Raw genomic sequence first — 69,559 nt, forward strand, 5'->3', positions numbered from 1 at the left:
GACCTTGTGAAAAGACTGTTGTTCACGTTATCCACTGGACTTGAAGGCTGATCTGACGGCCCATGCTTTAATTGCAATTGATTCACGATCTTGCATCAATTTTCCTTCTCTTGTCAAATATAGTCTCCCCCATTCTTCCATTTTGAGTCACATCAAGGAGAAAATTAGATGATTTGAATGCGTCACAATCGAGATATCCTCGGCATCGAAGAGATGAAAATCAAAGCAAACAATTCCTAGGAAGGCGCAATTGGCAATGTTGCATCTATACTTCCACAATTTGTTGTGACAAAATAGTTAACCAAAATTAGAAGCTTCGACAATGGATTAGGATGCCATGAGAACTCTGGTTTGGTAGGAAAAAGCAAAAGTCTCTGCAACTAATGATATTTCATCATCTAGTTTGAGGGGAAAGAGATAAACATTAAAAAAAAAAAAGAGAATAAGAAAATTGTAGCAATTCTAACATGGGATATGAGAAAGTATCTATGTGAAAAATTCATCATATCGCAATAGTGATGCAGTGTAACTAATCAATTACTATTATCTGCTTGAAATTTTATGTATATGCGCCTCACTTAATCGACAATGCCCATCAAGAATAATGACTCGAGAAAACCCTAGAAGAAAAAAGGGGCAAAAAGAAAAAGCTCCTCCCTTTATAAAGTCTCCTTTGTTCTGTGCAGCCAATCTTTTACCCCAGAAAAGAGAGATAAAATGTCACAAACATCTTTATTCAAAATGGCAAAATTAACGGGACTTTGTCTTTTGACCTTTGATCTGTTGGATGATGAAAGGGATCTAATTGCAATCATGTAGCTGTTTTGAGGCCTTTTGGTTGAGCCTTTGAGACGGTGGGGTTGGAAGTCAAATTGTGTTTGCCTCGGTACGTGTGAAGCTTTATGTGATGGTTGTATTTGAATATTTATGCACATAAAACCATGTTGGGAAAAGGTAAACTAAAAGAGGAAATAGACCCAGGGGACATTTAGTCAACGGCCTCCTCATTCCCGCTGGCCTTGCAAAACCTTTCTTTTTTTTTTTTTTATAAAAAAAAATTGGGCGTATTTATCATTATTTATATAAATATAATTAACCCCTTGCAAGAAAAGTAAAGCATTAGCCCCTTTTTTTGGCTAGAATTAGCTCAATGTGAGTATTAAAAAAAATTCTTTCCTTTTTTTAAGCAAAAGAAATCGACGAACAAGGTATATATGTATAGTGGGTGAATTTAAAAACTTTTTTTATTGGGTGATGTTAAAAACACTTTAGTACTACCAACTAAGATTACTATTAATTGAGTGAGACCACCTTTAAGTTGTGGTATATCTAGCAAAAAGAACTCTCTTGAAGGCCTTTTTTTGCCAATAATAGCAGGAACCATTTCGAGGAGTTTATGCGGCTAGCTATGTTTCGATTTTCAATTGGGTCTCTCAATTAAAAAAAAAAAAATGTAATCAACTTGGTTGTGGCTCGTTTTGGTATGGATCTATTGGTTTCGTCCAACCTACTATAGACCTCTCCCCAAGAGCTGGTTTAGGTTGGAAAGTGTGATTTTAATATTGCCGAAAGAGAACTCCGGCCAAAATAAATAAAAACTAATAAACGTAAAAAGAACTACTTATTCGAAAGTATATACTATATGATGTAAACCCCATGATTAATTGCCCAACCTTTTGAACAAAGAAAAACTGGGTGGAAAATTTAATAACTATGAGTTTCTTTTATGGGTAAACCCCTTTTTTTCTTTTCGTTGTTTAGTAGTCGAGTGATGATCGGGCCGGCTCTCAAGCACCTTTGACTGACTCATTGTAAACTTTTTCTTTCCTTGCATTTTAAGTTAACATGCAAGATTCTTGAACTTAATTTCCAGCTTACGAAAGCTTGGGAAAAAAAGGAAATGAAAAATAGAAAAGACATAGAAAGAGGCAAGGTCTCTTTCCACAACTTTGTTCAAATCTCTCCCTCCAAGTTGCAATTTTCTATTAGATCCACAATATTCGCCTAGGTAAGCCATGGCTGTTGGGTTGTATTAAATACAAACACGGATCCTTCATTGTAATTAAAGTATATTATCAAGAAGATCTCATTGTTCCCAGCATATCTCTTACAATTAAATGAGCCAGGTCGGCTGTAGGGTTCACTGCATCAAGCCATCAGCTTTACTATTACTATATTTTCCATTATTATGATAATCAAGGCATTTTCCAGCTCCATAAACAATTAAGATTTGATTTCTTTTCCCAAAGCTTCATTTCTTATTCCTCATCTAAAAAATTTCGTGTCTTCGCAAGTACAACTTGGCTAGACCTAGATTTAATATCCCTAAGTATAATTGCTACATGATTTTGACATTTGGTCCGTTGACCGTATGCCAGAAATTTTCTATTTGTCACCTTCTTCTGGGGTGCGTTGCCGAAGATCTACATATCTAACCACCTGTTGGACTTGATTTATTACTTACTTATTTATTATTATTTAGACAATTTTCATGGACGTTGGCCAACTATACAATAAATATTCTTGTTAAAAGTCAAATGATAATTTTTACAATCGGTTCCACACTCTCATTCGCGAAACCTTTTTTTTTCTTTCTAATAAACATGAACCATACCAAGGGAAATCATGAATTAAGCATATGACCTGATTTGACTTCAGATCTAATTCAATGAGAGAGAATATATTAGCATAACACAGATGATGTTATTTAGGCTGTCCATTAACCACCCCCCAAATAAAAGAACAAAAAAAAAAAAAAAAGAGAGTTAAGGCTGTCCATTATGTGAAAAAATGAACTATTTAAAAAATATTTTTCTAAAAACAATCGCTTTTATTGCTTACGAAAATAAATAAAAAATATTTTCATCGACCACAAAAATATTTAGATATATAATGTTGTCGATAATGAAAAACATTTCAACCGATTGATTATTTCAGCCGATACATGATTATTTTCAGAAAAAAAATACTTTTCAAATCGTTTATTTTTCATGAAATAAACAGAATTTAAATTTGGTATTTCCTAAGTGCTCAAACTTCAGACTCTAGTGGATATTATATTTTCGTACGTTGCTTAAGCTCTATCATTCTTGATGGGACGAGATGAATGTATAGATTCAAGAAACAAAAATCCTAACTTCTCTCTTCCGGTTGCCATGGCTTTAGCGCCACCGCCGATTCGTAGATGAAGACGAAGTTGTGCTGTTACAAGAGTCGCCTCTTTTTCAACTTGTTTCAGATAAAGTGGTACGAGAACTAAGCCACCTCTTGACTTGCGACGGCCATCTCTAGAATTCAACTTGTTCGATATGATTATTTGATAAATAGGCCGACGTTTGCGAAGATGTCGGATTTATGGGTGTGGAAATTTGTTATACCCAAACCCAAGAACCACAAGAGGCTAAGGATTTTGGAGGTCGCCCCTTTATATTCAAGAGGTGTCTCCGCCGTGTAGCATTTCCCTAATAGGGTTAAGAGGTGATACTCATAACGTAGCACTTCATCTCATGTGATACTTAATTCCCACACTTCTGATCAATACATTGCTGTATACTGTAACTAGTGCCCCAAGTCCCACATCAAATGGGAGAAACTCTGCGAAGTAATTCATAGGTTGGATTAACGTTAAAAGGTCGTCACCTTGGTGGTCACCTTGACTAGTTTTTATAGAGGCTCGAACTACATGAATCGAGCCAAGTCTTTGAAATGGTATCAAATGAAGGACCCTACCGATAGACATGTGATTCAAGGATGAGTTAGGCTCAGCTTGCTCCGATGATGGGAAGGAGTGATTATCTACAAAAGAAGCACCTGAACAAGGCGTTGTTCCTAGCAAGTTCCTAATTAGATGACGAAGGGGAAGGAACAGCTCTTACTATATAGAATTGAGGGAGGTAGTGAGTTTTGTGATATCTCAAGTCTGTCAGATGAGAGACTTTGTGGAATGATTCGTGAGTAACGACCAAACATATTTTACATGGGTTAAGTCTCAAAAAGAGTACTTAATTGTAACTACTCACTGTTCAAGGCAATGACTATTTGAGTGTGAATCATAGTTATGAATTAAGTCACAAAGCATCTTTATCTAATGTGAAACTTGAGGTCTTAAAATGTCAAAGATATTGTTAGAGCCACATACTAACCAAAAGTATGAAATTAGGTGTCATGCGAGATAAGGTGCTTATTGTGTAATCCACCTAAAATATTCCAAGTCCCACATTAGATGGGGAAAGGGCTTGTGACTGTTAAGTTGATTCTAAATAGTATGTGTCTCACCCGCTTTGAAGGCCCATGTGAAACAAGTTGGATCAAATACTCGCAATAGTTAAAAAAAAAAAAATTTCTATTTCCACACGACGTATCTTAAATATGTCTAGGAGATTAGGTCACAAATCTCCTTTTTTGTCTCGATAGATAGTGCTCCATCTCGTATAATCTAGTTGAGTGCTCTTATTCCACAAAATCTAAGTGCATGATGTAACTTTTGACATTTCATTATGGTGTAAGCAAATGATTCTCCTTTAAAGTGTTGAATACGAAAAGGGGATTTGTGAATGGGGAGGGGACCATGGAACAAGATGGCCTTTACTAGGAGAAAATTATCAACTATCGCCCGATGCATCCAAGCCTGGTGCATATGATCCGTCCGATGACGTGGATCCTACATAGAACTCACGTAATTTAATGGATCACATGAATCGGGGTCCATCGATCCCGGGAAGAGAAATACGCCTCTTAATCAAGGGGCGGAGGAGAAGGGGGGGGACCATGCCAAAAGCCAACCGGTCATTATTAATGGTCAAGTTTCAGCGTGACACGCCATGTTAGTCATGATCAAAGATGCCCTCCCCCTCTGCTTTCTTCCAAGCTTTATGGTACACCGAAATCCAACACCATATCTTTCCATCTCTTCCTTTTATCTTCTTCTTCTCCTCCCCAATCTCTTTCCACCTTTCTGGTAAATTGCCTGGTAATTGTCTGGATACATACAGAAACCGAATGATGGGGGAAGCACCCAGCTTTCAAAAGCCGTGTCCGGTGGTCTTGCCGCGTCGTGCGTGCTCAAACGGGCAAATCATGCAGGAGATCTAGGGCAAGAAGGATGTACCCAAAAGGGACCATTAATCCCGCGGTTAACAGCTAATTTGTCGACAGCACTGACTATTACATTACAATTTTATTGGTCTTTAACTCGTAAAAATACGTACCCTTTACGTCACTTTGCATCACTCTCATAGATATTACGGCAAAAACTAAACTAGCTATTTCGAAATGTCCTTATCTCGTATGTTCATCTTGTAATATAGGTATTAAAGATTTTAATTATAATCGTCACGTAATTAAGATCAATTTAAAAGCATGTTGATGATTGATATCACGACAATATATGAATAATCCAATAATATAATGGATAACTACAATTAATATGATACTCATATACCGAATCATAATTACACAAGTTATATTAACCAATAAAGAATCCATATATTTCAACTTATGAATAATTAATAATATAATCGTTCAATTGATATCATATATGTTTGTCAAAAGTTTCATGATTAAGTACAGTACGATTCGTGGGTATCCTAACATTACTTGTCTAGCTGATATCATGTGTGCCTAAAATAAAAAAATTCAGCAATTCCATATGTAGTAATGATTGTCCAGTGTAAATTCACAGTATTATTTTGACCGGAGGAAGCGATGAGAATGAGATAAAAAAAAAAAAAAACAAAATAAAAAATTAGAAATAAGGGGCAAGATCCCGAGATAGATTCGATTGGCTGAGGGAAGGAAGCAGACTCCAAAGAGGAAAAGGCATTCTTGGTGGGGTTCAAAAGCGATGATGGAGGAAAATTCTGGTGGGGGGTTGGGGCGGGGAGGAGGAGGAAAGAGGAGAACATGTGAGAGGTCGAGCCATGGCCATGACAGAAAGCACTGTGTGGGTTATGCCCTTGTCTGAGATGTGGGGAACCTCATTGGCTAGTAGCTACTAACTGTCCAAGCCCTTCTTTCCTCTCCCAATTGACTAGTCTCCATCTCCTTAGGGCCAACCAGATCACGTTGCATTTCCATTGGCTGTCTCTAGCTAACCCTAAATACTTTTGTGTGGTTTTACTTTGCTTCCTCTTCTTTTCTTTTTGAAAAAAAGAGCTGGGCTTTTCCCCTTTTTCTCAAATTACAATCTGGCATCGTACTTTTCCTGATGCTCAACTGATCTCGCCGAATCTTAACAGTGTCGTGTTTTGGCGGTAACTCGACAATTACTCAAGTTGGGGGGTCCCGAGAAGGATGACTTTGAGGAAGCCGTCTTTGTCAAGGCTCGACGGTATGGAGACAGAGCGTGTTTAACTCTGTCATTCGTGATCTACTCTCTTTTGTTTGTGTTTGTGTCAGTTGAGGATGACGATGCTATATGTTACTGTTCAAGTTGCATGCTGAACATGTAGGGAATGATTTGAAGCCGAATTTCAATTTTTGAATTATTAGGAATTTTGCAGATTGCTTAGGAAAAAAACAAGAGCAACTGATATTCCAATGAGAAAGGAAAACATAAATGGGAGAAATATTTTATATTGTTGGACGGCATAGGTCTACTCCACAATACAAAGCAACATGTTGAATGCCCTAAATTAGTCAAAAGGTTACCACCTGGCGTGTCATGAGCACTAATCACATGATTGATTTGAACCTAAAGGCTAGGGGGGGCACACATATGGTTGTAGTCAACTCATCTAGAATCACTGACCAATCGATCTACACACAAGACCTATCTTTAACTTGGTAACACAGCAAATTTCAAACCGGCCCACAAAGAACCCAAACCATAGCCACCGCCGATAGGAAATGAACCGATAGACCCACGCAAGATCTAAACAACCAGTCCACACAAGGTCAAGAACGTCAACCTGCTCATTATTGATCATAGCTGGCCATGGAGACCCCATTTGTGCCACACCCAACAACAAACACATCGAATGTGCATTCGTTACCAAAAATAACAACACATCGAATGTGCTTCTTTTGTTAGATTATCCACATTGATTGTCGGTATGTTTGCCATGGTCATGTCGTTGGATCCCACATTTAGACCCTAGCTATGATAGTAGTTTATTAGGAAACTCAATAATGGTGCGGGTGAAAAAGAGCACAAAACATAACAAGAAAAGGATGTCTTAGGCTACTTATGTCTCGATCTAGTGCCTAGTCTTGCTATTACAAACTCACAAAGATTTAACTTGATCTTAGCTACATATCTACCGATGCCTTGGGCTCCTAGAAGCTAATTAAGCAAATCATGTATTCAAACTTGAAAGAGATGACATGCTGAGAATAGCTTCCAAGTTAAAGATAGATCGTGTGTGTAGATCGATTGGTCAGTGATTCTAGATGAGTTGACTACAACCATATGTGTGCCCCCCTAGCCTTTAGGTTCAAATCAATCATGTGATTAGTGCTCATGACACACCGTGTGGTAACCCAAACCACAGCCACCACTGATAGGAAATGAACCAAGAGACCCACGCAAGATCTAAACAACCGGTCACACAAGGTCAAGAACGTCAACTCGCTCATTATTGATCACAGCCGGCCACGGAGACCCCATTTGTGCCACACCCAGCAACAAACACATCGAATGTGCTTCTTTTGCTAGATTGTTTACATTGATTGTCGGTATGTTTGCCATGGTCATGTCGTTGGATCCCACATTTAGACCCTAGCTATGATAGTAGTTTATTAGGAAACTCAATAATGGTGTGGGTGAAAAAGAGCACAAAACATAACAAGAAAAGGATGTCTTAGGCTACTTATGTCTCGATCTAGTGCCTAGTCTTGCTATTACAAACTCACAAAGATTTAACTTGATCTCAGCTACAGATCTACCCATGCCTTGGGCTCCCAGAAGCTAGTTAAGCAAATCATGTATTCAAACTTGAAAGAGATGATATGCTGAGAACAGCTTCCAAACATATAAGTTACAAATTTCTTTTTGTCTATTCCTGTAGATGATGTTCAATTCTATAAAATCTATCATGAATTTCTCGTCATGCCTTTTGGGATTTCCAGGTGCGCCAGATGCTTTCATGGGCTCAATAACATGTTATTCAAAGAGTATCGATCTATATTGATTCTTGTAAGGTTTATTGATGATATCTTAGTCTATGGAAAGAGTTCGAAAGAAAATCAATCGACAAATCGTTTTACCTACTCTATTCGTTAAACAAAATAGACAAGTAGATTAAATGCGAATTCCAACTTGATCATCAAAATTTCTATTTGGACATATGATTCGATTGAACATCCATATTTCCTTCTTCAACATCAAAAAGTTAATTGGCAAAATCACTATTTCTTAGCGGCGTGACACCAAACATATTGCTGTGCACGTAATTCTTCCCATTGGCATTATCCAATCATCTCCTACTATGATTAAGCTGCGAAGATCATAATCTACTTTAACCATCCCCAATTCACATCACATAGCGAGAGAATTCAATAACCTCATCATCCCGGCGAGATAATTCGATTATGCCCGAACTCGATCGGACCCATTTTCGCACCCCACAACATTTCCATAGATACCAAACTTTCAACCACATGATTTTTGGACTCATATCACTCCAAATTTTCCCCATTAAAAAGGAATCGTGCAGATTACTTAGGGAAAAAAGAAGAAGAAGAGTGATTGATATTTCAGTGAGAAAAGGAAACGTAAGTGGGAGAAATATTTTACATTGGTGGACGACATGGGTCTACTCCACTATACAAAGTAATACATTGAATCCCCTAAAAATTAGTCAAAAGGTTACTACACGATGTGCCAAGAGCACTAGTCATGCGATTGATTTGAACCTAAAGGCTAGGAGGGTTTACGATTATAGTCAACTCATCTAGAGTCACTGACCAATTGATCTACACACTAGAGCTATCCTCGACCTAGTCACACTGCGAATTTCAAACTAACCCCTAAAGAACCCGAACCACAACCACAACCGATAGAAAATGAATTGATAGACATGTGCAAGATCTAAACAACCGGTCCGCACAAGGTCAAGAACATCAACTGGCTCATTATTGATCACAGCTAGCCATGGAGACCCCATTTGTACCACACCTAGCAACAAACACATTAAATGGGCTTCTTCTAGTAGATTATCCACATTGATTGTCAGTATGTTTGTCATGGTTGTTGTTGGATCCCACAATTAGAACCTAGCTTTGTACTAGTTTATCAGGAAACTCCACGATGGATGGTGCAAGTAAAAAAGAGGAGATAAGATGACAAGAAAAAGGATGTCTTAGTATTTGAAAATTGAAAGAGATGATATGCTGAGAACAGCTTCCAAACAAGTGAGTTACAAATCTCTTTTTGTCTATTTCAGTAGATTGTGTTCAATTCTATAAAATCTATCATGAATTTCTCATCATGTCTTTTGGGTTTCCTGAGTGTGCCAAACGCTTTCGTGAGTTTGATAACATGTTCAAAGAGTGTCGATCTATATTGATTCTTATAAGATTTATTGATGATATCTTAGTCTATTGAAAGAATCGGAAAGAACATCAATCAACAAATCGTTTTACTTACTTTGTTTGTTAAATAAATAGATCAATAGATTTGCTAAATAGCAAATTTGACTTGATCATCGAAATTTCTATTCAGATATATGATTCAATTGAGCATCCATATTCTCTTCAACATCAATAAGTTAATTGGAAAAATCACTCTTCCTCACGCCTCTTTCTCTCCCTCTTAGTGACGCAACACCAAACACATCACCGTGCATGTCACTGTTCCCCCTCGAATCATCCAATCATCTCTCTACTATGATTAAGCCATGCAGATTCTAATCTACTTTAACCTCCCCAAAATCACATTATGTAGCGCGAGATATATTGATTCAATTGAGCATCCATATCTCCTCTCTCAATGTCCATAAGTTAGGTGGCAAGATCACTCTTTCTTCTGTCCTTTCTCTCCCTTTCAACGACGCAACACCAAACACATTGCCGCGCACGTCACTCTCCCCCCTCGCATCATCCAATCATCTCCTGCTATGATTAAGCCGCGAAGATTCTATTCTACTTAACCACCCGGAAATCACATTATGTAGTGCAAGATATATTGATTCAATTGAGGATCATATCTCCTTCCTCAATGTCCATAAGTCGATTGGCGAAGTCACTCTTCTCATGTCCCTTTCTCTCCCTCTTAGCGACGCAACACCAAGCACATCACCGTGCATGTCACTCTTCCCCCCGGCATTACCTAGTATTCTTCTACTATGATTAAGCCACAAAGATTCTAATCTATTTTAACCACCTTGGAATCACGTCATGGAACGCGAGAATTCAATAACCTTGCCATCCCAGCTCGACTGTTTGATTCCATCTATACCCGATCCATTTTCGCACCCCACAAGATTTCCATTGACACCGAACTTTCAACCACATGATTTTTTGGACTAAGATAACTCCAAATCTTCCCCGTTGAAAAGGAACTTATAATAATAATTATTAACCTGACGTGGCATGCGCTCCAAGATCAGGGATCGGTCCGATTGAACATCCCAATCGAAGCCCCTCCTCCTTCCTCGTGCCCACCAATCGGACCGTTCGGATCGTGTCGAGCTGGGGGTCGGGTCGGGCGGCCCCGCAAGATAAGATATGAAAATCTTGGAAAGCGTTGGACTTACATGTTGACATATAATCTGTCGGGGAATCTTTGCCAAGAAAAGAAACCCATCGTACCCCCCGATTCCCTGTTTCATGTCGCATTCTTTCGCTCCTCCCTTTTTTTTTCAATCCGTTTACCAATTTCTTTTCCTCTCTTTTCCGTTGCGAATATATAATGAATATATTTTGATTTATTCACCCCGAACCCATCATATAAAAATCTCGAACGGGTACCTCACAACACACTAGCCTCAAACAAATTTTTCGTCTCATGAAAATGTCTAAGTGGTACCCGATCCTGATCTACTCTCCGTTGAATTGCACAAGCGACCACATGCATGAACTTTCCACATTAGATTTGTCATTCTCCATATCATATCGGGTCTTGCAACAATGTGCCACGTGTATTGACATATACACATTTTAATAAAGTATTGATTGGAATTCTGATGGAGGGTGGATTGGGATCAACATTACTGACTCGAGGTTTTTTTTTTTTTCAAAGACGAAAATCGGTTTTTAGTAAAGGTGCCTTGAGGTACCAGTTTGGGAATTTCAATGACATTAACCTTTGTATAGGTAAAATAACTGATTTGGTGTATCACAAAAAAATTACAATAGCACGTTCGATACAGACGAAATAAAAATGAAATGAAATTAGCTAGCTAGCAAATTGGATTAGAACCGTGGAATATTACCGTCCTGATAAATGAAAATCCAATAAAACGTGTTGTAATTTTGGGATGATAGTGAGGTGAATTGTCACTGCTTTATTATAAAGAAATCAATCTCAACTTCTTTCTTCCTTAACCTTGAAGTTCTTACTGTGGAGATTCTCGAAATGATGACAACAAGGGGCAATAGATTTGCATGTCGCTTTGAAGCTAATCAATCAAACCGAAAGTGTGCAAAATTGAAGAACCACCGTCTGCTTTTCAAAGCAATCGATGATTGATTCAATTGAGCTTTGCACAGGTTCACTCACATCAAACAGGAAAAAATTTACCCAATCTATCCTGAACTTATAGTACATATGCCTATTCAATCCTTAATTTTTTAATTTTACCAATTTAGTTCTAAATCTTTGTATAAAATTTCAAAGCGGTCCTTCCGGCCTATTTTTAGTGGAGAACCTTGACATGACAGTGTATTACATAGGATGGTTGGCGATAACTGAACTATTACGTCAATTATTTCTGATGACAATTGATTGAAATAATTATATTGAAATTTTATACAAAAGTTTAAGATGAAATTGACAAAGTTTGAAAGTTTAAAATTAAATTGACATTTGTATAATAGCTTTAAGGTTGATTGGACAATCATAAAGGAGAATTGCGATCCTGGGGAGTTTAAATCCATTTTCTTCCTAAATTCTTAAATATGTACGTTAATCATGTGCTGCTCTTGTCCGACTGACGACAAGAGCATCATTTTCAGCCGACCATTGACTCCACATGAACATCAGTATACAAAAAAAATTAGGGTTTCATTCAACATTAAGCTCTGATTGCGGGACTGCGATTGTCTTTTGAAATGAATGGACATAATTTCTTCGTTAAAGTTCCGCGGTCGACTTTTGCGTTGACCAAGACTAAGACTCAGGTCAACCCTTTTTTTGCATGAAGTTTTAGGCATTTTTCATGGAATGTTCTCCTAAATGCCTCAGGTCAACCCTTTTTTGCATGAAGTTTTAGGTATTTTTCGTGGAACGTTCTCCTAAATGCCGCTAAGTTCGTTGATAAATGAGAAAATGAAAAGTGTATCAGAAATTTTGAAATTCGCGTACGCAATGTGATCAAATTCTAAACATTTTAATATGTTCCATTAAGCCCTCGACCATTTTTAAAACGTGTAATCAAGTCTTTGAATAAATGTACTTAAAATTTCCTAAATGGAATTCTTGAATTGCGCTCAATTTTCAATAAAGATTTGGATCTTACTTTAATCATTTGAGAAATTTAGGACTTGATTGTGCTTACTAGTAAAGTTTTATAATTTGATTTAACCAATTAAGAATTTTAGGACTCAATTGTGTTCCCAAACAACGTTATAGTCTTTCATACTTGACATGCATCCTCAATAAGATTGGTTGAAATAATGGTACGTTGCGTTACGGTTTTTATTTATGAGGGTGAGTCTAGGAGTAATATGGATTTAATCCTTAAACATGTATAGGTGCAATTTTCCTATTCTCCACAATATGGTAATTATGAAGGTTTACAAAATCAGATAAAAGCCAAAGAGAAGAATTCTTGACAATTTTGTTTTATGTAATTTTCTCCTTGTACCTGAGCTCACTTATACCAAATTAATTTACACTAGCCCGGTGCACAAGCACGATGATATCCTTCTATTCCTAGTACGAAACAGAGATGGAAAAGATTTAGAATCAAAAGTTAAATCGAATGGACAAAAGGTAAACTTCCAATAATATTGGAATTCATCAGTTTGATTTGATCTACTTTGGTCTTGAGCTCAATATAAATGTTTCAGAGCTCAATTATTCTTGTGTGTTCAAATTGTGAGAATTTTTCAAGACTTTTCATTTCGAGATGCATTTAGACTCACATGTACCAATATGATAATATCTCAATTATTTACAATGGAGACACCACTATGCCCCAATGGAATTTCACTTGTAAATAAATTACTTATTGCACAAATAAGTATAAATGAGCAAGATAAACAAGTATAAACACTCATCTATTTATCTACATGATTGGTTTGTAAAAGTACCAGATTTTCCCTTTGATTCGATACATAATTAAAAATTCAAATTGGGTACAATGTAATATGTCATTTTCCACCAATAAATCAAGGAGTGAGGATGTGGACTCGATTTTACTCTACTTTTTTGTTTCACTTTTTCATATCAAATCTTATTCTTATCCATAACATTGGGTGTTCATGCCATTCCAGTACCTAACTAATTAGATCTTCGTTCCACGATACGATCGGTTTCAGAGCATATCCGTAACAACGTGTTCTCGAATATGAATATATCCCTTCTGTCACATATTTTATGGCAAATGTAGGCTTCGGAGGACATTAGAATATGCGTGCCACACTAAGCCAAAAAGAAGGATTATAAAATTCATAAGAAGGAGCCAAACAAGGCAAGTCAAGGACCGGCCAAAATATGTGATGGGGTCATGAGAGTGAATAAAATGAAAGAAGCAACGAAGTCACGCATACATGTGAGTGCTTGTTGAATAACAAATATATAAAAAGAAATAAAGAAAGAAAGAAAAAGGTATGGCCATGGGAAGCAAATCTTACAAGGGAATCAAGAGAAATTGCCGTCTCTTTGCGCACTGCCCCACCTGCCCCCAAACATATTCTAAGCTCCACATGATCTCGATTTTTCTTCCAACTCCTTTTGACAAAAAAACAAAAACAAAAGAAGGAGAAGAAGGAGGAGGAGAGAAATTGAAAATAAAAGAGAAAGTGGCACCAACTGCTGACATCACCCGTATCTCTTGGGAGGATTTTGTGTGGGCCCACCGCCCCACCTCCCTCATGATCTCCTTTGGCCTTTGCTTTCCCCCAAATCCAACGAAGGAAAACAACTCCCAAACTCCTCCCCAAATTTCACATTCTCCAAACTTCATTTTCTCTCCCTCTTCTTTTTTTTTTCTTTTCTTTTTTCCACCCCCTTCCTTCCTTGTTCTCTAGTGGCCAAAAATCTCATGTCTCATGCTCCATATTGCAACCCCCCATATTCCAATATATAAAATCATGGTCCACCCCTCCCCCTCGCCTTTCTTTTAAAAATAGCCCCTTGAAATTTACTCCCTCAAATGCCCCTTCTTTTTCTTTTTTGTTTTTTCGTTTGATTTCGCATTGCTTGTCCTGTAATTGAAAATCAAGTTGGAAGATTTGGGATGAAATCTGGTCAGATCTTGCTTTGTGGGGGGTGTGGATTTTGGTGGGTCTTGTTTTTTTTCAATACAAAGCCTCTTCCCTCCTCCTTCCTCCTCCTTCCCTATTAAGTACACAAAAGAACCAAACCACCAAACAACCACCGAAGGCAAACTAAACCACTTCTCTCCTCTCTCTCACCTCCTCCTCCTCCTCCTCCTCTCTTCTTCTGAATCTCATCTCATTAAGATCTTACATTGGTCCCGAATGGGCATGGCAGCAGCAGAGTCGCGGTTTCATGTTTTAGCTGTGGATGACAACATCATAGACAGGAAGCTGATTGAGAGGCTCCTTAAGACCTCCTCATATCAAGGTAACTTCGTTTTCATTCTTCCCCTTTTCTAGATATCCTCCTGGAAAAGGGGAAATTCGGTGATGGTGATTGGTCTCTGAAGTTTCCTCTTGTTACTTCTGGATGGCTCCGGTTCTTTGGTCTCATATATTTGCTATCTCTCAATGGCAGTTACTACAGTTGATTCCGGTAGCAAAGCTCTAGAATTTCTGGGCTTGCACGAGGATGATCGAAGCAACTCCGGTTCCCCATCCATTTTGACAAACAATCATCATCAGGCATGTGTTCTCTTTTGGAGATCCTCTGTTGCTCCTGAGCTTCGTCCTGCTCTCCGCCTTTTTCTTTCGTGGGTTGTGATTCTGACCTCCTCCTCGTTTCTTTGTTCTTGCAGGAATTGGAAGTGAATCTCATCATAACGGACTACTGCATGCCTGGAATGACGGGCTACGACTTGCTCAAGAAAATCAAGGTACAAAATCCTTTTTTTTCCCACCACCCATCTAAATCACTTTCTTTTCCCGGAAAGTTTTGGTCTGCCAGCAATTGGTAGGACTGTCAGATTGATTTTCCATACGGATTCCACGTTCCAAAATTGATAATGTTTTGAGAAAAACTTGTGTACTTTTGCCTGCCACTTGCTTGGGAATATCAATGATTACATTCTCCAGAGACAGAATATTTGTGCAATCCGTTGTCGGCCCTGTAAAATTCCACTGATGCATATGAGTTTCGAGATCTGCACTTTCCTTTCTTGGGTTAACTTCACCTGCACTTTTTGTGGCCGATTCCCATTCATGCTCAGTACCCTTCAGGACAATTTTGTAGAGTTTTGATTCTAAATATGAAGAAAAGAGAAAATATTCACACAACTTTCTTGACTGTGCAGGAATCATCGTCTCTGAGGGACATCCCAGTGGTCATCATGTCATCTGAAAATGTCCCTGCAAGGATCAGCAGGTAAAAAACAAAGAACCCGTTTCTCTCAATATTCTCAAGAAAGTATTGGGAATCTGACTAGTTCGAATAATATCTACGAGGGTAGCTAATTATCTTTATTTGGTGTGATTGCTGTTTAAATCCAGATGCTTAGAAGAAGGAGCAGAAGAATTTTTCTTGAAGCCAGTGAGGAAATCAGATCTGAACAGGCTCAGACCCCATGTGATGAAAGCCGTATCTAAGGATCAGAAACAAGAGAAACACGAAGAAGAAGAAGAAGAAGAAAAACAGGAAGAAAAAGAGATTAAGTCGCAAAAGCATCAAGAACAGCAACAGCAACAACATCAACAACAATTATCGCCGAGACCATCAGGCAATAGCAAGAGAAAGGCCATGGAAGAGAATCTTTCGCCCGATAGAACAAGGCCCAGATACAGTGACATTGCTGCTGTCGTCTGATCAAGCCCTCCCCAGGAATTTCTTTCTTTTTTTCCCCAACAAAAACCGTATATACAGAAGAAGGGCTTTCAATGCTGGATCATACACACACACGGTTAAACAGAAGATGGAGAGACAGTTCCTTTCGTGTACACACATTCTGCATGGAGATAAAAGAGGTTCCTGCCCAATTTTGCTTTTGACCATATGGAGGATGGATCATCACTCATCAGAAAAAAGAGGAAAACATAAGACAGAGAGCGAGAGAGCAAAAGAGAGCAAAAGAGAACAAAGAGATGAGATGAGATGAGATGAGATAGTGTACTCTGAAAGAAGTTTGACTGATAGCTTGTAGAAAGGATTAGAATCACGAATCATAAAGCATTATGTTGTCAATCAAATGGTTTCAAATCTCGGGCCTCTGATTAGATCTGCTCTATTGCTTGATAGAAATAGAGCAGCTCGAAAGAAAGGTGGTAGGGGGTAGCAGCAGCATCATCCAACCCTTGAAGACAAATATTTTCTGCAGACATTGGTGGCAGTATAAGCTGCACATTCATCAGCATTTTCTGATAAATCTTTTTTCAAACTAATTCTGTAAAAAGAAAAGAGAGAAATTACTTTTTGAGCTAAATCTACCTACCTGTACATGTAAATTTACAGGTTTTTTATGCAAATCGCTCATTGAGAAGTACATATTAACTGGTTGATTCGGGGGCCTCTTCAGGTTTTGAGAGTATATAGACCATTGAGTATACCTTTCTTAGGCCGAAGATAGCATAGTGATTGGGCCGCCTTAATAGTCCTTAACCCATACTTTCATCTCTTGACCATGTGTGAAAGGAGACCATTATGGACCAATACCTATGACTGACGATGATGTGTAATTACAACAGCCACTCCTAAGATTTTAAGCCCCACTGGATGAATATGCAATTTAATATTTTATCTATTCCCTCACTATCCTTGCCATATGGATGAGATTTTGGTCTAAGAATGAAGTGTTGAAACATCTAATTGGAGAGGCAAATAACAAATCTGTAAAGATTTGAGTTTTTAGAGAAAGAAATGAATGAACTAGTTTTTACCAAAAAAATAAAATAAAAATGAATGAACTAGTCAAATTTTAACATATGCATCCCTAAAATCGCTAGAAAGGTCATGGGGACGCGAGGGGCGACTTGGTTTTGAGAGGTGGTACATTCCCAATCTGAAATTAGGAACACACCTAATAAGGTCCGGTTCTTGAAATTGAGAATTGTACCGATTTTTTTTTTTTTTGGCACTGGGCCTGGAACCGATTGGGCCGGTTCGACAATGGACCCAAGAACAGGGTTTGTCCCTCCTCGTTTTTTATTTTGCGGTTTTATACTCACACGCCACGGTGGAGACTACAAGAATCGGGTTTTATATTAACACACGCGGAGTCACGGATGAAGCTCAAGGGGGGAGCAACGATTGGCAAGGCTTTTAACATTTATACCTTTCAATTTTTTATTTTATTTTATAATATAGGTTGAATAAATTAAGAGGAAACTTAAGTTCCATTTATTTGTAGAAAATGTGTCATTTCTATAAAACATTTTTCTAGAAGCCACCAAAAAAATAATAATATTTTATGGTGTTTGGCCAAAACTTGAAAATAAATTTGAAAATTATTTTTGCTATTCAGTATGGAAAATTCAATTTAATATTTTTAAATATTTTTTTTTAAATTTTTTATTTTTAAAATTTTAAAATTTTTTTTTTAATTTTTTTTTCTTCTTCTTCTTCCATTGGTCACCAGCAATGAGCCGAAGGAGAGCTCATGTCTCACTAGACTTGCTGACATCGTAAAGGCTTTTAATCTAATGAGGTTAGCAAGACTCAAGTTGTGCTTGAGGCCAGCGAGCTTGTCCATCACTTGTACTCGATTGCTCCAGCTAGCAATTTAGGATGAAAAAAAGAAAAAAAATTGGAATTTTTTAAAAATAAAAATAGTTGAAAATTCAAGTTTAGAATAAGAAATAAGTGAAGGTGAGATGAGAGTGTGAGTGAGGAAAAGGTTTTTACTTACTTGAAAAACAGAAAACATTTTCCTTTATTTTAGAAAGCTTTTCTTGTTTTCCTCTATTAGTTGATTTTCTGTGAAATAAATACCGAAAAATGCGGAAAATGCTTTCTAGACGTTATTTACTGTGAAACGCACTAAAGTGCCTTATTTTTGCTTGTGGTCAAAATGGGAGCCTTTTTAAAAAAAAAAAAAAATTTCTTTAAGTAGCACAAGACGAACAATTAATAAAAAAAAAACTAAGGTCCCATAGGGTTAAAGAAAGGTAATAAACCCAGTTACAAATGAGAAATTTAGATGTACGGGCTTTAACTACCTAATTCACAATCATAAGAAAATTCGAGTCTAATTATTTTGTAAAAATTTGAGAATTTAAAAAAAAAAAAAAATATTCATAAGTGATCAATTGCATTGATCACAAAAATGAATAAAAAGAAACTATTTTTTATCATCTTAAAAAATATTTAAACATAAATTTTATTGATAACAAAAATATTTTATGCGAATTGATTTTTCCTAATAGATACATATAATTTTTTTTTAAGACTTAAATTGTTTTGTGGAATATTAATGATTTGGAATTTTTTTAAAATGATTGCTTGAAATAATTAATTTATGAAAAATATTTTTAGTATTAATAACGATTTATATTTAAATATTTGTATGAATAATTAAAAAAAAAATTCCCGTTCATATAAACAATTATCTTTAGGAAATGTTCCAAATCATTCCTGGAGCATTAAACGGAGCATAAAATGACATCTTTTCAATTTTCGAAGTCGTTGGAGGAGTAGTTCAAATCGAGCGTTCTCGATTTCTTCTTTCTGGGTTGATCCCGCAGCAGGAGCAGAGCAACGAGCGACCATGGCAAGCCGCCTCCAGCAGCTCCCGGGGAACGACGAGGCCGTGCTCCTCCGCCTCTCCCACTCCAACCTCAAGACCTTCTCTTCCGAAATCCGCCTCTCGCTCCTGGTAAGCCGTTCCCATCTGGGTTTTAGCTTCTGGGTCTGATCCGCAGTTGGGTCCCAGTTGGATCTTGACGTTTCTTGTTTTTGTTGGGTGAGGCTGATGATTGTTGGATCTGATGAAGCTGGGTTTTTTATTATTATTTTTATTTTTGGTTTGATGGGCAGGCGACGGTGGAGTCCGTGAAGGAGAAGCTCTGGAGGAAATGCGGGACGTCTGTGGATTCGATGTGCCTCGAGCTCTACGATGACGCTGGCTCCAAAGTTTCCAGTTTGGATGATGGCTCCAGGCCGCTTGGTTTCTACTCTCCGCTTGATGGGTCGGTTCCCATTTCTGTGCTTTGACGTATGTTGGTTGTGCAATTTGGAATGCTTGAGGTTTTCTGGACTTCCCGTTTGATTGTGGTCCATGGCATGCAAAAACCAAGAAAAGATGATACTTGTCCGCCCCTCTGTTGACATGGTTAACCGGATCATCTTTTGGGCAAGGAATAAAGCTGCGTTGGTTGCTTGTGACTTGTGATTTTGTTATCTGTATGAAAACTGTTAGTTCATTTTCTCCTAATTTATCGACTACAAACTGGCAATATCTGGCGCGAAATTCTTTTTGCTTTAGACCACTGTCTTGTCTGTTTATTAATTAATGTATGGCTTGGTGTTCTTTTTTTCTTTAAAGGTATCGGTTGCATATTATAGATCTTGATCCATCATCTGTCACCTCTGGTGGCTGGCTAGAAGATACTTCACTGGTGGAGAAATATAAAATTTCAGACGAAGCTTATGATAAACGCGATGGTGAGTTCTTAGCATGAACATTTCCCATCTGTTTGTTGAAGTATATTTATCATAAAGCTCATCTAGTATTTTGCATTCACTCTACTTGAATCATACTTTTAATCAAGGAGACTGTAAAAAAACTTCTAATCAGCTTCTGATGTACAACAATTATCAATAACAAGTTGGTGCAACTGCATAATGAGAGATTTACTTGTTTTGGAATCGTATGAGCTCTTGCTACTAAATAAAAATGGATATTCTATTGGCCCATACCATCCTGCCAGGTAAAGTGGATGATAAGATTAAGAGTGCATATGATGAAGAAGTTAATCATGACTGATGTTGAAGGATTAATCATGATGGTGCTTGTTTGGGCGACATCTGTATCCTACAATTCCTACCTTATTGTTCACTTTTGTGTTTTCTGAATTTACTGCTTCAACTTGTCATTGAATGGTTGCATTTTTCCTTTTCCAGGAACTTTCAAGAAATTTAAGGAAAAAATCACATCCCAAAATCCATCAGCTTTTGAACCAAAGGTAACCTTTTGAGTTTGACTTAGCTGGAAGGTACTACCTCCAAAGTCATGTTTCTCAAGAACATTCATTTTTCCCCTCAGCAAATGTACTTTGCGTGTCAGTCATGGAAGGTGTTTTTTTCCTGTTTCCACATCATGCTTGTCCCATCAATGGTCCCTTGTCCTTATTCAACAATATTTCTTGATCAATCAATTGAGGTTTTCTACTACTATTTTCTACAGATAACAGACAACTACATGGAAGATCTCTGCACCAATGTGAAGGTCAGTTAGTTTGGTAACGTTTTAGTTTGGTGATCAATTGCTTCTTATATGGTGCCATTTGTAAATCTCAGAAAATTATGGCTACAAGTAGGAGAAGTTTTCTTGGTAAAAAGGAGGTGTAAGAGTAAATGCTCTGACAGTAGTATATTAAAAAATCATCCTAGCATCTTATTTTACATCGCTGAAGAGATCAATGATCTAGGTTCCTTTCTGAAGGATTCCTTCATCATACAAAATATCGCATGCAATAGTTATCATCTGCTTTGGTTAGGGTAATTTAATAACCAAGAGAAACTAAAGCTAGAGAATTTTTGGCAGTCTTAACTGTTAGACAACGGTTGCTATCCACTTTTCTTTTTGTTAGCATGGTTAATGCCAAATTACCGTAATAGGATTGATTGCTGTAGAGGTCTTTTTGAGTATAAGTTCTGTATTATGACCTGTTATTTGAAAGTGAAAGGAACACATACATTTGCACTGAAGATTTCTTATTACACTTGCAGAGGCATTTCTTGATTTGTTCTATTTCTCTTCCTTGTCTTGTTTCGTGCTGTCTTTTGTACTGTTTCTGCACCTTGCTAACAGGATGTGCATAATTTGTAATTTGTCTTCTTTGATTGTTAAGGTGGGAGATAGATGTGAAGTTGAGCCAGGGGCTAAAAGAGGAGTAATAAAATTCGTTGGTAAAGCAGAATCTCTTGCACCTGGTTTCTGGATTGGAGTTCAATATGATGAACCATTGGGAAAGCATGACGGCATGTATGTCCCGTTAACAATTTTTTCTGTTGGCATTTACTTGAGTTGTTATAGATACTTGTCACTGTCAATGACACTATTGTCTGTATGGCTTGACTCTGGATCAAAACTTTAGCGTTCATTAGTGGAGAGGAGTTATTATAGTAATGACATTGCTAACAAAGAGAAAACTGTGCTTGTATTGATTGATAGATGAAAGGATTAATGAACACTAGTAAACAACCTAACATATTTTAAAGCTTGTTCCTTTATGCCAAAATCTTTGTCCCGAATTGGAAAACATATAATATACTTCTATTTTTGCTCTGTTTTCCACCGAACAAAGCTTTCATAAAGAGCAAGGCCTGGCTCAATTCACAGGCTGCACCTCTGCCCTGCTTGCTTTCTTCTGGAAAAATGGTTAAATTCCACAATAAGCTGAAAACACATGTTAGAAACAGGAGGAAAAATAAAGCCTCAAGGGTATAATTTGACCCTTGAGGTGTGCTAACTCTCTTTACTTAGATCTCTGATGCTCGGGGTTCTCAGGAGCACAATGATTGATAGGCTGAAAGATATTTAAATAATGTTACTGCAAAGATTCTCAAGAATAACATGCTGTATTCTGTTCTTTGCATGTGTCCTTGTTGCCATCTGCTTGTGCTAGCATGAGTAAGCTCATGGCTGTCCCTGTGCATTTGAACACTTACCAGACATTTTGATGTTGCAGGGTAAAAGGGACACGATACTTCGAGTGTCCTCCACTTCACGGTGCAATGGTCAGACCAGACAAAGTAAAGGTGAGGAGGCTACTATAGTTTATTAATATTATTTTGTCTGATATTTAAAACGTACTAGTACTGCTACTACTAGATGTGTGAATTTTGAGTCGATTGCTGACCTGGAAAAATTGCTGAAAGTGACGCATCGTTTCGTATGGATGTGTGCGCATCTCTATTGAAACATGGCTCTTGCAAATTTAATGTTCATGAGATATGTTTTTAGAATGCGAGATGCAACTGTCAAGTGTTGAATTTTTCTTTGTTTAGTGATTGATAGAAATGCTGCGAAAAGTTCCATAAGGCAGTGTCCTTGTTAAACAGAGTTAGGTTCTGTTGCCTTTGCATGGTGAACTGCAACTGTCTTTAACTTGAATTTTCTCATCATTTTGTGGTTTTCCAGGTTGGGGACTACCCTGAACGGGATATTTTTGAGGAAGATGAGATATAAGCACCCAAATGCAGTGGGTTTATCTGTTTCTACATGATTCTTTGCAGTTTGCATTGTGTAAGTTTTCTTTCTGTTTTTGCTGTCGCTGGTACCCAACTTATTTTCCTTGTGGACGTGCTCAAAAGTACACAAACATTTTGTTTGTGATTTACAAACTTATATCCATCACTTAAAGCAATTGTGCTCTCATTTTTGCAGCGAGTGTGGAGTACCTGCAAACAAAGGTTGAACTGTAGATGTCGACCTGCATTGTACCCTGGAAAGAAGAGGGAAAGTTGTTCTGTTGAAGGCAGTCAGTTCAAAAATAGGACCTATTGGGCATTTTGATTTACTTTATGAATCACAAGCCTATTTATGTAAAACGTCATTTCTAATGTGCTGCAAAGATCCCAGATTTGCAGCTTGAAATAGCTTCAAGATGCTTGTGTACCTCCTCCATATGTTTGAATACCCTTAATCTCCCCTGTTTGGGGGCCTTAGTTCACAGCGAAAGCTTTACCTATTCTGGAATAAATTTGCTCAAACTATGATTCTTTACGTCAAGGGCTATGTTCTGGTATCGACTAGTTAAAGATAAAAGGGAAACAGAGGAATAGACGCTTTTGGGTTCGTGTTGAACTGTTTCCTTCCGCAGGCAAAGCCTCAGTACACACTGAGCAGACTCTTGGTAGTCTCACGATTGTCATTATTGGTGAAAACGACTAAAGGCAGATTCGATACGAGTAGCGTCACTTTGGAAACATGGAATTGATATTGTAGCTGCTGGACCTAATCATGCAGGTTCGACCTTATGCGTGGGATATAAGTTCTAAATTATTAGATTGAATATGGACAAACGTTTCTTCAAGCAGAGTCTTCTTTCCATCTCGCTGCGTAGAGTCAGCTTGTGAATAGCATTTATTGTTTTGCTTAGGCATCTTGGCTGACAAACATCAGGAGCTTGAAAACTTTTGCTTACTTAGCCAGCACCAGCAGGCGAGTGATGTAGTCGGCGAAATATCCCTTGGCATCCATCAAATTCATAGCTAAGTAAATGAATGGCAACCGGGAAAAATTAAGAGGGGAATATGAGTGAAATGGCGAGGACATTGCTAGAGAGATGCAGAGCATGAGGACTGATAAAATCGGAGTGAGACCCCGATTGTGGTCTCAATCTGTCTTATACCAAAAGCTGGCCTTGAACCTCAACGATCTTGACCACTGCTGAATCTCCAATCTTCTGGAAGACAACGATGCGGTCACTAGATTTGAGCAGTCCGACTGATCTACCATGCTCAATAGCTAGTCTCAGTCCAGGTTCTTCAATGGAACTGCCTGACGCCACCTGCATCGATGTGCAATCAAGAAAATGACTGAACAGCTGCAATTGTTGCTAATTATGTGCCAATGCACCAGAAGATCAACCACACGAACCAAACAAGTAAGAAGAAAGAAAAGCCCTTACATTATCTGGACTACCCAGAATAGGGTAAACACCTCTCACTCCAAGCAACTGCCTAGCCTGTTTCATGAAAGCTCATTGGATAGGAGATTTTTCGATAACTGAACACAGGATCAAACCCACTAAGGCTGAGAGAACTTTTCCATTACCTGCGCCAGCGCCAGAGAAAGTCCATTTCAGTGAATTCGCCTGGAGGCGAGGGGTCACGATCGCGACAACAGGCACATGTGGCCTGTATTTTGCAATTAGCCTACAAATAATATCACGCCACATTTAATCGTCAGATCACTCTCTATACTTGAAGTCTTGATTTAAGTGAAATATGAAAGCTAAAACATAGGCATTTGTTAGAACACCTTGCTGCTCTGCCGGAAGATGTGAAAACAACAATTATTGCAGCATTGACCTTAACAGCAGAACGTACCTTCAGATATATCAAACAGGATATTAGAGCGGCTTTAATGGGTAATCGACAGGAAGAATTATCTTTAGACAGCTAGGTTATTAAGAAATATAGTACCGCTGATGAGGCCACGGACTCTGCATAGGACATTGGCTCTTCAACATGTCTGATGATTCTCTTGAAATTGAGGGTGTAGTTGTACACATTCTCAGCCTGCAATATCAACTAAGCCCTGTCAAGTAGCGTTCATTGGCATGAGAAAACATAGACCTACAGGCATAATACCATCCTGGGGACTGCTACCGTTTTCAAATGAAATATTCCTCCTATCACTTAGTCACTTACTTCAGCGCAAATCTTGCCCACAATTTTTATGGACTCCACGGGATAGAGACCCCGCAGGGTCTCTGCACCTAGCATTATTCCGTCGGCACCTGTTTAATTACACAAAGAAAATGACTGAAGTTTGCAGGGGAGTCTCTACATGTGAAAAAAACGTAGTACTGTCAGAGTTCATTGTGACACAAACCATCAAGAACAGCATTGGCAACATCAGTTGCTTCCGCACGAGTTGGACGCAGGTTTCCAGTCATGCTATCAACCACTCGAGTAATTACAACAGGTTTACCCACAATGTTGCATTTATTCACAGCATATTTCTGAAACAAGAAGACCTAGAAAACGAGGAGCAAACATTAATCACCTAGGATAATCGTATTATAAAAGTGAAGTGCATGCATAGATTCATTATTTGGTATTGGCAAGTAAATCCTTATGGTCGTATTAATGACCATACTAATAACTTCATCACGGACCCCTTGCTATTAATTTTTGCATCATAAAGAGATTCAGGGACTCCTGTATCAATTTCTAGATAGTCATGAGAAAGAATGTATTTGGTGCTGATTAGGAGTATCTACAAACAACAGCCCTGACCTTTTCTGGGGGTAAGTCGATTCCTAAGTTTCCTCGACCAAAGATTATGCCATCTGCTTCCTGCAGAATCTCGTCGAAATGTTTCATGCCCTGGCATGATTGCAGACAAGTGACTGACATTAGAGGAAAGGACTGAATTGAAATGAAGTCACAGTTAATACGAGAACTATTCTTCAAACCCCGCTAAAAGGAATTAGTAATGCTAAAACTGAATTATGGAGACCACAAGAATCATTCTTATGGGAAAAACCGAAATTGTAATTATTTTATCCTGTCAAAACGTCAGCTTACCTCCACAGTTTCAACTTTCGCATATATTTGAGTCTCACTGAGATTCTGCTTCTTAAGGAAATCCCTGAGCTGTAGAAAAGAACTCATTTAAGGCCAAAGCCAAACATAAACAATTCTACAAGATGCTGTCTGCTTGTAAATCCTTCCTGCATCTGGTTTCCTACTTCAATAAAAACCAAGTTTTACAAAGGACTGACTCCAATATGATAACAGGACAGTAAAAGAAACAGCAAGCACATGTGATCCTAACTGACCTCCTTTACATCTTCCGCATGGCAGGTGTATGAAAGAGAGATAAAATCAACATTGTTGCGTGATCCCCACTTCGATATAACCTGTCAAGCATGGAGCAGAAGTGAGATCACTTCAAGTGATTTTGGCAGATTTGCAGTAGAAAGAAAAGTTTGAATTGGTAAATACAGCAACAAACAGTGAAGTTGATAAGTGAGCCTGAGGTTATTAAAGTTGCACTCATCTACTGTGATGTGGATGTGTTTTATTGTAGCTGAAGCCTTGAAGGGAAAGGAACTCCATAACCCACTATAAATCCAGCAAAAACTGAACTGAGACGGAGAGATTTTGCATGGCCAATGTCATCCAACCAGAGGACATAATTAAACAATTTATGGAAAAGAAACTATGTTTATGGCGGCAAAATTAGCTGCTTTCCAGCATAAAAATACATGCAAATGGCCTGTGCAATACAACTTTTGATAGGAGTGACTAGGCATTTGCATATCTTACTCTTACAAACTGCTAGTTATTTTTATAATTATATGAAGCAAAAATTCAGCAGCATTATTTAACTGGTAGATCGCCTTGTTCCCATCTATTACTGTTCCTCATGTAAAAAGTATTAATGGGCTTTCTAGTTGAAGAGAAAGAAGATAAGCAGTACCTGCTTGTCATGTTCAGTTAATGTGGGCAAGTTGATCGGGACATTGGATACGTAGACAGTAAACATGGAGCCTGCGAGAGTGGCACTGTTTTTCACAAGACAAATGACATCTTGACCTTTTGTCTCCAGGACCTGTGAAATTCGTCAACAGAACTAGCAAATGAGATTAAGCTAAACAATCACTCTGCAATTCGGAGGGCTGGTGAAGAAAGCTCCACAGTTACTAAGCTACCTCGAGCCAGACAGATGTAGTTTCATGTCCTGTGAAGAGATGCTGTCCAAGATAAACTGTGTCACCCTTCCGAACCATCTGCATTGAAGAAGTAAATAGAAGATATTGTTAGGCTAGGCATATCCAGGAGAATTACTCTAGCATTTGCAATTCTACACACGGGCTAATCCTGTTTTGTGTTGCCTTTTGTCAGTTTATTTCATGATTATATTCAGATGAGTGAGAAAATGACAATCCTCATGTTTAACATATGTTAACATAGTGCAGAAGAAAAAATTTACCTTAGCTAAGTCTGCATAGTCAACTGGTAAGACTTCAGCACAAAATTCTTTAGAAAGGTCTGAAGTTACGGTTATGTGACTATCGGCCTTAAAATCAATTGGATTCCCAGTTTTGTTGCATACTTGTAGCTCTGGGCCTGTTGTGTCCAGCATTATCTGACAATAAACCAATACTCGCAATTTTTCAGACAAGGTACCTTCAAACACCTAAGATGTTTAATCAAATATGACGGACTATGCCTTCATCTTTTGAGACAGGAAAACAAACATTAGAGATAACTTATAAGCTTTAATAAGGCGTTGAAACTTGAGAGTTAACAGGCACTTAAAGCGTCATAATGCTTGGTGCGAGAGGAAACAAGACAGATAACCACTGCAGCGAGCACTTGTTAATGGACACTTAAAAAGGTTATATAGTAAGATGACGAAGTCTCTATTCAGGGGATGACTATAAGAGGAACACAAACGCAGAACAGATTACTCACTGCACAAAGCTTCCTAGTGTTTTTCATAGCCATCCTCAAATTCTCGAGAGTTTCCTGATGGTAGTCTCCATCTAGCCAAGAAAAATCAAATCGCGCAACTAACCAAAGGAAAAGCTAAAATTAGTAATTGCGGACAGATCAGGGACTGTCTTTAGGTAGATCAAATTTGCTGAAGGAGCAGTGGTTCGATTGCACCTGACATTCCCGCCTTGAGGCATGCCTCGATAACTTCAATGGAGCGTGAATTAGGTCCGAGAGTGCCGATGATTTTGGTGAGTGATTGTATATAGCTCTGCAAGGTGAGAAACCCACAAAGTGAATCATAATAATAGTTGGATGATATAAATAATAATATCGGAACTTATGATTTGCATAACATGCATGTTAATCTCCTCATCAAATCTATTTCTCAAGACTCCAAAGCACATAATTCAGGAAGAACCAACCTGACTATATGCACACAACTCACAGAAATCAAGTAACATAAAGCACATTCACCATAGAAAGGACTTGAAAAGGAGAGAGAGAGAGATGTACAGGTTTAGAAGGAGTTAGAACTGATAAGAGCTTCGTATTCTCTTCAACTATCAGTTGGCCTCCCTGCATTTTTCCCTGTTTGGGAGACTCTTTGCCTGTGAAAGTCTTGAATTTCACAATGTCACAGAGGGATGGAGGGAGGGAGGGAGGGAAGGAGGGATCTGTTAATGTGGAGTTAGTTTGTGACTTCAGCCAGAAGGAAAATGCAAGTTTGTGACAGGATTTTGGCGAGTGAGACTGAGAGAGAGAGAGAGAGAGAGAGAGGGGAAAGGTAGCAACTTGGGGCCTACTTGGTAGGTAGGAATTATACATGAGTTTTACCAAATATTCAATGCTCTGTCATTGCTTTCCATAGCCACTCCATAAAGGATCTTGTAAATAAATTTCCAAATTTCTCGTATCACGTGTAACCAACATCCGAAATGCTCTTAACAATGTATCTCACTAAATACTGATGACAGATATTTGCATTTTCCGCTACTTCTCTTGTTCTACATCTCCTTATCCTCCCTCAAATACTCTGGACTAAGTTTCTTTATTTACCAAAAAGTAGGCAGATTCTTTCTGGAATGATGACATAATCTAAGGTAACATCATAAAGTCTTTAAAAGTCGCAATTTTTTTTCCCAAGAGCCGAAATTTTAGGATATAAATCTTAAGCATGGGGACCTGTTGTTAACAAGGAGAATTCTTATACCACCAACGTGGTCTGGTCCAACGATGAAGAGGGCCACGTGAGGACACTTTTCTCCATTTCCTCAAGCCAACTACTTCCTACCACCAACCAACCCTACCCTACCACAGTTCAAGGTTTCCTAATCGAAGGGAGACGGAACCTTATCTGATATCTCCACGTACTCGAAAAACGACATCTCTTTGCCCTGCTCGTGCGCCCCCACAAATGACCATTGATTACGACGTGACATTGCAGTTGGTGGTTTCACTTCATTCGCTCATGTCATGTTGAATCCCCTCTGAAAAGGCTCTTGAAAACTCGCCATTTTCAGTACCCGACTAAAGGATCTAACAGAAACACTCGTCTGGAGCTGTGGCGAAGACCCCATTTCGGGTTTGCTTCGGCAGTTTTGAGTTACCGGGGAATGAGAGAAGTTGGATGGAATCAAAGGAGAGACTGCTGAAAGGGAAAAGAACAGAGTAAAAGTGCCGAATCTTAAGACTGAACTTTGAGTCTTTGTCGTGTAATCTGAGCAGTCACGAGATGAGCCAAGATGGTGGCCAAAGACCGTGAAGACAGAGCCATATCTGCTCAGATGAAGGCGTCTCTGCTGCGAGGGGCCCAAAAAAGAAGAGAGAAAACTGCAAAAAACAGAGGCTTCTTGATGAAAATGTCTTTTGCTTTTGATATCTAAAGTTTCTTCTTCTTCTTTTAAACAAATTTTAATGTTAACAACTTGAATTTTTAAAATACAGAGAAATTTCCATGTAGAGTCATTTGAAGTCTTACAAAAAAAATTTGGCACATGTAATTTATGTTTAAGCAAAAGTTAAAAAGCAACTTTTTTTCGGGTCAAAATTTGTTATATCATTCAAAATTCAAAAGATAATGAAAAAGTCAAAACTTGTATGTACTACGAAAGTTTCGAGATTAAAAAAAGAGTTAAAGTTCACTTGTCCTGAAATTTTAATAAATCTTTTATGTTTCGGTGGAAGTAGCAAAAATTACTATTGTGTCTTTGACTTATTATCAACTCCAAGCAAACTCAACTCTTTCAATTTAGGCACGTTTACATAGATTTTTACATTTTTGCTTTTTTCTTTCTACTTAATATAAATTTTACTATAGATGCATTTTGACTTTTTCTTAATCTGAAACACTCGAAACTTTCATAAAATACAGAAATTAATTTGTAGATAAAGATATAGGGTTCGTGGAGAATGCAAATATCTTTGAGGTAGGGGAGTTTGCGGAAATGTTACACCGTTTGGTAAATTATAGCATTGAAATGCAACTTAGCATAAACACCGTTTGGTAAAATTCACCTCTCTAATTGACTTTTGCTATTTTTTATTTTTTATTTAAGTTAGAAAATCAAATTCCGGCCGACCAATTGCCGGCCAATCGTATCTGGCTACCGACCACCAGATATGGGGGCCTGAGGTCGCGGAGGCCAAATTTGGTTGTCCGGCGGCCAGATCTAGCAACCTCAGGTGGCGTGGCTTGGCTCACGCACGCCAGGCGACGCCGCCTAAGGTCGTGCGGACCTAGGCAACGTCGCCTGGCTCGTGGGTCCCGCCACCCCAGGCAGTGGTCACCGGGGACGCAAGACCCCCACGCGGCGATGGCGGCTGCCGGAGAAGCCGAACTCTTAGGCGGCAAGGAAGACGAAGAAGACAAACGAAGAAGAAGGGAGAAGAAGATGAACAGTGAACGGGCATTTCTGAAATGCCAAATACTCCAAGCTGATCCTCCCCAGCATTGGGAATGCTGACATTTGGCCAAGTAGCTTTCGAAAATGGTTGCGAAACACCAAATATTTTCCCTAAGGGGCTTTAGAGACATTTTGAATTTTGGTGAGAGAAAAACCCTTTTATGATCATTCCTCAAGTTTCACCCTCTAGATGGATCTCTCTCTCTCTCTCTCTCTTGCCAGACTTCGGCAATGATTTCTTTCTTTCGGTGACGCTGCTTAGCTAATAACTAATTTTAGTTTTAGCGGTCCATTCTGGCAGGCCCTCATTTATTCTATAGAGGATGACAGGTGAGGTACTCACATCCACAAGTTATTCAGAGAACTGCTCAAATGGACCTGCGTTGCTCCTTCTTCTTCTTTCTTCTTCCATGATGGCAGCGTGCTAGTTGCAGACAATGTTGAACAGTGAAAAAGGGAAGTAGCGTGGAAAAACAAACAAACTGCCAATGTAGAAAGTTGTCCGCCCTCTCCAATTAAGGTGGTGATGGAAAAAAGACAAACAAAGTTAAAAAAAAAAAAAAAAAAGAAAAAAGAAAAAAAAAGAAAAAAGAACGGCTGAAATTATTATTATTATTATTATTTTGGTTGAAGACAAATTTTATTCATTCATCCATAAAAACTATGATGCTCAAGAGAACGAGATTCAAAACATAATATATCCCAAAGGTTTTAGGGGGCTTAGTAAGCCAATTGAAAGGAATATTTTTATTTGGTGGGCTATCACAATCCAATCTACAATTTGATTGGCTTTTCATGGACAATGTTGAATGAGAACATTCTCCATTTGGGCATGAAGGTTTTTGCAATCCAAAATTAATCTTTGGAGGGTCAATGGCTTTGTGAGATATCTTCAAGACACTTACACATAGATAAGTTATTACTTGATAACGCCACCTTCATATCAAGCTCTTAAAGTTTAGTTGAAGTGCATTTCCTTCCTCGACCAGAAGTGACAAACCTTCCTTTAGAGCAAGGGTTTCAACGCCTATATTAATTCACTAAGAATTTTTGGCAGTGCAGTAGCACCAGCTTGATCACCCAATCACGAACACACAATTCTTAGGAGGATACTCGAGGTAATCACGACAGTCGGTCGGCGTCCATGGTACCTTCTCCGTAGGCAAGGATGAAGCATTCATCAATAAAGGTCCTCAATAATAGGGGCTGTCGATGGTTCGGGTTGAGCCAGTTCTTGCTAATATCCGGTCCGGCCCTGCACAAAGAAAGCTACAATGGAACCCGAACTGAAAACACGGTTCGAGTCGGTCACATGATTTTTTTTTTTTTTTTTTTTTTTGGGGTTTGCGTTCAAACGGCCAGATGATGTGAACCCAATTGGGCTAATTCTTTCGGCCCAGTTAATCAGCGAACCGGCCCATTTTGATCCGGTTCGGCCCGCCAATCAGATATTAGCTCAGCGGAACAGAGGGACGTTCCCGTCCAACTGGTGGTCTCGGTCACGCTGACGTCACGCACTCCGAGCACAGACCATGGCCGCGACGGCGATGAACGTCGACGACTCGGGAATGGCGGCGGCGGCGGCGGCGGCGGCGGCGAACGGGCAGGCGCGGCCGCGGTGCATGAGCAGCTACGTCGATGAGGGCAGCGTCCAGAGCCACCGCTACTACCTGGCGCGGCGGACCCTCCTGGAGATGCTCCGGGACAGGGGCTACGCCATCCCCTCCTCCGACATCGACGTTTCCCTCGCCGAGTTCCGCGCCGCCCACGGCCAGAGCCCCGACATCGACCGCCTCCGCATCTCCAACTCCCTCCGCTCCGACCCTTCCAAGCGAGTAAGCCCTTCGATCGCGCTCCCCCATTTCCTCTGATGTTAAAGTGGTCGATGGTCTTCCATGTGGTTGTGCCCTTAAAGTGCTCGTCAATGGACTGAAGTGAAATGCTGCTTTGTCGAGTGTTAAAGTAGAGATTTTTCGGTTGCTTCTGAGATAGGGTTCGATCACGATCATTCTGTCTTGATTATCACTTTTGAAAATTCTCTGTAAAGTGATGAAATTTTTTGCTTGCATGCCTTGCCAAGTTAGAAGAAAATCGAGACACTGGATTTTTGGTTTCGAATCCTTTTGGCGTGTCGTGAGTAATTAATTTCCAGTGAGAGGAACCTTTGCTCTAGCATCTTTGTTTTTGCTCTAGCATGTCAAAAGCGTTGTCTCTTGAGCGTTTCTACCTCAGTCTTGGGTACCATGAGAAATTGACAGATCTCATCGGAAGTAGAAATGCGTCCTGTAGTACGTTGTTTTTCTTTATATGATCCTGAAATCATATCTCATGGCTTATGGTAGCTTCTTTCGCTCTTTTCGTTGGCATTCTTGATTTCTTCTACTTTGCATAAACTTATTTGCCAGCGAATCGTCATTTTGCTGGATTGAAAATTGCCCTGACTGCAGGTGTTGGTGTATTTTTGCAATCCTGGCCCTGTGAAAGTCACTAGTATCCGATATATAAGTGGGCAAATTGCTAACAAAGATGGCTTGAGCGGATTGATATTGGTCTTGCAAGGTGAAATGACCAATCAAGCTCTTAAAGCACTGGATCTTTTTCCTTTTAAAGTCCAAGTGTTCCAGGTATTGCATTGTTCTATTCACTTCTTTTGCCCCCTCATTACTGTGCATTAGAATGCAGATCGTATCTTGGCTATAGCTAGGAGTTTCACTTAATTGGAACTGAGGCCTTTTGTTCTTTTTCTGAAGTTGACTAAAATGTAAGCGTTAGTTCTTTTTAGAGGTAAAGGTGCAATGCAAATCAATTAATTTCCTTAGTGCTTGAGGTGGTTATTGCGAAAAGAATGCTCATTCCTGGTTGAGGTAAATTTGGGAAATCCAATTTTAGCCCTAATGTACCCGACGCCTCTTTATGTTACTTGTTGGAGTAAAGACGTGAAGGCTTTGAGTAACCAAATCGTAAATAATGTGGCAAGACATATTCATCTTCTTCTCTACTCAAACAACTTTTGGGCTGCTCATGCTTGCATGCTTTTAGAGCCTGGCTATTCCCTCCCCTTTCTGTGGAGTCACTTGTGTTGCCTATGTTTGATTGCTCTCACGCTCACTTCAAGCATTTTCCTACCAATTCCTGATGCTGAGTGACTTCAAGATTTATTTCATGAACCTCTTCTCCTTTTGATCCAGTATTCTGTGGATTTTATGCTGTCCGTTATGAATTCATGCCTTTTGGGGACATTAGTATCTAATCTCAATCTTATAAAACATGTTTTACAATCAACAGCTCTGTCATCTAGTGCTGTCTATTATTTTGTAATCCAGAGACTCGTGTTTCATCTTTATGTGTATTTTAACTAGTTTGTCATCTGATGCTCCCATCATTCATTATTTTCTGGTACCATGTCAGATAACAGACTTGCTTGTCAATATAACCAAGCATGTCCTCAAGCCTAAACATCGTGTTCTGACTGACCAAGAAAAGCAAAGGCTTTTAAAGAAGTACAGCATACAGGAGAAGCAGGTTAGTGGACTATTATCTCTACCAATTTTGCATATTAGAAATCTTGTTTCATTTTGAATTTTTAGCAGTAATATTTGGTTCCATTGCATGAAGTTTCTTTCTTGAAAACAATACTCTTATGGTAATCATTCACACACCGAATGATCATAGTTTAAAAAATTAAGGTACTTCATATAGCTAAATATATACATGTGAATGTGGTGATGTGCGAATTTAGGTAAGTTTATCCAGTTGTACAGGGAGGAAACTATCTGCTATTATCTGTATTTTATGCTTCCGCTATTTTGAGTCAATTAAGTACCCTAATGAGTTTCCATTTGAAGTCATGAATTTGCTGTTCATTGGTCACCCACCATATATCTACTAATGGGAAATGACGTGATCCAAGTAAGGCCCTCTTTGATAGCCAGCCAAACAGTCTCTGATTAAGAAAAAAGAACATAAATTCGTTTGGTAACTTTTTTGTTCTTAGAAACAGATTTTGAACATAATTAAGAAATAAAAAAAAAAAATTTGTCTTTTTGTTATCGGGAACAACTCCAGAATCAAACTCATTTTTTTTTCGTCTTTTCTTTTCTTCTTTTTCTTCTTCTTCTTCCTTGAGCTGGTTGCTGGCTGCTGGTGAGGCCGAGTCTTGCTAGTGATTGAGCAAGCTTGGCCTCGCTAGATTTGGCCCAGGTCAACATCGCCTAGCCACAGTGAGGGTCGGCCTCGCTGGGGGCCGGTGATGCTGTGGTGAGGTCCGCGACCGGCTCAAGGAGGAAGAAGAAGAAGAAAAAGAAGAAAAGGAAAAAAGAAGAGAAAAAGAAGAAAAAAATATTAAAAAATTAAAAGAAATTCTAAGTCATAAAAGAATTTGAGGGTCGTATTAAATGTATTTTTATTACGGGACTAGAAATCTTAGACAGTTATCAAATGTCTTCAAATGCTCAGAAACTCATCCAGGGAACAGAATCAGAAAAAAACTATTTCTAAGTAGTAATTGTTCCTGAAATTAAAATGGTTACCAAATGCACCCTAAATATCTGTCGTGACTTGCTAGAAGTTAGCCAGTACACAGCATTGTCCTATGAATTGTGTGCTTTATTTAGATTACATAGTTTGTGCATCCATTACTTGCATTGACAGTTACATGATCCAAGCGTGTCTGGATGGAGTTACAAGCTTGGACCGTGGCAAGTAGTAGCGCCCATTGTAGAATGAATTTTCTTATCTGGAATCAGGAGGATGTGTGCTTTTATATACATGTAGTGATATATGAAAAGCTTGTGTACTCTCTTTAGTTTGGTGATTGGGGATGGTGCTGATGGTGTGTGGTTATTTTGTTTCTCACCAGCTTCCGAGGATGCTGAAGAATGATGCAATCGCAAGATACTATGGACTTGAGAAGGGTCAGGTGGTGAAAGTAACCTACAGTGGTGACATAACAGGCACGCATGTTACGTATCGCTGTGTCTGGTGATTCTGTGTTCTTTAGAGATTGTTCTTTTGTGGTGTCAATTTATAATAGGAGTGTCCTAGCATAATCACTGGTAGGCAGAATCAGTCAGCTTGTTGACTGTTCCGTAATCATGGTTCCATCCTGTTTTGAACGATGGTTGGCTCATGGTACCATCCACTTGTTAAGAGTTTTGGATGGTTGAGCTGGTTCCCGTTGTCTCTGGCTAGGAGTTGGATTTCAGTTTTATGCGGTAGGTTTCACTGTGAGTCATTGCAGTGTTTAAAGAATGGCGTGTTGATCCCATTTTGTTGTTAGTTGATGGAAAGCATGTCCAAGGAAGTTTTACTGATTGTTCAGTAGTGTTCTTATTTCTCGTCGCATTGCTGGCTGACATAGGTGTCACTAATGGGCAAATGCACCATAGCATTCTTCTTTCTTTCAATAAGACATCTTCTATTGCCAATCGAGTCAAATTTGAAAACACTCAAAATATACTATGGGGTGACATCGATGTTAATGGCACCTTCTGTGAAATTTCGGATCAAGATGTTACGTGTATTAATCTATTATCCTCCTTTCAAGGTAATTGAGTTCTTATGCAAGATGAACAAAAATGAGGTTTTTTTTTTTTTTTTTTTGGTTAGTCCTACTCTATTCTTATTCTACACTCACTTTCAGACTTTTGCCCCGCCTCTTGCAGGGCGTGGGAGTCGAAACCTACTCCTGAAACTTACGCGTCCCCATTATATCCTCCATTGAGAAGGTGGGGATTTGAACCCTTCATCTCTCCCTTCCATGTTGGAAGGGTGGCACTGGGGGGAATCCCAGTGATTAGAAAAATGAGGTTGATAAGGGCTTTCTTAAAGAACGTGGGTTATGCTTTTGAAAATTATAAGAATTCTCGACTTTTATTATCTCATTTTATATGAGCTATTATATTATTTAAAATGTTGGATCATGTGGGGGCCAAGTTGATCTAACTGCTCATGTGGAGTGGACTAACCAAATAAAAGCTCCTCTTTTATCCCTCTTCAATAAGTCATAAATTAAACCAGTTAAGGATCTTTCATTAAACGTTGAATCACTAGACCGTCCAGCATTAAACGATTGTAGACCGACTTCCCCAAAATGAGTGCGTCATTCCCTGTTGTCCTCCAAAATATGAAGCCGGTAGAACTTTGCTACTTGAGTGGTACTTCTGCATTTATTTGCGTTAAAGGAGTCGATATCTTCTGATATGCTGAGAGGAAACTTTCTGATTAGGCTTTAATTAGTCGGTTATCATAATGTTGCTATACCTAAGAAAGTGTTTTCTCCATCTGCCTCCTCATGTCACTTCTATTGTTCCCTCGTTTCCTCCATCTTCGGATTTGTTCCTCTCTATTTCTCTCTTGTCATGTGAAATCTGAACTCGGTACCAATAAACGTTGAATTTGACAATCAACCATACCAAATCTTGTTAATCGAATGTGGGCCGTATGATAAAATTATACCATGTAAACTGCCGGATGGCAAAGTATCACCAATTCGCCTACCCATGATCTGGTTGGAGAATCAAAGCTTAGTTAATATCACCCCCCGGCCTCTTCTAAATCAGAACTTCTCACGAGTGCTTTGTGATCTCCTGCACAAAGCCTTGATTGCAAGGAATTATCCGTTTTCTATACGGAAGACGAGGTTACAAAACGAACTTATCTATATTTATATGTCAAATGAATTTAGAGATTCGTCAGTCCTTTAGGTCATTTTGCTTAGATGGCAACAACTGAATTATTCTTCCTCGCACAACGCTATCTATTACTCTTCTCCTCCTTTTCACACTGTTTCTCCGTCCTTTATATACGTTGAAAAGGCATCTATTGATAAGGATTTGATTGTTTATACTTAATCTCTTTGAGAAATAAGCTATTAGTCACTAGAAACTTAAATTCAAATATATTGACATCTTTTAATTTGTAGAATGCAACTAATAGAATCTTTAAATTTGATTTTTCAATTGTCCTTCACACATTGTGATATAAGAATGGCTTACTATAACAATTAAGACTACATTACCAATAGCATATTAAAACTGTTGTTATCCTTAATGATATTATCTAATTGTTTAGTTCTCTCTCTCGCCCCCGATGTGTGCGAATTCTCCTTTTCTTCGGTTTCTATTGTTTTCTTTCTTCAAATTCTTTTCTTTAGTTTCTTTCCACGTCCAACATATTGGATTTCATATAAAACATAAACTGATGTTAAAGCAAATAGTTTTGTAATAGAACTACTTAGTTTATAGATGAATCTATTAGTTTTTGGTTTGTCAAAATCAAATTGTCAGTATGGCTCAGTTAAATTGATTAATTTTTGCTTTGTAAAACAAACAAAGCCAAATTAATAGATTAATAAATAAAAAAGTTCTCATTTTTCTAAAGCTATCTTGATTTAGTCCAATCTAGAGATTTTGATCTCTCTCCGAACACCTATGTGCTAAAATGCCTACTTCTTTCTATATAAGTAGAAATTATTAGATAGGCCAAAACATAATTATGTTCGTAATCAATAAAATTTATATTTTTAGTATAAATATTTCCAATTTAAGGCTCAAAACATATCGATGTGCCTTCTTCTCCTCAAATAGTACCAAAGGGTGCACCTAGAACAACATTTTACCTTAATTAAATTTTGCGGCTCAGGCATCTTTTGCCTTTTTAAATAATTTGAGCGGTCTAAAGCTTTTACAAGATATAAATATTGACAATAGATTGGCAAAGATATTTGAAGAAATTTGGGTATTCTTTTAAATTTGGACAGAAAGAATAAAAAAAGGAAACATTTGCACACCTAAAACCAAAACAAACCCCGTAAGTTTCCTCTCCTACACAACGTTTATATCGCATACAAACCTTAGATAGAGAGAGACCACATCAGTGACACGAAGACAACTCCTGTTCCACCATCGCTGAAGTGAGGATTTCTCAGGTTAGTCCTCTTGTATTTCTCGTTGACGTTCCACCATCATTTCCGACTGGGTTTCAAAACAGTTAGGTCTTGTCGCATGATATCTGTTCCGAAAAACCAGAGAGATTGTTGCAGTTTCTTGATAGTTTCTTGCGCACCAAGCACTCTGTTCGAAGTCACTGCCACAATAAGGGAGTTGCTGGATGATCAGAGGGATTTCTTCAGAACGACGGCATAGAAATTTTTGAATTCATCGACACCGCGATCACGATAGCCGCCATGGATCGCCTGAGATATTTTCCGCTACAAAGGGAACGCATTGCAGAGTGGTTGTTCTCAACCACAACGACTCAAAGAGATCCGCCCGTGTCGCGTGATGGTAGAGATGATTGTGTACGCGCAGGTAAAGGAAGCAAAACGATCAAGGACTACGGTAGGGGTGACATCGAGCGCGATAGGGTGGACATGAACCCGAAAAGCTATCTTGATTGTGGAGGTATTGAGGCATTCAGTGATGAGATTGATAGACAGTCTCTAGTTGTCCGTGAAGTTCTAAGGATCAAGAAGGTTTTGGACAACAGTCAACGCGAGGTGAATATCCTAACATGATATCAGTAAATCGATTCTGCTTTTCTGCTTCTTGTACATTCTTTGCCCATTGATTTCGAGTTTCTATAGCTTTGGAGATAATGCCTTGAAAAGTCACTTTTTGTTTTGTTCCTTGTCCAAATATAACCTGGCTCTGTTTTTGAATATGGCAGTCTGATTCCGCACTGTATGAATCATTGAGAAAACTCCAGTTGATGACTATCTCTATGGATATATATTGGAGGTTTGATTGAATTGCATATTTTTCATTTATGTTCTTGAAAGACGTTGCCAATAGGCTTCTTTAATTCATCTAATTTTGCCGGCTTCTTGCAGAAAACAAAGATCAGGATTACTCTCAACTGTCTCTGAAGGAAAGATGTATCAACACAGATTGCTCAGCTTGCACACGACATCATTATGTATGGAGTGATACATTTCAGTTCTATCGATTCTCATTCAATTCATTGCTTCTTCAAAATCAGGACGATTGCACTTAATGTGTGTGTTGCTACATGAAGCAATCGAACATGTTTTTCTCAACAGCTGCTCATTGCAACTTTTCAACCACATCAAACTTGATTAGATGTAACTTTGTAGAGGGACTGGATCTTCTGATTAAAGTAGAAACACTCCAACTTGCAATGCCTACTTCTTACATAATCCAAGCAATGACACTCGTTTTGCATATCTCCTGTTTGTAGCGTAGGTCTGAATGCCTTAGCAACTTCACTTAAAAGGAAACGCAGTAGCATGATCGATTCATAAGGATTTTCTGTCCTCCTACTCACAAATCAGTATTTTTTTTTCTTATTGCAGGGGATGGATATGGTTGAAGAAATCTGCTGCAGCACAAAGGATATTGCCAGTAATAGCATTGCCATTCAAACGTTCTTGTAACTTGATTGTTCTTTGTCTATGGGTTTTCATTCTTAGTTTTCTGAACTTATCAGCAGGAATTCTAATGTGGAGAAATGTAAACTCGGAGAAATGTATTGTGCTGAGAGACCAACATCATCAATGAAGAACCAGAACTGCACAAAACGGCACCGAGAGGAACCCTCCAATGAGGTCGGTTCACTTGCTAACAAGAATCGGAGGCCAAATGTGAACCAACGTCAAGCCACTGTGAAGGATATGTCCTCGAGCATAAACTCGAGGGAAACTCCAGCAAGCGAGATTGCAACGTGGAAGTCTGAGAAGGAAAGAACGCTTCAAAACACAAATGGAATTGTGGGGGGCAATAGACTCTCCACCAGTCGACCGATTGTAAGTGCAATAGCCATTTAATTTCGCATTATCGTTCCAACAAAAGCTGACTTGCTGTGTTATATACTCAGCACCAATACATCAGGTCATTCGCCTCAATAAGAAGATTTACCGCTTGGATAGAGTTGCAGTGGGAACGAAATCCAAAGCCTCCAAGTGGAATGTACAAGAATATGATCGGCACAAAGAAACAGGTTAATTGATTTTGTAGGAGGTCCAGTTGTTTCTTGAACCTAATACATAACAAGCAATCACACTGTTCATTCTTTTGCCCAGCCAAGAGGCAGCGGATAGTGCTGGCTTTACCTGCTCTCCCAAAGCAATTGGCAGGTCATAAGGTTCCGGGGCCATGCGCAAGAATCAGGAAAAACTCTTAACCAGATGGCGAAGTCACAGAACCAGATCTCATTGTTTTGAAGACCAAAGTTCCAAAGCCGAATGCAACTGTTACTTAATTCTTTACATGTGAAAATCCGTGTTTATGATCTCATTAGCTTTGACTTTGTGATAGGAGTTGTTGTTGATGAAGCTTGTGCTTAGCTCGCATTATGGCTATGACATGTTGGTTATACAGGTGATGATGGATATACTACAGAAGGGCTTGTAGTGGGCATTAGTCCTCGCACATTCAAAGTTTTTTTCCGTGAATGACAAATGAATTAAATCATCAAAAGTTGCTTTGCAATGCAGTCCAAATTGTAACAAAGAAGAACAGTTCTAATGGGAAGAAAGATGTGCAGTTGGATGCTTGGAACTGCTGCTTTTACTCTGTTTTAGGCCATCCTTGAGAGCATAGTCCGACGTATCTCCCCCTGATGGGAAGAAATATATATCGGCTTGATATAACCTCATATTCCTTTTGCCCGTCTTTTAGCTCCTTGGACTCGAGTTTCACATCTCTGCAACTCATTAAACGCAAGAGGATATTCGATTAAGCAAAACACGAATCTTCAATCCTAAACTGGATGAATAGCACCATCCGATCTTGTTGCCTGTGAGGTCACATGGCGAATTCGCACAACTATTATCTTGTTGGAGAATCAAAGCTTATTTAATATCACCCCCGTTTCGCTCATCGTATTATGGATCACTCTATCCGTCAGTGAAGTTGTGTGATAGTTGGAGGAACTCACGGTTTCTGTTGCAACTCGAGGTTGGCTTCTCAGGATATCAGGTGCGTTGCGGATGTAGATTGCTCCATTCGAGCCTTCGCTAGTTGATTTGAATCGGTCGTGACCAATGATGTGAATGCTGTCACTCCTAAATGCGTCGAAGATTTACAAGGATGTGTGAAAAATTGTGATAGCCAAATGGAATTCCCTTGGTGTTGGTCGAGTTGTTGTTGTGACCTCGATGAGCAGTTTCTAGGTTGGGTCGGTCCAACTTTGGAATTTGGAATAAGTCAATTCTCAAATTTTGAAACTCAAATGAAATTGGACCCCTTGTTTGTCGGGTTCGAAATAGTTTTGAAACATAAAGGGTGCGTTGTTGTTGTGACCTCGATTTTGAACAAAAGCAGTTTCTAAGTGTAAAAAAAACTGTTCTTGGAATGGGCGGTTAATTTATTCCGCAGAATAGAAAAAGAACAAACACGTTTAGTAAACGCAAAAAAAAAAAATTCTTTTTTTTTTAAAACATTTTTTAATAAAGTTTAAAATTGATATTGAATTCTCATTCTTTGAAATGTTCATTAATTTTATTTGTTCATGGTTAGTGAAGACAAACATTTTTAGCATGATCATATGGCATATTTCGTAGGAAATTTTGTAATTAAAGTTTGTATAAATTTTGCTAAATGCTCATGAATTTTTTTAATTGTCGACTTCGTCCTCCTCCAAACTATCGCAAAACCCCACGTGTCATCATTTTCACATCTTTATTTCAGCAAGATTGCATATCATCTCTGAGAACACGAGCTTTCCAATGAGAGAACTCAAAACGGCCAAAATTAATTAAAGCGCCTTTTGAACAGAAAGACCACTAGTGACATTTTTTGCAATAAATACGATCCATCATTTTCTTTTTGTTGCTTGAATGTTTTCTTTTACTGTTTCATTTGGTAAATCAGAACGTAGATTAACAAAAGTATAACTTCGAAAATCAGAACTGACGAGTAACTTTTGCAACGAAATATTACATTTTCATTCCGTCCGATAATTGCATTTACTAGCATCCATTGGCAAATACCCCATACCTTAGTAAATTCTCAGAATTATTACAAAGCATAGAGCTGCAAAGGTAGATGCTGAGACATGACAAGTTAGGTAAATACTTAGATATATTAATAACCTTCTTCGCTTCACACCATTAATTAATAAATTTCACAATTTCCCTTTTTTTTTTTATGAAAGAACCAAAACGAAATTAATCATCAAAATCCGAGGACCCAATTCGTGAAAAAAATAAATAAATAAATTCAAAGACGATATCGCACAAATGGAAGAAGTTAAAGATTTCTCATGCTACTATTCCCAGCATTTTGATATATTAGTAACCATTAGGTTAGATGAACGGGGGAATCCCGTGAAAATTTGTCACAAGAGCGTTGGAGGATGATGATGCTACGCTAAAAACAACATCAAGGCAAACATGTACAAGAGGCTATTGACCTAGGAACTACAAAGTACTCGAACAGGAATGCAGTTAGCCCTCGCACTTACTTTTTCGCCTTCGACTTTTTATGCTTTATTCCCTTTGTTTTCCGGTTTTTCTCCGTCTTTTTCTCAGATGCCATCTTGGCATACACCGTTTGGGATTCTTGGATGATGAGGCGCACGTGGGGATCGTCCTTGGGCATTTTGCTCAGCACAATCCTTGCAGACTTGAGGTCTCCTGAAGCCAGAAGGGCTTGATACATCCTACCGATGTTCATAAAGTAGAGACCCACGAGAATGTACTCCTTACACAGGAATTTTGACCGTTGGATCCTCCTCAGACAATACAACCATTTGCTCCTGGATTCCTTGTAAGATTTCAGCAGCTTCACAGTCCATCAGACATTTGGCATGTTTTGGGAGTTCTATAAATTCAATAAATTGACAAGATCAGGGAGCATACCCAACACAGTAACTAGTCTAAACCAAACCTTTAAATTGACGAAAAGGTAAAGTATTATTCACACGTAGCATCATCACCAATATGCCCAATAAATTGAAAAATTCAATACAACTCTGCTCTTTGGCCAGAAGAGGAAAAACCACGACTCCACAGTCCAAAATGAACCTGCTGAAGTCCAATCTGTATGACTCTAGTAAGTCAGAAACGAAACAATCATAGAGGTTGCCAACATGCAGACCTATGCTTACAAGCATGAGTCAATGATTGGGTAAGTTTATTAACTGCTAAAGGTAGACGTAATTTGTAAGGCATCTGTCTCTCCATTCGTATTAAATGCCTTCTTGCCACCTTCTTGCCAAGCCCATCTCGCTTGAACCCAAATTTTTCAAATAAAAAAATTTAGGCCAATTACTGATCTCATTTGGATTTTCATACCTAAAACAAACCAATTCAAGCGAAGCTCCACACGTGTAGTTATACCCGACAGTCAGCGGTTGAAGCAACCCATAAGTAAGATATTCAATCTGCGCCGCTAAAAAAAAGGAGCACTATAGCTAAACACCTACCCTGCTCAACTCTGAGCTCCAGAGGAGGCTGTTCTTTGGGAGCGGAACTTTTGGCAGCCCTGCCAGTCTTATCTCCTTTCCCTCCTTTGCCCAAATTCACTAAGGAAAATACACAGATTGCCAGGACAAAATAATCAGCACGCAGTAAGTAGCAAATAACACATCGCAAGCAACCGAAGCCACATGGAACTGCCAAGCAATAAATCCACAGAAACAGCCCGAAAATGATGAATTCGGAGACGGACATTTTCAACAAGCTGTCTGCTTTGGTGCCAGATGAAAACCCGAAAATTCCATCCCCGAGACCTGTGCAAATAGCCGCCCACAACAAAGAAACATCACCACAAGGAAACGGAGCGAAACCCGGATAGTCACAGAACCCACATCTCCAAACCACTTATAATCAACAACCACGAAAAAGAATCAAACAACCCAAACGCTATGCAAACCTTCGGAATCAAACTGAACCTTCCTCCCCTTCTTGGGTTTCCCAGAACCATCGTCCTTGCCCTTCGCGGACGCTACACGTCAACACACACACAACCATGAAAAATTCTCTCAGCATAAACCCAAGAACAGCAAGAGAAGCCGATTGCCACAAAAACAAGAATGCAATCGAAAAACGAAGCAACGACGCGAGAATCGGAAGAAAGCGAAAATGGGTCGCGCTAACTTTTACCTCCGTTGGGAGTGGTGGACTTGAGCGAGGACTTGGCCGCTTTGCCGGGCAGCGAATGCCCCTTCCCTCCCTTCTCCGCCATGACCAGCCTCTGCAACACCCCAACCCAAGAAATCAATGCAAATTATAGCACGATCACGTCGAATCATGAAATGGGTGAAACCGGAACTAGCAGGCCGGAGGAGGCAAAGGGGGGCGGTGCACGAGGCGGACGTACCTGAGGGGGGGAAGCAGAACCGGAGCTCGAGTTCGTCTCCTTGCTCTACCGCAGATCTGGGCGAGCTCGAGCGAGCCGTCCCAGATCTGTCGCGCCGAAGGGGGAGCAACGCTGACCGGAGAAGGAGGAGCACCAGAAACGTACCTGGAGTCGCCGGAGTGAGGAGTCGCCGGAGAGTCAGCCGAGTGGGAGCCGCCGGAGAGATGGGAGAGACGCCGGAAAAGGAAGAACGAAGCTTCAGCCGACGAGAGGAGCGACGAGCACGCACGAAGGAGAAGAGTTCGCCTTTGTTCCGATTTTGTTCTTTTGTTCCTTTGGTTTTTGTTCTTTTGTTCCATCGAAGAAGTGTTCCTTTTCAAAAGAAACGACTTTTTTTTGTTTCTTTTTTCTGTTCCTATTTCGTTCCAAAAAAAAAAAAAAAAGAACAAAACGCAACCAAACGCGCGTTTGTTTTTTTTGGTTAAGACACACATGAGTGTGCCGGAAACGTTTCTTAGAAACGTTTCCATGCAAACATAAACAGATTTTTCTATTTCTATTTCTAGAAGACTTTCTAAGCAAAAATAACCGTTTGATAACGACACAAAATTTATACTCTAAAAATAGAAATTCGTTTGATAACGACACAAAATTTCTTCTTTTTGGACGGCGGCGGATCGACGGATAGCGATGATGGACGGCGGCGGCGGGCGGTGACCGACGGACGGTGGTCGGCAAAGCAATGGATGAAGGTTGACAAACAATGAGAAATTTTTTTATTTATTTATTTCTGTTCCAGAAATAAAGAAGTAGAAAATTTAGGCAGCGCGTGACAAAATTTTGAAACATAAATTGATTTCGGCAGAAATCAATTTCTTAATTTCTATTCCCCGGATAAATTTCTAAGTAAAGAAACTCGTTTGATAACGACTCAAAATTTCTATTTCTGAAAAAGAAATCCGTATGATAAAAGTACAAAATTTCTATTTCTAGGAATAGAAATTGATTAGATAACAACATAAGAAATTCTCAAATACAAAATAATAGTCGAAATAATACTAAAATAACATAGGAAATCCTCAAATACAAAATAATAGTAGAAATAATACTAATACATTACAAAAGTTGAAAATACAATTTTATGGAATTTCCGACATATTATTATCCCTTGCCATTTTATTAGCAATTGTTTTTCTAAGCGTATTTATTTTGTTTCCCTCCTCGGTCAATGTATTGTTTGCAATCTCATCCTGCGTAGGTTCAGACAAGTATTGCGGAAGCATGAATATGGGTGCTATCAATGGCGCCTATACAACCTTGTCATTTTATCAAAAACTAGTATTATACAAGATTATCAACAAAATAAAATTAATGGTGTAAGGGAATATATGAACATTTACCTTAAAGTAACGTTTATGGTTAGGAACCAATCGGGGAAGGTCGGTTTATTTTGATTCTCGAATTGAATCGTTCGTTGCTCATCCCTAATTTCTTTATTATTGCTCAATGAACCTTTAATGGCCCTTGCATAGCAAAAGAGAGATTCTCTTGAATCTCTTGCTTTCGAATTAAAATTCAAGATTGTGTAACAATCTAATTATTTTGATTTTGCAAGAATTTTGAATCTGTAAAAAAAAGTAAGGTTAAATTTGTAGGCACATTTTTTATTCATCTATTACGTAAGAACTTTTTCTTCAACTGGTCATGCGCGTGCCTTTTCTAGGAGGAAAGAGCCCTATTGTTTTTAAATAAACATTTAAGAACTTTGGTCGTTTTTGAAAATTGGGGACCCATTCAATTGCCTTTCATCCTAAAGAGTAAGCTATCCAAAAAAAAAAAAAAAAAAAAATTGAAAAAATACAAAAAAAAAAAAACATGAGCAAAATAAGAAAAAGAAAATTAGCAATAATTTGTGAAGTTGTGGTTATGAGTGAATTAAGTTAGCAAGAAAAAGCAATGTTCTTTTATATGGTTTGATTTCAGTTTCGATTTCTATTTTAAAACTGAAAAGTTAAAATTTTCAGCTTCTAATTTCTTCAATTTCTTTATTTCTAGAATAGAAATCTATTCTAGAAATAGAAAAATGAAATAAGTTTATCAAACGGATTTCTATTCTAGAAACAGGTCTGAAATAGAAAAATTATTTCTGAAACATAAATAGACAGTTGTCATGCACCCCTTAGGTTGATTTGGGAAGTCATTTTGATGAGCTAAGAGATACTTTTGCCTCTAAGTGGAAAGAATGACAAATAAATCTTTGCGGAGTATTGCATGATCGTCCATCCAATTAAGCCAATCAAATATCTTAAAATATTTTCTTTATGGAAAAATGAAAAAAACTCGTGATAATGGTTGCTTCATATTTATTTATTTGGGTGGATAAATAGAGCGACGGATTGATATTGTTTTTTTTTATTACAAAAGGCGAGTTTAAAAAACGAACTTAACCTACGACTCGTGAGCTGTGTCGCTCTTTTTGGTCATTTTGCTTAGTTGGCAACATTAGCATTCTTCTCCCTCACAAAGTGTGGTATTTATTACTCATCTCTCCTACTTTTCACTTAATTGTTTCTCTATCCATCTTATACGTTGACAAGGCATCTTTACCTTTACTTTCGCAATATCATATTATCAAATTATTTATTAAAATTGCTCCAAGTTCTTCGTATTGAGTTTAGATAATTATTCTTATAATATAATTATATGTTAATATTTAAGTTGTGTTTATCCTTAAGTGTATCTATACTTCCTGTTTTATCATAGATTTATTGAATAACCCGCGCAAAATGTGAGGTATATTCAAATATATAATGATTATAATATAAATACCGATGAAATAAGGCCATGAGCTTCGACTAAGTGGTTCGGGAGGGCCTTGTTGGCAGGAATAGAAAAACATATTGGGGGGCCAAAAACACATTGAGGAAAAGTCATATGAAGGGAGTTTCTTTAGATCATTTATATTAAAATGAATTACTATTGTAAAGCGATTCGGTTTAACCCGTTAGTGGGTGAAAGTTTCGAGTTTATTGGAAGTCGATGAGGAGTCTCGATTACCTTAATCTCGTTGCTTGAGGCAACCCGTTTGTTAGATGAGGGTTATTAGGGTTACTTGGCCCTGTCGTGGATACGACATTTGAGGAGCGAAGATCGAAGATATTGCAGTGGTTCAGGAGTTTCTAGATGTGTTTCCAAAAGAATTGCCAGGTTTGCTGCCGGAAAGAGAGATTGAGTTCGTGATTGAATTGGCCACGGGACAGAGCCAATCTCTAAGGCTCCTTATCGGATGGTGTTGTTTGAGTTGAAAGAATTGAATGTACAGATGCATGAGTTATTGGATAAGGGATTCATACGTCCTAGTGCGTCACTTTGGGAAGCACCAATTCTATTCGTGAAGAAGAAAGATAGTTCGTTGTGCTTGTGCATCGACTATCGTCAACTCAATTAAGTGATGATCAAGAACAAGTACCCACTACCGGGGATCGACGCTATTTCTTGGAAGTGTTTCCAGGAACAAGAAACAAGTTTTTTATTTTATTTTTTACTTCTTGTTTCTTTTTTAAATCTGTTTCCGAGAACAAAAGTGTAAACAAACGCATTTTTGTTCTTTTTTTTTTCCCCTGGAACAAAAGAACAGAAATTTTTGTTTTGGAGAATAGAAACAAAAATAAACAAACACCCCCTTAATCTCTTTGAGAGATAATGATAAATCATTGATAACTCAAATTCAGAAATATTGACATCTTTTAATTTAAAGAATGCAAAATTAATAGAATCTTTAAATTTGATTTGTCATGTATTCTTCACACATCACGGTATAATGAATGGAGTATTATAACTATTATGACTACACTACATTAGGATATTAAAAATGTTATTATCTCTAATGATATTGTCTAATTGTTTAGTTCTCTCTCTCCAATGTGTGCGAATACTCTTTTCTTCGGTTTCTTTTGCTTTTTTTTTTTTTATTTAAAAAAAAACTATTTTCTTTAGTTTCTTTCCACATCCAAGCTATCCCATTTAATATAAAACATAATGGCCAGTACATAAATTGATGTTAAATCAAATAGTATTGTAATAGTACTACTCAGTTTACAAATGAATCCAGTAGTTTTTTGTTTGCAGATATCTAGTTATCAGTTTGGCTCAACCAAATTTATTGATTTTTACATTGTAAAACAAATAAGCCAAATAACTTTCTTTTTTGGCAAATTAAGTTACAAAGCCCTATTAATAAGGTTCAATTTCAATATAAATTGGTTATACTTAATCTCTTCGAGAGATGACAATAAGTCACCAATGAATTTAATTCAAAAATATTATTTTTGTAAGTTTAATTCAAAAATATTGACATCTTTTAATTTGAAGAATGCAAAGAGTAAAAGAATCTTTCAATTTGATTTGTCGTGTATCCTTCTCGCGCTGCGACCCTTTTCTTTGGTTTCTTTATTTTTCTTTTTAAATTCCTTTCTTTAGTTTCTTTCCATGTCCAACATATCGAATTTCATATAAAACATAAATTGATGTTGAAGCAGATAGTTTTGTAATAGAACTAATTAGTTTATAGATGAATCTATTTTCGTTTGTGGATATCAAGTTGGTATCAGTTTGGTTCCATCAACTTTATTGATTTTACTGTTGGAGGTTTGTTTGTTAAAACAAACAGAGTGTTTTCTTTGTCCCACATAGGAAAAGTGGGAGGGAGTTGTCTAATTTAAAAGTACTGGTTTTTCTTTATGTACTTAAAGAATGATTGGGTGAGATTAGACCCCACCATATCCGCGTGCGGGTGTGCGATTAGCACTTGGTCCGCCTGTGCGCCCGCGGTTTAATTAACACTAATTCCTTTGTTATTTATTTTAATTTTTTATTTCTTTGTTATTAATTTTTAGTAAATTCAAAGGTTGTCTCTTATTTTGAGGATTTTGGAAATAAAATATATAAAATGAAAATTCGAAATTAAAAAAAAAAATTAATTATTCCGAGTTTTGTTTGTGTCTTTTCAAGACAACCTTTGGAAAATTACTTATTCAGTTTTAACTTTCCCGAAGGGTTGCAATTGTTCGTTTTTCGACTTCTTCCAAAGAGTCGCATTTGTTTATCCGAACAATTTTCTAAAGACGTGTTTGTTCGCAATTTTCACGAAGAGTTGCAAGACTATTTCATATATATACTTGTCATTTTTCGGAAATAGATGTGTGGTCATTTTTCAGTCTTCTTCTCTGAAAAACAGTAGCCAATTTTTCGATTGTTTCTTAGAGATACCATGGAGAAATACTTGAATTGCTATCTAGTATTCTCATCTAAGACTTTTTTGTATCCTGGAGGATTTTTGCCGGTGACCATTAACAACGTAGTATGGCAAATAAATCGTTAAAGAAATTGATATCACGCCTCAAAGTCCGAGTTGTTTTACTTGATCCGATTTTATTGTACTACCCAATTTCGAAGCCATATTTTACAACATTTACTTCATAAAATAATTAAAGCCAAATCAATAAATTAAAACATCAAAAAGCTTTCATTTTCCTGAAGCTTTCTTGGTTTAGTTTAATCTAGACATTTTGATCTCTATGAGAACACCTATGTACTACAAAATGCCTACTTCTTTCTACATTGGTAGAAATTATTAGATAGACCAAAACATAAACATGTTTGTAATCAAGAAGAGTTATTTCTTTGTATAAATAGTTTTCAATTTAAGGCTCGGAACATATCGATGCGAATTCTTCACTTTAAACAATACCTGAGGGTGTGCCTAGAAGAACAACTTCTGCCTTATATTTTTTACGTTTTTTAAATTTTACAGCTTAGACATCTTTTGACTTTCTTAATAATTTGAACCATCTAAAGCTTTTACAAGATATTGACAATAGATTGGCGAAGAATTGTTCGATATTTATAGAAATTTGGGTACCCTTTCAAATCTGGACCGAGAAAATTACAAAAATTAAAAAAGGAAATATTTGCACGCGTAAAACGAAAACAAACCTGGTCCAGTTTCGCTCTCCTACTCAACGTTTGTATCGTATAAGAACCTTAGATAGAGAGACCACATGAGTGACATGAAGATGAGACAACTCCTGTTCCACCATAGCTGAAGTGAGGATTTCTCAGGTTAGTCTTCTTCTACTTCTCGCCGACGTTCCACCAGCATTCCGGACTGAGTTTCTAAACGGGTAAGTCTTGTCGCATGATATCTGTTCCAGAAACCAGAGAGATCGTTGCAGTTTCTTGATAGCTTCTTGCGCACCAAGCACTCTGTTCGAAGTCACTGCTACAATGGGGGAGTCACTGGATGACTGGAGGGATTTCTTCAGAACGATGGATACGGAAATTTTTGAATTCATCGACACCGCGATCATGATAGCCGCCTTGGATCGCCCGAGATATTTTCGGCTACAAAGGGAACGTATCGCGAAGCGGCTGTCCTCGGCCATGACGACTCAGAGTCGGCGCCCAGGGTGCGATGATCCGCCTGCGTCGCATGATGGTAGAGATGATTGCATACGCGCAGGTAAAGGAAGCAAAACGATCAAGGACTACAGTAGGGGTGACGTCGAGCGCGATAGGGTGGACATGAACCCGCAAAGCTATCTTGATTGCGGAGGTACTAAGGCATTCAGTGATGAGTTTGACAGACAGTCTCTAGTTGTTCGTGAAGTTCTAAGGATCAAGAAGGTCTTGGACAACAGTCAATGCGAGGTAAATATCCTAGCATGAATTCCATACATCGATTCTTCTGCTTTTCTGCTTCTTGTACATCCTAAGTCCATTGATTTCGAGTTTCTGTAGCTTTTGGGATAATGCCTTGAAAAGTTGCTTTTTGTTTTGTTCCTTATCCAAATATAACCTGGCTCTGTTTTTGGGTATGGCAGTCTGATTCCGCACTGTACGAATCATTGAGAAAACTCCAGTTGATGACTATCTCGATGGATATATTGGAGGTTCGATTAAATTGCATATCTTTTGTTTAAGTTCTAGAAAGACAATGCCAATAGGCTTCTTTAATTCATTTAATTTCACCGGCTTCTTGCAGAAAACAAAGATTGGGATTACTCTCAATAGTCTCAGGAGGAAAGATGTATCGACACAGATTGCTCGGCTCGCACACAACATCACTATGTATATTTCAGTTCTATCAATTCTCATTCAGTTTGTACTTCTTAAAAATCAGACGCTTGCACTTAATGTGTGTGTGTGATGCTACATGAAGCAATCAAACATGTTTTTCTCAGTAACTGCTTGTTGCAACTTTTCAACCACTTCAAATTAGTAACTTTGTAGAGGCACTGGATCTTCTTATTAAAGTAGAAACTCCTTCGACCTGCAATGCCTGCTTCTTGCATAATTGAAGCAATGACACCCTTTTTGCATATCTCTTGTTTGTAGCACAGGATTGGGTGCCTTAGCAACTTCACTTAATTGGAAGCGCAACAGCATGATTATTTTGTGAGGATTTTCTGTTCTTCTCACAAATCGGTACTTTAATGCAGGAGATGGAAGGCCATGGTCGAAGAAATCTGCCGCAGCACAGAGGATAATGCTGGTAATAGCACTGCTAGGCAAACTTTCTTGTAACTTGATTGTTCTTTAAGTGGGACCCCATTCTTAGTTTGGTAATCTTGTCAGTTGGAAATTCTTATGTGGATCCTTGCAAACTCGGAGAAATGGATCGTGCTGATAGACCGACATCCTCAGTGAAGAACCAGAACATCACACAACGGTGCCAACAGAAACGCCACGAGGAGGCCGGTTCAATTGCTAACAGGAACCAGAGGCCAAATATGGACAAGCACCAAGCCACTGTGAAGCCCAACACGTCCTCTAGCATCAACTCGAAGAAAAATCCAGCAAGTGAGATTGGGACATGGAAGTTCGAGAAAGAAAGAATGCTTCAAAACTCAAAGGGAATCACGGGGTGCAAAAGACTTTTCACCAGTCGACAAGATGTAAGTGCGAAAGCTATTTAAATTCAGATTTTCATTCTAACCAGAAGCTGACTTGGTCATGTGGTTCAATCAGAAGATCGACGGCTCGGATGAGGTTGCAGTGGAAAAGAAACTCAGAGCCTCCGACGGGAAATTACAAGAACATCATCGACAAACACAAACAGGTTAGTAGATTTAGCAAGAAGTTCGGATGTTTCTTAGATCTAGCACATTGTAAATAATCACTATGTCCGTTCTTTTCGACAGCCAAGAGGCAGCCGATGGTGTTGGCTTTACCTGCTCTCCCAAAGCGACGGGCAAGGTATAAGGGTCTGTGCTCTCGTGAAAGAATCGAAAAAACTCTTAGGCAGATGGCGAAGTCACACAGAGAGTCGAAAAGAATCTTAGGCGGATGGCGCAGTCACGGAGCCAGATCTCATTGTTTTGAACACCAAAGTGCCGAAGCCGAATGCAGCTGCTGTTCGATTCTCCATGTGTGAAAATCTGTGTTTATTACTTCTGGACATGTTGCGTATTATTAGGGATGACTCTGTGATAGGAGTTTTTGTTCATGAAACTTGTGCTTAGCTCGTATTATAGCTATGACATGTTGGTTATATAGGTCAATGATGGATAGACATACTACAGAAGGGCTTGTAGTGGGCATTAGTCCTCCCACATTTGAAGTTCTTTTCTGTGAATAACAAATGAATTTTACTCATCAAAAGTTGCTTCTCAATTCACTCATCGAGCCTAAATTGTAGAGAGAAGAGCAGTTATTAATGGGAAGAAAGATGTGCAGTTGGATGCAAGGGAACTGCTGCTTTTTGCTCTGTTTTAGGCCGCTCCTGGAACGTAGTCTTATAAATTTCCACATCTCTGCAACCCATCAAACGCAAAGAGGATTTCGATGAAGCAAAGCATGAATTTTTGTAGTTATGACTGAATGAAAGAGATTCATCTAATCTAGTTGCCACGCTCGCGAAGCCGTCGCAGTGGTTGAAGGACTCCATGGTTAGCTTCTCGAGGAGATCAGGTTCGTGGCAGATGGATATTGCTCCATTTGAGCTTTCGCGAGTTAATTTGATCCCCTTGGTGTTGGTCGAGCTGGTGCCGTGACCTTGGAAGGGCTTGGACATGTTGGGGTTGTGGAGATCGTTGCTTAGCTCGGCCAAGGCCGCGAGGAGAATCGCCCATGCTCTGGGCATTTCAGGGTTTATCACTCCACAAGCGATTCTATGGGTTTCAGAGTTCGCTTGCCGAGCAGTGGTGCGAAATTGGACATTGCTCGGTCTACTTGATGACAAAGCTCAGTAAGGAAGGGAGGATAGCAGAATTGGGAACAGGTTTTGTAGAAAGTGTACGTAATGAGTGATAAGGAGGAGCAGATGACGCTTGGGAAGAGGACCATTGGACTGTAACTTGGGGTAGGACGCCGACAAGGGTTGGTACTTGAGCTGATCGTAGTAGAGTGTCGGCTCAGGCCAGGGCAAGCGGAGTAGCGCTGCCTCCAGTCGATGCTAGAATTGATGGGATCGTTTAGGCACTTGAGATGCTAGGAGCTTTGATGGGGTAGCAAGCCCAGAATTAAGCCACTGCCGGCGGCTGCTGCTACCGCTGCCATTGCTGTTGCTGCCCCACTTATCGAAGTTCCACCTAGGAACGTGGTTGTTCGGAGAGAGGCCGATGCACACGCTCGTGGAGCAGTTCTTGAAATTGAACCTGCCGAGGTTCACTTGGGTGCAGGAGATCTCGAGGCTGCAACCCTATGGATACAAAACTTAGAGAAGGTCTTTGCACTACCGATGTGCAATGAGGAGGAGAAGGTTGTCCTAGTAGTATACCAGCTGTGGGGTAACGCGAGTACTTAGTGGAGGGCCACCAGAGGCAGAATAGTTCCTGAAGGCGTGGTCTCGGTGTGGAAAGCTTTTCTTGAAGCCTTTAACGGCAAATATTTTTCTGACAGCGCTCAAGAACAAAAGATGGAGAATTTCAGCACCTTTGTCAAGGGATGCTAATAGTAGATTAGTATGAGGCCAAATTTGTGGAGCTGTCGTAGTACGCTCCTAGGCTCGGGGTGGAAGATCTTGAAGATAGAGCTCGAAGGTTCTGGAACGACCTTCGATCGGAGCTGAAGAATCTGCTGGTGCCATTTGACTTGAAAGATTACAATGAGCTATATGGTCGGGCTCGGTTGATAGAGGAATCTGAATGAACAAGCCGCTGCATCCTGGATCGCGGTTTGGTTCGAGTAGGGAGGGAAATAGGTTTGGGAAGAAAAGGAGGAATGTATCCTATTCCACCTAACAAGAAAGATGGGGTAAGCAAGTCTGCACCGAGCCAGATGGGCATGTGTCGCTTCTATGGAAGATGACACGGATTAGCCCCGTGCCATTCTAGGTTATAAGTGTGGCCAACAGGGTCACTTGGCTAAGAATTGTCCCAGAAGACTGATGGGACCGCAACGGTTGTTGCCACATCGCGACCAATTTTTTCGGGTGTGAACCACCTAGAGTTTGGCTAATGGATTGTTAAGCCTAGACTTAACTCGGGCTCTCCCAAGCCCATACCAATTCGCGACTTAGGTTTGAATTCTTAACATGCATATGGATTTTATTTAGGAGTCGCCACTAATCTATTTTTGGTGGGTCGATTAGAAACCCAAGTAAAATAACGGGAGATTTACTTTACTCCTACGAACCAGAGACTATGGGTACGGGGACTTGGTTACACTAGATTTCTCTAATGCCCTTTCGGTACCTTTCTTTTTATTTTGAAAAATGTTTGGCAAGCAGTTTGGATTGATTTTAATTCCTAACATGTGAGGTGACCATGCATGTGCGCAAACCACCAATTTAACACTCAAGAAAGCAAATGAATAAATTGCAGGACTTACCTCATAGCAACGAAAGCACCTGCGTTGTTAGATTAGAATTCACATCAACAACCCTAGATATGATTTCTAATTAACACGCAATTTCTTTTTTTTTTCTTTTTTTTTCACTTAATTAATGAGAATCATGCTTTATGCAATGCATGTCACTAATTTAACATGAAATGATATGACATGGCAACATGACTTAGCTATATGACCTAAGCGATATGACATAAATAAGCATGTAGTCTATCCTGAAGCATGAGATGGATTTATTCTACAAAATAATTTTTTTTTGTATTTTTCATGAGATTCGAAATTAAAGAAATGCAACACTTAAATATGCAATCTAAATTAATCTAATGACCTAATTCTAATGACGGACAATTTCTAATTAAATGCATCTAACAAAAATCACTAAATGACGTGCATGGTATGAAACTAATTCTATATGAGCGTGCACATGATTTTTATTTTCTAATAAGCATGCAATCTATTTAGGAGAAATTATCTAAACCTATAATATGCAACCTTAACATGCAATGACGTGCAAAGAATGCCCTAATTCTAATCTTTTCCTTTTTTATTATGAAATTCGAAATTAAAACTGCCAAATAATTAAACATGCAATTCAAATTTAAAAAAAGAACTAACATCCTAAATGACTGCATTTTTTGGATTTTTCATATTTTCAAAAAATTGAAATAAATAAATTTCCTATTCTAAACATGCAGGATAACCCTAAAATGATGAATATTCTAAAACAAATCTAATCTAACTCGGATTTTTTCGGATTTTCCTTTCTTTACGGGAGATATCGAAATAAGACATCAAGAGCAGCACGGCAACAAATCAGGCAAGATATCATCCATGTCCATTTTGGAAATAAATTGATACGCATGAGATCGGATTGGCCAATTTTCAAATAAAATCGCGAATCGTATCGGCGTGAGATCGGATTGGCGATTTTCCGTGCGATTGCGAGTCGTATTTCGAGCGTGAAATCGGACTGTCAATCATACGCACGTTGCGAAATTAGGAAATTTCCTAATTCATGTGGGATCAAGAGATATTTCGGATATGACAATATCGATCAAACATTCAAAGAAAGATTGCGATATTACGAATTAGGCAACGAGATATATGAAAATCAAATTGATCGAGAGTCTTACCTAATTCACGATGTCATGCGGGTGACCTCCAAATTCGGATGGATGATGGGTCACGGAAATCACCGTGAGGAAGGCCGGCGATCAGTAGCATGCACGGTTGCTCGGTAATCGTCGGGCGTGTTCCACAAGACTGAGTATTTGGAATTCTGTTTGAGAACTTCAGCTTCTTTTCACTTTGCTATCAAGCTTCACCTTTTGCAAGTTCACATCGTGCGCCCACTATTCTTTCACTCGCAATTTGGTGTCTTTTGTTTGACCAAGTCTCAAGCTCCACTCAATCTCTTGAAGACCTCATCATATCCTCCCTTGGCCGTCCAAAACGTGCGTTGCCGACGATATCTCAATTGCAGTTTTGTAGATAGCCAGGGATGTGCGGACTACGATTGTGAGAGTTACGTAACCTGCAAGGGAAACAAAGAAACAAAACTTGCCAAATCTAAATTGCGAGTCTGACTGGTGGAGCACGTTGAGGCACAGCAAGCTGCCGTCACCAATCGTCGAGCGAGGACTAGACCACCACAAGGAACCGAGAGCAACGGTGCAGTAAGTTGTTTGCATTACTGGACCTCACGATGACTAAGCGGGCTACCGAGAAGTTGCTGTATTTTCACCAAAAATCTGCATGTAGATGGTAAAACATTGTATAAACATGACCGACTATCGTGAAAGCTCGTTGGCTGGCCGCAAAGAAAACATCAAACTTGCGAGATAACTTGTAATCGTCAAGAGCAAAATTGATATTGCAAGGGAACCGAGAAAGTTTCACTCTTTGGGCGCCAGGTTGGGCAAAAGTGTTATAGACGCAAGGCTCGGCTGACCCATAAGGCGTAAGGGACTGGTCGTCGTTAGATGGACCGCTCCGTGATGATTGGGCGGCGGATCTAGAGTGGGGCTAGGAACCGGGAAGCTCGCCAAGTTGCGGCGATGGTGATGAGCTCTCGGAATGCCGATGAGGATTCCCTGGACTTGATCGCGGGTCCGGCACGAAGAAAGGCTCGGTTGCCTTTCTTTCTCTTGACTTGAATCCGTAGCCTCCTTTTGGCTTTTCCTTCGTATTGTGGCCGGGAAAAGCTTCAATTAGTTGAACTTGACGGTGAGTGGGTGTCGACTAGATCGGCAAACCACACTCACGAGAGCCGCCACCAATGTCACGCGCATCACCGTCTTCAGTTATGAAGGGCTCCTGCCATCTTTCGGGCTCTCGCCATCTTTCTCCCCGCTACCCCTCACGTATATCGCTCTCCCTCGTGTGGCCGAGTGTTTGCACATATGTGGCCTCCTCTAAACCCTACGCATCTAATCTATTTATAGGCCATGAGTTAGGGTTTTAATTTCTTTCCAAATTCATATCCATGAAAATTCCTTTTTCCGAACGCAATATCACTTCTTATTTTCCACACCTCTTCTAGATTTCCTTTGCAAAAAATGAATATTGTCTATTGATTTTTTCAAAATTGCAATAGGAGTTTTTTTTTCAAATATGGGCTTAGGCTAAATTGCTCTCTTCGTAGACTTAGTCCGACTTGTCAGCTTAAAGTTCAAAACCACAAAATCAAAAAATAATTTTGGAACAAAAACGCACACAAACGCGTTTCTGTTCCTTTTTTGTTCCCAGGAACAAAAAAACAGAAATTTTTGTTCCTGGGAACAGAAATAAGTGGCAGCCAAATGCGCCCTAAGTCACCAATGACTTTAATTAAAAAATATTGACATATTTTAATTTGAAGAATGCACAAAGTAATAGAATCTTTCAATTTGATTTGTCGTGTATCCTTCTCACGCTGCGATACAATAAATGGAGTATTATCCGATTGTTTCTCTCTCTCCCCCAATATGTGCCATTTTCTTTGGTTTCTTTATTTTTCTTTTAAAATTCTTTTCTTTAGTTTCTTTCCACGTCCAACATATCAAATTTCATATAAAACATAAATTGATGTTGAAGCAGATAGTTTTGTAATAGAACCAATTAGTTTATAGATAAATCTATTTTCGTATGTGGGCGTCAAGTTGTTATAAGTTTGGTTCCGTCAAATTTATTGATTTTACTTCATAAAATAATTAAAGCCAAATCAATAAATTAATAGATCAAAAAGTTTTCATTTTCCTAAAGCTGTCTTGGTTTAGTTTAATCTAGAGACTTTGATCTGTCTGAGAACACCTATGTGCTACAAAATGCCTACGTCTTTCTACATTGGTAGAAATTATTAGATATGCCAAAACATAAACATGTTTGTAATCAAGAAGAGTTATTTCTTTGTATAAATAGTTTTCAATTTCAGGCTTGGAACATATGATGCGAATTCTTTCAATACCTGAGGGTCTGCCTAGAAGAACATCTTCCGCCTTATATTTTTTACGTTTTTAAATTTTACGGCTTAGGCATCTTTTGACTTTCTTAATAATTTGAACCATCTAAAGCTTTTACAAGATATTGACAACAGATTGGCGAAGAATTGTTTGATATTTATAGAAATTTGGGAACCCTTTTAAATCTGGACCGAGAAAATTACAAAAATTAAAAAAGGAAATATTTGCACGCGTAAAACCAAAACAAACCTTGTCCAGTTTCCCTCTCCTCCTCAACGTTTGTATCGTATAAGAACCTTAGATAGAGAGACCACGTCAGTGACATGAAGACGAGACGACTCCTGTTCCACCATAACTGAAGTGAGGATTTCTCAGGTTAGTCTTCTTCTACTTCTTGCCAACGTTCCACCAGCATTCCGGACTGAGTTTCTAAACGGGAAAGTCTTGTGGCGTGAAATCTGTTCCAGAAACCAGAGAGATCGTTGCAGTTTCTTGATAGCTTCTTGCGCACCAAGCACTCTGTTCGAAGTCACTGCTACAATGGGGGAGTCACTGGATGACTGGAGGGATTTCTTCAGAACGATGGATACGGAAATTTTTGAATTCATCGACACCGCGATCATGATAGCCGCCTTGGATCGCCCGAGATATTTTCGGCTACAAAGGGAACGCATCGCGAAGCGGCTGTCCTCGGCCATGACGACTCAGAGTCGGCGCCCAGGGTGCGATGATCTGCCTGCGTCGCATGATGGTAGAGATGATTTTATACGCGCAGGTAAAGGAAGCAAAACGATCAAGGACTACAGTAGGGGTGACGTCGAGCGCGATAGGGTGGACATGAACCCGCAAAGCTATCTTGATTGCGGAGGTACTAAGGCATTCAGTGATGAGTTTGACAGACAGTCTCTAGTTGTTCGTGAAGTTCTAAGGATCAAGAAGGTCTTGGACAACAGTCAATGCGAGGTGAATATCCTAGCATGAATTCCATACATCGATTCTCCTGCTTTTCTGCTTCTTGTACATCCTAAGTCCATTGATTTCGAGTTTCTGTAGCTTTTGGGGATAATGCCTTGAAAAGTTGCTTTTTGTTTTGTTCCTCATACAAATATAACCTGGCTCTGTTTTTGGGTATGGCAGTCTGATTCCGCACTGTACGAATCATTGAGAAAACTCCAGTTGATGACTATCTCGATGGATATATTGGAGGTTCGAGTAAATTGCATATCTTTTGTTTAAGTTCTAGAAAGACAATGCCAATAGGCTTCTTTAATTCATCTAATTTCACCGGCTTCTTGCAGAAAACAAAGATTGGGATTACTCTCAATAGTCTCAGGAGGAAAGATGTATCGACACAGATTGCTCGGCTCGCACACAACATCACTATGTATATTTCAGTTCTATCAATTCTCATTCAGTTCGTTGCTTCTTAAAAATCAGACGCTTGCACTTAATGTGTGTATGCGATGATGCTACATGAAGCAATCAAACATGTTTTTCTCAGTAACTGCTTGTTGCAACTTTTCAACCACTTCAAACTTGATTAGTAACTTTGTAGAGGCACCGGATCTTCTGATTAAAGTAGAAACTCCTTCGACCTGCAATGCCTGCTTCTTGCATAATCGAAGCAATGACGCCCTTTTTGCATATTTCTTGTTTGTAGCATAGGATTGGGTGCCTTAGCAACTTCACTTAATTGGAAGCGCAACAGCATGATTATTTTGTGAGGATTTTCTGTCCTTCTCACAAATCGGTACTTTATATTAATGCAGGAGATGGAAGGCCATGGTCGAAGAAATCTGCCGCAGCACAGAGGATAATGCTGGTAATAGCACTGCTAGGCAAACTTTCTTGTAACTTGATTCTTCTTTAGGTGGGACCCCATTGTTAGTTTGGTAATCAGTTGGAAATTCTTATGTGGATCCGTGCAAACTCGGAGAAATGGATTGTGCCGATAGACCGACATCCTTGGTGAAGAACCAGAACATCACACAAGGGTACCAACAGAAACGCCACGAGGAGGCCGGTTCAATTGCTAACAGGAACCAGAGGCCAATAATGGACAAGCACCAAGCCACTGTGAAGCCCCACATGTCCTCAAGCATCAACTCGATGAAAAATCCAGCAAGTGAGGTTGGGACATGGAAGTTCGAGAAAGAAAGAATGCTTCAAAACTCAAAGGGAATCACGGGGTGCAAAAGACTTTTCACCAGTCGACAAGATGTAAGTGCGAAAGCTATTTAAATTCAGATTATCATTCTAACCAGAAGCTGACTTGGTCATGTGGTTCAATCAGAAGATCGACGGCTCAGATGAGGCTGCAGTGGAAAAGAAACTCAGAGCCTCCGACGGGAAATTACAAGAACATCATCGACAAACACAAACAGGTTAGTAGATTTAGCAAGAAGTTCGGATGTTTCTTAGATCCAGCACATTGTAAATAATCACTCTGTCCGTTCTTTTCGACAGCCAAGAGGCAGCCGATGGTGTTGGCTTTACCTGCTCTCCCAAAGCGACGGGCAAGGTATAAGGGTCTGTGCTCTCGTGAAAGAATCCAAAAAACTCTTAGGCAGATGGCGAAGTCACACAGAGAATAAAAAAGAATCTTAGGCAGATGGCGCAGTCACGGAGCTGGATCTCATTGTTTTGAACACTAAAGTTCCGAAGCCGAATGCAGCTGCTGTTCGATTCTCCATGTGTGAAAATCTGTGTTTATTACTTCTGGACATGTTGCGTGTTAGTAGGGATGACTCTGTGATAGGAGTTTTTGTTCATGAAACTTGTGCTTAGCTCGTATTATAGCTATGACATGTTGGTTATATAGGTCAATGATGGATAGACATACTACAGAACGGCTTGTAGTGGGCATTAGTCCTCCCACATTTGAAGTTCTTTCTCTGTGAATAACAAATGAATTTTACTCATCAAAAGTTGCGTCTCAATTCACTCATCGAGCCTAAATTGTAGAGAGAAGAGCAGTTATTAATGGGAAGAAAGATATGCAGTTGGATGCAAGGGAACTGCTGCTTTTGCTCTGTTTTAGGCCGCTCCTGGAACAGAAATTTCCACATCTCTGCAACCCATCAAACGCAAAGAGGATTTCGATGAAGCAAAGCATGAATTTTTGTAGTTATGACTGAATGAAAGAGATTCATCTAATCTAGTTGCCACACTCGCGAAGCCGTCGCAATGGTTGAAGGGACCCCATGGTTAGCTTCTCGGGGAGATCAGGTTCGTGGCAAATGGATATTGCTCCATTTGAGCTTTCGCGAGTTAATTTCATCCCCTTGGTGTTGGTCGAGTTGGTGCCGTGACCTTGGAAGGGCTTCGACATGTTGGGGAGATCAGCTCGGCCAAGGCCGTGAGGAGAATCGCCCCTGCTCTGGGTGTTTACAGGGTTTATCACTCCACAATCGATTACGTGGGTTTCAGAGTTCGCTTGCCGAGCAGTGGTGCAAAATCGGACATTGCTCGGTCTACTTGGCTGATGACGAAGCTTGGTAAGGAAGGGAGGATAGCAAAATTGGGAACAGGTTTTGTAGAAAGTCTACATAATGAGTGATTAGGAGCAAATGACTCCTAGGAAGAGGAGCATTGGACCAGTGACTTGAGGTAGGACGCTGACAAGGGTCGGTAGCTGAAGTGGTCATAGTAGAGTGCCGGCTTAGGCCAACGCAAGCGAGTAGCTCCAGTCGATGCTAGAATTGATGGGATCGTTCGGGTGCTTGAGACGCTAGGAGCTTTGATGGGGCAGCAGGCCCAGAATCAAGCCACCACCACTGTCGCCACCGTTACAGCCGTTGCTACTATTGCCATTGCTGCTGTTGCCGCACCTGCTGAAGTTCTACCTGGGAATGTGGTTATTCGGAGAGAGAGGCCGATGCACAAGCTCATGGAACAGTTCTTGAAACTAAACTCACCGAGGTTCACCGGTGCAGGAGATTTCAAGGCTGCAACCCTCTGGATACAAAACCTATAGAAGGCCTTTCCACTGCTGATATGCAATGAGGAGGAAAAGGTTGTCTTGGTAGTATACCGGCTGCAGGGTAACGCGAGTACTTGGTGGAGGGCCACTAGAGGCAGAATGGTTCTTGAAGGCATGGTTTTGGCGTGGAACACCTTTCTCGAAGCCTTTAATAGCAAATATTTTTTTGATGGCACTCGAGAACAAAAGATTGAGGAATTTCAGTGCCTCTGTCAAGGGATGGTGACAATAGATTAGTATGAGGCCAAATTTCGAAGCTATCGTAGTACACTTCTAGACTAGTGGAAGATCCTGAAGATAGAGCTCGAAGGTTTAGGAACGATCTCCGACCGGAGCTGAAGAATCCGCTGGTGTCATTCGACCTAAAAGATTACAACGAGCTATATGGTCGGGCCCAGTTGATAGAGAGGAATCTGAACGAACAAGTCGTTGCATCTGGATTGCGGTTTGGTTCGAATAGGGAGGGAAATAGGTTTGGGAAGAAACCTATGATAGGAGGAAGGAATCCTGTTCCACCTAACAGGAAAGATGGGGTAGGCAAGTTTGTATCGAGCCAGATGGGCGTGTGTCGCTTCTACGGATACGACACAGATCAACCCTGTGCCATTCTAGGCCAGGTGCTTGTTATAAGTGTGGCCAATAGGGTCACTTGGCCAATAATTGTCCCAAAAGACCGATGGGACCGCAACAGTTGCCGCCACCGCCACCGATGGGTCAGAATAAGCGGTTTGCGCCACAGAACGCACCACAGGGTGGACTGAATAGGACCCTAGCTCAAGAAAGGGGGTACGCTGTCACTAGAAGGTAAGTTGAGGACTTGCTTGATGTGATCACAAGTACGGTATCGTTAAACGACCATGCTGCTTATGCTTTATTTGACCCTAGTGCAACGCATTCATTTATAGCTGAGCAATTTGTCAAGCTGGTAGGATTGAATCCTGAATCGTTGGAGTTAGTGGTTAGTATATCTACATCGTTAAAGGATAATGTGTTGTTTACGATGGACCATTTTGGTTGCAAGTTAGTGATTGGTGAGCGAGAGATGAGGATATATATATATATATATATATATATATATATATATATATATATATATATATGATAGTCCTAGCCATGTATGATTTCTATGTAAATAATTGGCATGGACTGGCTCACCAAGCAATGAGTTAAGATGGATTACTATTGTAAAGCGATTCGGTTTAACCCGTTAGTGGGTGAAAGTTTCGAGTTTATTGGGAGTCGATGAGGAGTCTCGATTACCTTAATCTCGTTGCTTGAGGCAACCCGTTTGTTAGATGAGGGTTATTAGGGTTACTTGGCGACTGTCGTGGATACGACATTTGAGGAGCTGAAGATCGAAGATATTGCAGTGGTTCAGGAGTTTCTAGATGTGTTTCCAAAAGAATTGCCAGGTTTGCCACCGGAAAGAGAGATTGAGTTCGTGATTGAATTGGCCCCGGGACAGAGCCAATCTCTAAGGCTCCTTATCGGATGGTGTTGTTTGAGTTGAAAGAATTGAATGTGTAGATGCATGAGTTATTGGATAAGGGATTCATACGTCCTAGTGCGTCACTTTGGGAAGCACCAATTCTATTCGTGAAGAAGAAAGATAGTTCGTTGTGCTTGTGCATCGACTATCGTCAACTCAATCAAGTGATGATCAAGAACAAGTACCCACTATCGGGGATCGACGCTATTTCTTGGAAGTGTTCCCGGGAACAAGAAACAAGTTTTTATTTTTATTTTTACTTCTTGTTTCTTTTTTAAATCTGTTTCCGAGAACAAAAGTGTAAACAAACGCGTTTCTGTTCTTTCTTTTTCCCCCTGGAACAAAAGAACCAAAATTTTTGTTTCGGAGAATAGAAACAAAAATAAACAAACACCCCTTAATCTCTTTGAGAGATAATGATAAATCATTGATAACTCAAATTCAGAAATATTGACATCTTTTAATTTAAAGAATGCAAAATTAATAGAATCTTTAAATTTGATTTGTCATGTATTCTTCACACATCACGGTATAATGAATGGAGTATTATAACTATTATGACTACACTACATTAGGATATTAAAAATGTTATTATCTCTAATGATATTGTCTAATTGTTTAGTTTCTCTCTCCAATGTGTGCGAATACTCTTTTCTTCGGTTTCTTTTGCTTTTTTTTTTTTTATTTAAAAAAACTATTTTCTTTAGTTTCTTTCCACATCCAAGCTATCCCATTTAATATAAAACATAATGGCCAGTACATAAATTGATGTTAAATCAAATAGTATTGTAATGGTACTACTCAGTTTACAAATGAATCCAGTAGTTTTTTGTTTGCAGATATCTAGTTATCAGTTTGGCTCAACCAAATTTATTGATTTTTACATTGTAAAACAAATAAGCCAAATAACTTTCTTTTTTGGCAAATTAAGTTACAAAGCCCTATTAATAAGGTTCAATTTCAATATAAATTGGTTATACTTAATCTCTTCGAGAGATGACAATAAGTCACCAATGAATTTAATTCAAAAATATTATTTTTTGTAAGTTTAATTCAAAAATATTGACATCTTTTAATTTGAAGAATGCAAAGAGTAAAAGAATCTTTCAATTTGATTTGTCGTGTATCCTTCTCGCGCTGCGATACAATGAATGGAGTATTATCTTATTGTTTTCTCTCTCGCTCCCCCATGTGTGCCCTTTTCTTTGGTTTCTTTATTTTTCTTTTTAAATTCCTTTCTTTAGTTTCTTTCCATGTCCAACATATCGAATTTCATATAAAACATAAATTGATGTTGAAGCAGATAGTTTTGTAATAGAACTAATTAGTTTATAGATGAATCTATTTTCGTTTGTGGATATCAAGTTGGTATCAGTTTGGTTCCATCAAATTTATTGATTTTACTGTTGGAGGTTTGTTTGTTAAAACAAACGAGTGTTTTCTTTGTCCCACATAGGAAAAGTGGGAGGGAGTGGTCTAATTTAAAAGTACAGGTTTTCTTTATGTACTTAAAGAATGATTGGGTGAGGTTAGACCCCACTATATCCGCGTGCGGGTGTGCGATTAGCACTTGGCACCGCCTGTGCGCCCGCGGTTTAATTAACACTAATTCCTTTGTTATTTATTTTAATTTTTTATTTCTTTGTTATTAATTTTTTAGTAAATTCAAAGGTTGTCTCTTATTTTGAGGATTTCGGAAATAAAATATATAAAATGAAAATTCGAAATTAAAAATAAAATTAATTCTTCGAATTTTGTTTGTGTCTTTTCAAGACAACCTTTGGAAAATTACTTATTCGGTTTTTAACTTTTCCAAAGGGTTGCAATTGTTCGTTTTCGACTTCTTCCGAAGAGTCACATTTGTTTATCCGAACAATTTCTAAAGACGTGTTTGTTCGCAATTTTCACGAAGAGTTGCAAGACTATTTCATATATATACTTGTCATTTTTCGGAAATAGATGTGTGGTCATTTTTCAGTCTTCTTCTCTGAAAAACAGTAGCCAATTTTTCGATTGTTTCTTAGAGAGACCCTGGAGAAATACTTGAATTGCTATCTAGTATTCTCATCCAAGACTTTGTTGTTTCCTGGAGGATTTTTGCCGGTGACCATTAGCAACGTAGTGGGGCAAATAAATCCTTAAAGAAAGTGATATCACGCCTCAAAGTCCGAGTTGTTTTACTTGATCCGATTTTATTGTACTACCCAATTTCGAAGCCATATTTTACAACATTTACTTCATAAAATAATTAAAGCCAAATCAATAAATTAAAAGATCAAAAAGCTTTCATTTTCCTGAAGCTTTCTTGGTTTAGTTTAATCTAGACATTTTGATCTCTATGAGAACACCTATGTACTACAAAATGCCTACTTCTTTCTACATTGGTAGAAATTATTAGATAGACCAAAACATAAACATGTTTGTAATCAAGAAGAGTTATTTCTTTGTATAAATAGTTTTCAATTTAAGGCTCGGAACATATCGATGCGAATTCTTCACTTTAAACAATACCTGAGGGTGTGCCTAGAAGAACAACTTCTGCCTTATATTTTTTACGTTTTTTAAATTTTACAGCTTAGACATCTTTTGACTTTCTTAATAATTTGAACCATCTAAAGCTTTTACAAGATATTGACAATAGATTGGCGAAGAATTGTTCGATATTTATAGAAATTTGGGTACCCTTTCAAATCTGGACCGAGAAAATTACAAAAATTAAAAAAGGAAATATTTGCACGCGTAAAACGAAAACAAACCTGGTCCAGTTTCGCTCTCCTACTCAACGTTTGTATCGTATAAGAACCTTAGATAGAGAGACCACATGAGTGACATGAAGATGAGACAACTCCTGTTCCACCATAGCTGAAGTGAGGATTTCTCAGGTTAGTCTTCTTCTACTTCTCGCCGACGTTCCACCAGCATTCCGGACTGAGTTTCTAAACGGGTAAGTCTTGTCGCATGATATCTGTTCCAGAAACCAGAGAGATCGTTGCAGTTTCTTGATAGCTTCTTGCGCACCAAGCACTCTGTTCGAAGTCACTGCTACAATGGGGGAGCCACTGGATGACTGGAGGGATTTCTTCAGAACGATGGATACGGAAATTTTGAATTCATCGACACCGCGATCATGATAGCCGCCTTGGATCGCCCGAGATATTTTCGGCTACAAAGGGAACGTATCGCGGCGGCTGTCCTCGGCCATGACGACTCAGAGTCGGCGCCCAGGGTGCGATGATCCGCCTGCGTCGCATGATGGTAGAGATGATTGCATACGCGCAGGTAAAGGAAGCAAAACGATCAAGGACTACAGTAGGGGTGACGTCGAGCGCGATAGGGTGGACATGAACCCGCAAAGCTATCTTGATTGCGGAGGTACTAAGGCATTCAGTGATGAGTTTGACAGACAGTCTCTAGTTGTTCGTGAAGTTCTAAGGATCAAGAAGGTCTTGGACAACAGTCAATGCGAGGTAAATATCCTAGCATGAATTCCATACATCGATTCTTCTGCTTTTCTGCTTCTTGTACATCCTAAGTCCATTGATTTCGAGTTTCTGTAGCTTTTGGGATAATGCCTTGAAAAGTTGCTTTTTGTTTTGTTCCTTATCCAAATATAACCTGGCTCTGTTTTTGGGTATGGCAGTCTGATTCCGCACTGTACGAATCATTGAGAAAACTCCAGTTGATGACTATCTCGATGGATATATTGGAGGTTCGATTAAATTGCATATCTTTTGTTTAAGTTCTAGAAAGACAATGCCAATAGGCTTCTTTAATTCATTTAATTTCACCGGCTTCTTGCAGAAAACAAAGATTGGGATTACTCTCAATAGTCTCAGGAGGAAAGATGTATCGACACAGATTGCTCGGCTCGCACACAACATCACTATGTATATTTCAGTTCTATCAATTCTCATTCAGTTTGTACTTCTTAAAAATCAGACGCTTGCACTTAATGTGTGTGTGTGATGCTACATGAAGCAATCAAACATGTTTTTCTCAGTAACTGCTTGTTGCAACTTTTCAACCACTTCAAATTAGTAACTTTGTAGAGGCACTGGATCTTCTTATTAAAGTAGAAACTCCTTCGACCTGCAATGCCTGCTTCTTGCATAATTGAAGCAATGACACCCTTTTTGCATATCTCTTGTTTGTAGCACAGGATTGGGTGCCTTAGCAACTTCACTTAATTGGAAGCGCAACAGCATGATTATTTTGTGAGGATTTTCTGTTCTTCTCACAAATCGGTACTTTAATGCAGGAGATGGAAGGCCATGGTCGAAGAAATCTGCCGCAGCACAGAGGATAATGCTGGTAATAGCACTGCTAGGCAAACTTTCTTGTAACTTGATTGTTCTTTAAGTGGGACCCCATTCTTAGTTTGGTAATCTTGTCAGTTGGAAATTCTTATGTGGATCCTTGCAAACTCGGAGAAATGGATCGTGCTGATAGACCGACATCCTCAGTGAAGAACCAGAACATCACACAACGGTGCCAACAGAAACGCCACGAGGAGGCCGGTTCAATTGCTAACAGGAACCAGAGGCCAAATATGGACAAGCACCAAGCCACTGTGAAGCCCAACACGTCCTCTAGCATCAACTCGAAGAAAAATCCAGCAAGTGAGATTGGGACATGGAAGTTCGAGAAAGAAAGAATGCTTCAAAACTCAAAGGGAATCACGGGGTGCAAAAGACTTTTCACCAGTCGACAAGATGTAAGTGCGAAAGCTATTTAAATTCAGATTTTCATTCTAACCAGAAGCTGACTTGGTCATGTGGTTCAATCAGAAGATCGACGGCTCGGATGAGGTTGCAGTGGAAAA

The 69,559-nt window shown here is 39.0% G+C and overlaps 7 protein-coding genes across 8 annotated transcripts; 5 read left to right on the plus strand and 2 right to left on the minus strand.

Moving 5' to 3' along the window:
* The first annotated feature begins 14,688 nt into the window (after positions 1-14,688).
* Positions 14,689-16,686, plus strand: LOC104425370 (two-component response regulator ORR9). Its single transcript, XM_010038050.3, has 5 exons — positions 14,689-14,911; positions 15,062-15,168; positions 15,282-15,359; positions 15,777-15,847; positions 15,973-16,686. The coding sequence occupies exons 1-5, from the start codon at positions 14,806-14,808 to the stop codon at positions 16,283-16,285; spliced, it is 675 nt and encodes a 224-aa protein (XP_010036352.2). The 5' UTR covers positions 14,689-14,805; the 3' UTR covers positions 16,286-16,686.
* Positions 16,687-19,062: 2,376 nt separating this feature from the next.
* LOC104425369 (tubulin-folding cofactor B) lies at positions 19,063-23,360 on the plus strand. Its single transcript, XM_010038049.3, has 9 exons — positions 19,063-19,286; positions 19,448-19,599; positions 19,956-20,074; positions 20,534-20,595; positions 20,817-20,858; positions 21,484-21,617; positions 22,324-22,393; positions 22,776-22,880; positions 23,022-23,360. Exons 1-8 carry the CDS (start codon positions 19,179-19,181, stop codon positions 22,821-22,823), a joined length of 735 nt encoding a protein of 244 aa, XP_010036351.2. The 5' UTR covers positions 19,063-19,178; the 3' UTR covers positions 22,824-22,880; positions 23,022-23,360.
* Positions 23,361-23,702: 342 nt separating this feature from the next.
* On the minus strand, positions 23,703-28,513 carry LOC104425368 (pyruvate kinase 1, cytosolic). Of its 2 annotated transcripts, none has more exons than XR_005546265.1 (16): positions 28,328-28,509; positions 27,986-28,082; positions 27,791-27,888; positions 27,306-27,461; positions 27,025-27,102; positions 26,793-26,924; positions 26,149-26,229; positions 25,895-25,963; positions 25,604-25,693; positions 25,197-25,341; positions 25,013-25,101; positions 24,785-24,880; positions 24,621-24,688; positions 24,414-24,514; positions 24,268-24,324; positions 23,703-24,147 (listed from the first exon to the last, which is right to left on the minus strand). XR_005546265.1 is itself a non-coding variant. In XM_039301267.1 (16 exons), the coding sequence occupies exons 1-16, from the start codon at positions 28,394-28,396 to the stop codon at positions 23,983-23,985; spliced, it is 1,599 nt and encodes a 532-aa protein (XP_039157201.1). In that variant the 5' UTR covers positions 28,397-28,513; the 3' UTR covers positions 23,703-23,982. The 2 variants fall into 2 exon arrangements, 1 of the variants encoding a protein (XP_039157201.1); XM_039301267.1 differs by having other exon boundaries at positions 24,268-24,338; positions 24,420-24,514; positions 28,328-28,513.
* Positions 28,514-32,193: 3,680 nt separating this feature from the next.
* Positions 32,194-36,036, plus strand: LOC104425366 (DNA-directed RNA polymerase V subunit 5A). Its single transcript, XM_010038047.3, has 4 exons — positions 32,194-32,552; positions 33,165-33,341; positions 34,126-34,239; positions 35,576-36,036. The coding sequence occupies exons 1-4, from the start codon at positions 32,250-32,252 to the stop codon at positions 35,699-35,701; spliced, it is 720 nt and encodes a 239-aa protein (XP_010036349.2). The 5' UTR covers positions 32,194-32,249; the 3' UTR covers positions 35,702-36,036.
* A 6,946-nt stretch (positions 36,037-42,982) lies between these two features.
* LOC120287544 lies at positions 42,983-45,331 on the minus strand. Its single transcript, XM_039300367.1, has 7 exons — positions 45,000-45,331; positions 44,783-44,873; positions 44,553-44,624; positions 44,104-44,409; positions 43,385-43,499; positions 43,141-43,338; positions 42,983-43,046 (listed from the first exon to the last, which is right to left on the minus strand). Exons 2-7 carry the CDS (start codon positions 44,862-44,864, stop codon positions 42,983-42,985), a joined length of 837 nt encoding a protein of 278 aa, XP_039156301.1. The 5' UTR covers positions 44,865-44,873; positions 45,000-45,331.
* Positions 45,332-51,263: 5,932 nt separating this feature from the next.
* On the plus strand, positions 51,264-52,954 carry LOC104427446 (probable mediator of RNA polymerase II transcription subunit 26a). The gene is made up of 5 exons (XM_010040541.2): positions 51,264-51,686; positions 51,860-51,928; positions 52,021-52,106; positions 52,478-52,530; positions 52,614-52,954. Exons 1-5 carry the CDS (start codon positions 51,264-51,266, stop codon positions 52,952-52,954), a joined length of 972 nt encoding a protein of 323 aa, XP_010038843.2.
* A 14,983-nt stretch (positions 52,955-67,937) lies between these two features.
* LOC120287546 lies at positions 67,938-69,472 on the plus strand. The gene is made up of 5 exons (XM_039300382.1): positions 67,938-68,204; positions 68,378-68,446; positions 68,539-68,624; positions 68,996-69,048; positions 69,132-69,472. Exons 1-5 carry the CDS (start codon positions 67,938-67,940, stop codon positions 69,470-69,472), a joined length of 816 nt encoding a protein of 271 aa, XP_039156316.1.
* The last annotated feature ends 87 nt before the right edge of the window (positions 69,473-69,559 follow it).

Source organism: Eucalyptus grandis, chromosome 1, assembly GCF_016545825.1.
Source record: "Eucalyptus grandis isolate ANBG69807.140 chromosome 1, ASM1654582v1, whole genome shotgun sequence".
NCBI classification, from domain to species: domain Eukaryota; kingdom Viridiplantae; phylum Streptophyta; class Magnoliopsida; order Myrtales; family Myrtaceae; genus Eucalyptus; species Eucalyptus grandis.

What these genes read in the sequence shown, in the direction of transcription:
- LOC120287546 (XM_039300382.1), top strand. Translation starts at nt 67,938, where the DNA reads ATGACGACTCAGAGTCGGCGCCCAGGGTGCGATGATCCGCCTGCGTCG. An exon ending in TGGACAACAGTCAATGCGAG is followed by an intron (nt 68,205 to 68,377) that starts GTAAATATCCTA and finishes TGGGTATGGCAG; the next exon opens with TCTGATTCCGCACTGTACGA. An exon ending in CAGCACAGAGGATAATGCTG is followed by an intron (nt 69,049 to 69,131) that starts GTAATAGCACTG and finishes TAATCTTGTCAG; the next exon opens with TTGGAAATTCTTATGTGGAT.
- LOC104425366 (XM_010038047.3), top strand. Translation starts at nt 32,250, where the DNA reads ATGGCCGCGACGGCGATGAACGTCGACGACTCGGGAATGGCGGCGGCG. An exon ending in TTAAAGTCCAAGTGTTCCAG is followed by an intron (nt 33,342 to 34,125) that starts GTATTGCATTGT and finishes GTACCATGTCAG; the next exon opens with ATAACAGACTTGCTTGTCAA. An exon ending in ACAGCATACAGGAGAAGCAG is followed by an intron (nt 34,240 to 35,575) that starts GTTAGTGGACTA and finishes GTTTCTCACCAG; the next exon opens with CTTCCGAGGATGCTGAAGAA.
- LOC104425370 (XM_010038050.3), top strand. Translation starts at nt 14,806, where the DNA reads ATGGGCATGGCAGCAGCAGAGTCGCGGTTTCATGTTTTAGCTGTGGAT. An exon ending in TGACAAACAATCATCATCAG is followed by an intron (nt 15,169 to 15,281) that starts GCATGTGTTCTC and finishes TTGTTCTTGCAG; the next exon opens with GAATTGGAAGTGAATCTCAT. An exon ending in ACTTGCTCAAGAAAATCAAG is followed by an intron (nt 15,360 to 15,776) that starts GTACAAAATCCT and finishes TTGACTGTGCAG; the next exon opens with GAATCATCGTCTCTGAGGGA.
- LOC104427446 (XM_010040541.2), top strand. Translation starts at nt 51,264, where the DNA reads ATGGGGGAGTCACTGGATGACTGGAGGGATTTCTTCAGAACGATGGAT. An exon ending in CTCGCACACAACATCACTAT is followed by an intron (nt 52,107 to 52,477) that starts GTATATTTCAGT and finishes ACTTTAATGCAG; the next exon opens with GAGATGGAAGGCCATGGTCG. An exon ending in CAGCACAGAGGATAATGCTG is followed by an intron (nt 52,531 to 52,613) that starts GTAATAGCACTG and finishes TAATCTTGTCAG; the next exon opens with TTGGAAATTCTTATGTGGAT.
- LOC104425368 (XM_039301267.1), bottom strand. Translation starts at nt 28,396, where the DNA reads ATGCAGGGAGGCCAACTGATAGTTGAAGAGAATACGAAGCTCTTATCA. An exon ending in ACACTAGGAAGCTTTGTGCA is followed by an intron (nt 27,462 to 27,790) that starts GTGAGTAATCTG and finishes GTTTATTGTCAG; the next exon opens with ATAATGCTGGACACAACAGG. An exon ending in CGAAAGTTGAAACTGTGGAG is followed by an intron (nt 25,694 to 25,894) that starts GTAAGCTGACGT and finishes CAATCATGCCAG; the next exon opens with GGCATGAAACATTTCGACGA.
- LOC120287544 (XM_039300367.1), bottom strand. Translation starts at nt 44,864, where the DNA reads ATGGCGGAGAAGGGAGGGAAGGGGCATTCGCTGCCCGGCAAAGCGGCC. An exon ending in GTCCACCACTCCCAACGGAG is followed by an intron (nt 44,625 to 44,782) that starts GTAAAAGTTAGC and finishes GTTGACGTGTAG; the next exon opens with CGTCCGCGAAGGGCAAGGAC. An exon ending in GGAGCTCAGAGTTGAGCAGG is followed by an intron (nt 43,500 to 44,103) that starts GTAGGTGTTTAG and finishes TTGAATTTATAG; the next exon opens with AACTCCCAAAACATGCCAAA.
- LOC104425369 (XM_010038049.3), top strand. Translation starts at nt 19,179, where the DNA reads ATGGCAAGCCGCCTCCAGCAGCTCCCGGGGAACGACGAGGCCGTGCTC. An exon ending in ATCTCTGCACCAATGTGAAG is followed by an intron (nt 20,859 to 21,483) that starts GTCAGTTAGTTT and finishes TTGATTGTTAAG; the next exon opens with GTGGGAGATAGATGTGAAGT. An exon ending in TTGGGAAAGCATGACGGCAT is followed by an intron (nt 21,618 to 22,323) that starts GTATGTCCCGTT and finishes TTGATGTTGCAG; the next exon opens with GGTAAAAGGGACACGATACT.